At 34.7% G+C, this 72089-nt stretch overlaps 3 protein-coding genes and 1 long non-coding RNA gene across 8 annotated transcripts; 2 read left to right on the plus strand and 2 right to left on the minus strand.

Annotated features, from left to right (window-relative positions):
- Positions 1-2573: 2573 nt before the first annotated feature.
- Positions 2574-4192, plus strand: LOC109162748. Its single transcript, XM_019311431.1, has 2 exons — positions 2574-2899; positions 3508-4192. The coding sequence occupies exons 1-2, from the start codon at positions 2574-2576 to the stop codon at positions 4190-4192; spliced, it is 1011 nt and encodes a 336-aa protein (XP_019166976.1).
- An 18479-nt stretch (positions 4193-22671) lies between these two features.
- On the minus strand, positions 22672-25907 carry LOC109162756. Of its 5 annotated transcripts, none has more exons than XR_002051146.1 (7): positions 25556-25907; positions 25344-25412; positions 25040-25145; positions 24080-24175; positions 23866-23967; positions 23434-23623; positions 22672-22980 (listed from the first exon to the last, which is right to left on the minus strand). It is a non-coding gene; the product is annotated as an uncharacterized LOC109162756 (long non-coding RNA). The 5 variants fall into 5 exon arrangements; XR_002051145.1 differs by having other exon boundaries at positions 24080-24185; XR_002051143.1 differs by having other exon boundaries at positions 24080-24460.
- A 1692-nt stretch (positions 25908-27599) lies between these two features.
- Positions 27600-32125, plus strand: LOC109162749. Its single transcript, XM_019311432.1, has 2 exons — positions 27600-30975; positions 31278-32125. The coding sequence occupies exons 1-2, from the start codon at positions 27600-27602 to the stop codon at positions 32123-32125; spliced, it is 4224 nt and encodes a 1407-aa protein (XP_019166977.1).
- A 13270-nt stretch (positions 32126-45395) lies between these two features.
- LOC109162750 (uncharacterized mitochondrial protein AtMg00810-like) lies at positions 45396-46043 on the minus strand. The gene has a single exon (XM_019311434.1). The coding sequence runs from the start codon at positions 46041-46043 to the stop codon at positions 45396-45398; it is 648 nt and encodes a 215-aa protein (XP_019166979.1).
- Between the last annotated feature and the right edge of the window lie 26046 nt (positions 46044-72089).

Below are 72089 nucleotides of genomic sequence, written 5' to 3' on the forward strand. Positions count from 1 at the left end.
ATTTAAAATGGAAGCTTAGTAAATCAGACAAGTACTTTTATAGTGGTTTGAATGTTATGTAATTTTTTTACTCCACTCTTATCCTATAGTAAGAGTGAATTCTATATATATATTGACTTTATCCATGAATTTAACTACCTTTCAACACTTTATTACATTTTCTTAATATTATATTTTTGCACAAACTACAAATTGTGCTAAGTGTGCTACTATACGTATCATTATTGATGGATGTCCATTAATTAACTTTGAGCTAAATTAATTAAAGTTTTTCATAACCAATTTGTTAAGATTTCAATATAATCTTTCCGAGTATGTAGTGTTAAGAAATGAAGTCTTGTAGTCAAACTAACTATCGAATCTACCCAGGCCAGTCCATGGATTTTGATAATAGGAGAAAATAAAAATACGTACATGCAGTAATAATAAAGTTTAAATTCGATCTATCTTCTCCTTTATTTTATTTGATAAAAACTAAAGATAGAAATAAAAAAGACAGATACATATATAGCCTTTTAAGGCTTATATATCAAATTTTACTCCTTCCATCACATCACTCAGCTTGTGTGCATATATAGGCTAGCCACAGATGAGAACAAGTGATGAAGAAAGCAAATTTATTAAGAACTATATTACACTTAGCTTAATTATGAAAATACACTTATAATAAGATGGATGGAGAAGAATAGAATTGGGGTGCATGCATGCGTAGTGCAATACGTGGTAGTTTAGGTTGATATTGGCACTTGTCGCAGAGGGCCAATTTGGCCGGGAGTGACAGTAAACGTATTTCCAGACCTAGTCACAGTAACGGTAGCCCCTAGCACTGCATTGGCAGGAGTAGTACCGGGGCAGATTTGTGGCGGCGCTGTAAGTATGCACTCAGACGACGAGATTGCATCTCTTGTGCGCCGACCAATATTCACGGTAGCACTAATCGTTCCGGTCGCTGTAGTGGTGGCTTCCACCACAACACCGGTTCCGATATCATCATCTCCACACACCAATGAAACCCTTATGTTAGCCGCGGCGGCTGCTCCATTCTGTTGGCAAATAAGGGCTCCATTAAGCACCACCGTGTTCACTGTATTGCCGGCTGTTAGGCTTGCTGCCATCAAACCAACGCATACCAACACCAAAAAGGAACAAGAACAAGAAGCCATTATTAGTATTATTATTATTATTAGTTCAAATGATGGATTATATTGTTTGTGTTGTGTGTTCTCACTACTTGCAACCAAATCCTATTTATAGACTGTTTTTTTCCATGAAAACCTTTCATTTATTTATTACTTGTTTGAATTTTTTTCACTTCAACTTGCAAATTGTACTGTCCAATTAAGTAGTGCAAATTATATTAATTACAGTAGTATTTAATTTAATTTGGTCCCTACTCCCTAAGAAGAAGAAATGTCAATTGTATGCATGTGGCCGGCTGGTGCATGCATATATATGGTACACCCTTACTTAACTTTTTTCTCAGCTCCGATCTTTTTATATATATTTTTGGCTACAAATAATCATAAGACTATGTATTCATTATATATTCTGTGGCTTTGATATATTATGTTGGAATTTTTATCCTAAAACTGGCATTTTAAATATTAGCTATTTTATGGTACAAATATATATGAGGTCCATTTTTGTTTTGGATTGGGTTAAAGTAGATTCAGATTCTTCAATTCGTGTAGTGAGACGAATAAATCGATGCCTAAAGTGGATTATGGGTGAATGGGAAATTGCATTCACAAAGTTGACCTATTTGAGTTGGAAAATGGAGGTAGAAAGGCTTGAAGCAAGTACTTGTATATCCTACATTGTTTTGGAAAGTGAGTTTGCGCCACTATATATATAAAACCCTTTCAGAGGGAAGTTGATCTGAATTGTATAATATAGAGGTTCTCTATATGCCGGAACCTATGGGTATGAATGAATGTTGTTCAACTCTTTTCTTACAAAAAAACTCTGCCAACATTTCTGATAAAAAGTCGATGTGCTCACATTTCTCGCGGTTGGGATTATTATTGTAAATTTTTAAAATCCTATTTTCGTTATATATATGGTGAATCGACTTATTACATACCTTACAATCTTAAAAACAATCTATATCTTTATGAATAAGTCGGTGGCTTTCACTATTGTTGTTAGCTAGTGAAATTGTGAATGTTAATCGTGGTGCACATTCAAATGGTCCGAGCAGCAATGATGTTGCACAATCGGAAATCATAGTGAACATTTGTGCACAGACTGGTGGAGGCACCCAAGGGTATATCTCTACGATGTAGGTTTTTGTGACAGTACCAAATGGCGTGGTTGAAAGACCTTGGAAATTCTGTTGGAGATTAATGCAGTCACAAGGGAAGTCAAGGGCTTTCCTGTCTTTACTCTTCAAGGGGCATTCTTGTCTTTGCACCATAAAATCTATTATAACCATTTTTTGAAAGCTTTCATCCTTTTTATTCTTTTAGTTGCTGTAATGAGGGTTTGATACTTTGAATAACACAATGTTCTCCTTTCTTCCTTTGTTCGGTTTAGCTTCCATTCATCACTCTGTGTATTTTCCATAATCCGACATGGTATCAGAGCTTCACCGTAGCAATGCCGCCGTCGTCGTCATAGATCCCGGAGTGGGTGAAGGAACGTCAACAGAAGACGCCACAGTTCCTCCTTCGGTTAGCAAAACCGCTGCAAATCGCAGCCATCTATATCGAACAGAGGACTTCGATAATCCTCTGTACCTCCACATCACGGAGAATCCCAATCAGACGCTAGTATCTCCTCCTCTTTCCAAAAGCAACTATGCATCTTGGAGCCGATCTATGAAGATGGCCTTAGGTGTGAAGAACAAGTTCAGATTCGTGGATGGAACCATTGCGTGTCCAGGCGAAGCTGATCCGAGGTATGCAATCTGGAAAAGATGAAATGACATTGTCTGCTCTTGGATTTTGAAGTCTATCAATCCAATCATAGCGGAAAGTGTATTGTATTTTGAAGTAGCAGAAGAGATCTGGACAACTCTGAAGAAAAGATATTCATAAGCTGATTCACACAGAATAGCAGAAGTTCAGAATGAGATCTATAAGAATGTGCAAGGCAGTATGTCTATCAATGAGTATTTCACAAAGTGCAATGTCCTATGGGAACGATTAAACGCAATGAGACCATGTATGTATGTATGTGTGTGCCTAGGTGCTCTTGTACACTCATGAGTAAGATACGAAAAGATAGAGAAGATGATCAGGTGATATGGTTTCTCGAAGGTTTAAATGATGATTGGTTTTCATCAATCCACAGCAGACCCTTCTTTATTCACCAAGACCTCAGGAAATTCTTTCACTTCTCTACTCATTTATGTGGATGACATATTGGTGGCTGGGAATCATCACAGATCAATGAACTAAAAAGGTTTCTGGATAAGGCCTTCAAGATAAAGGATCTTGGCCATTTGAATTATTTCTTGGGAATTGAGGCTCTAAGGACTTCTGATGGCATTAATATCTGCTAAAGGAAGTATACCCTGGAAATTTTGAAAAACAATGGTTTCTTGGAGGCTAAACCTACTAAAACTCCTGCAGTTACAAGACAAAAGTTGAATAGCCAAGAAGGAGTCCCACTTACTGATCCAGAGGTGTACAGAAAGTTGGTTGGCAAGCTCCTATATCTAACCAACACAAGACCAGATATCTCACATTCAGTTCAGCATTTGAGTCAATTTGTTGACAAACCTACAAATATTCACTTGACAGCTGCTCATAGGGTCCTTAGGTACCTAAAAGGATCTCCAGGAAAGGGCCTATTCTATCCTTCCAACACTAATCTCAAGCTACAAGGCTTTTCTGATTCAGACTGGGCTACTCGTTCAGAAATCAAAAAATCTATAACTGGCTACTGTGTCTACATTGGGAAAGTTTTAATCTCTTGGAGAACTAAGAAGCAAGCAACTGTTTCAAGATCCTCATCTGAGGCTGAATACAGAGCATTGGCTTCTACTGTGTCTGAAATACAATGGTTGCACTATCTACTGACAGATTTGGATGTGTTGGAGGTTGATGCAGTCACAAGGGAAGTCAATGGCTTTCCTGTCTTTACTCTTCAAGTGGCATTCTTGTCTTTACACCATAAAATCTGTTATAACCGTTTTTCGAAAGCTTTCATCCTTTTTATTCTTTTAGCTGCTGTAATGAGGGTTTGATACTATGAATAACACAATGTTCTCCTTTCTTCCTTCGTTCGGTTTAGCTTCCATTCATCACTCTGTGTATTTTCCATAATCCAACAAATTCAAGGAGTTGAATTTCAAAGGGTGACAACCTAAAATGTTGTTCAACCTAGTGATTCTCGACATGTCATGGCTCTTGACCTAGATGATTCCCAGTGGAAAAGTACATGAGTCTAACACTCAAATTGTTAGCCAAATAAAGGTTTGAAAATATTTTGTTTTCCTATGCTTAAATTACATTTTGAAAGGTTTGTGTGTCTCGTTGTACAGTGCATACGGTAAGCTAAAATTAGCTAAAGAGTTATGGGAATCTTTGGACATGAAGTATTAAAGTGATGGCGCTAAGGCAAAGAAATTTGTCGTCAGCCAATTCCTTGATTACAAGATGTTGGATTCTAGGATTCTCCTAAGTCAAGTTGAAGATATTAAAATGATCATCAATGAGATGCTTGACGAAGGAATAGTCGTGAGTGAAACCTTTCAAGTGGAATTTGTTATTCACTTGTTGCCTCCGAGTTAGAATGACTTCAAGAATATAATAATGAGAAGTAATTCCATAGAAATGCTTCAATTGTGAGAATATGGGTCACAAGTCGGCTAATTGTAAAGCACCTAATATGAAGAAGAATAATATTAATTCTGAATCTAATATGATTAATGGTTTAATCATAACTAATTTGTTACATTAATTGCAAACTATTATATAAAAATTATTAGATATTTTCAGTACAATTTTTGTTGCAATTTACTTTTACACTAGAAAATTTTCATAGAGAATTCCATTGCAAATTTATATTGATATTAATATTAGCTAAAATCTCCTCAGAAACTATCTCATTGATTCTTATCTTTTGACTTCCTCATAATTTTTACACTTTCACTCATATATAACTAATAACTCTTGATGTCTTCAACCCCTAAATATTATATTTTTAATTTAATATTATTGCATATACTAGTTTTTACGCGCATTGCGCAAATATGATAATGGTCAATGATTATTTTTAAATAAGTACTTCAAAGTATATCAATGCAAGATTATATATGAGATGTTCATGCATAAGTAATTGAATGTTGAATTTGTTTATTTAAATTAGTAATTCAAATTCAAATTATATAAATACAAGATAATATATGAGAGATTGATTATAATTGTCACCAAAATAAATGTTTGCAACTTTGTAATAACGTTATTCTGAATACTTAATCTAAAAACGATATTCTAAATAAATACTTAGCTTCTTTTTGTTTAAATTTCTTTGAGTCTTTATAATTATCTTTTGGGTAGCATTGTCATTGTCTTCATATTCATACTTGTCATCTTCTTTTTATAGGTATTGTGTCATGTGCAATTGGATTACTGGTTGTAATATAGAGGGCAGCATCATGCAATGACATTATAGACATCTCATTCAAAATTAATTAAATGGATATGTATTATTTTTTGTTGTAGCTACTAATTTATTTAATTTAGTAAGAGTAATAAAGTGGAGTAGTACTTGTTTTTCATCCACAACAATGATGTTATTGATTTTTTTTTTATTTTGTTTTGAGAATTTATCAATGACAATTGCTATAATAGAGAATGATAATAAATCATTTAAAATATATGTTAACAGTATGTACGTAATTAAAATACCATGCATATCAGCATATGCCAATAACCTAGTGGTCTAGTGGCACCAAGTTACTTTCTCATATGAGAAGTTGTCGGTTTAAGCCTCAACAGAAGCAATCTTTGACTCTTTGTGCTTTAGTAGTTATGAAAAGTCAAAACTGGGCGGAATGGGGTTCCTACAGTCCTTCAATTGTAGCATATAAGTATTTACATCACCATCATCATTATTCTACTTCCAATTGTCAATGATTCAGTTATATGGATGTACATGACAAGTAAAAATAACCTACAGAAATTATATATAATTTCAAATTAAATGTTGTTTGGACCAAATATATAATACCTCATTAAATTATATAATGCCTCAATAAATCCTAATGTACGATGTTTAGAAAATTACCCAATTTGATTGATAGGTAGAAGAACAAGTGGTATAAATTTGTCAAATTTTGTTTGTCAACTACGATAAAATGTACATTTTTAATATACTAAAAGTATATTATTTGTGTATTGAACATAAAGGTATATTATTTGTTGTTGTTGTTGCTTCCGTTGAGCACCGCTCACCTGTATCCGAACACAATGTCTCTGACGATCACCTATATATCTTTGACATTTATCTTTACTACTAGTTTTTTACGTGCATTGTGCGATTGGGATAATGCCCAATGTTTTTTTTTTTTGTTAAATAAATACTTTAAAGTATATTAAGGTATGCAAGATTATATTGGAATTGTTCATGCATAGATAATAGAATGTAACGAATATAATCAATTGATGAATTTGAATGTAAAGAATTTTCATATTGGAGAAAAATAAATATAATATAATATAACTAACGAAATTATTTCTCTTATATTTTTTTGAATAAAGACATAGCAGACACGTAATTCTAAATTAAAGAAATGCATATGTATTATTTTTTGTTGTTGCTACTAAATTATTATTTAATTTAATAAGAGTAAAATAGAGTACTAATTATACTAAATTTGATTGGGATGATGTTCGAACCTACGACCTTTCTTATTGAAATAATGAGTAAGTTAACGGTGAACTAACAGAAATTAACGAATAATATTTAACGGAAAAGTTAACAAATAATCATATTCATTAAGGATAAATTAGGAAATCTTAAGGAAAAACTAAAATCTTATCAATCTGAGCAATTCATTTGATTAAAAAATTTGACCGTCATTTTTTCTACCCATTATAGGCCTAACTCTCTTGGGCTCTTATTAGTATAGTAGATAGTAGATAAAAAAAAAAAAAAAAAAAAAAAAAAAAAAAAAAAAAAGCAACAATATTGGCGGGAAAAACAATTATTATTGTGTGGACCATATTTTGTATACTGTAAAATAATGTACATTCAGTACAAAAATAATGCACTTTCAGTATATTAAAAATGTACATTGTATTCAGGGAATGTACATTATTTGTATATTGAGTGTACATTATATTGTATATTGTACATTCAGTACACAAATAATATACATTAAAAATATATTAAAAATGTACTTTTTGTTATGGTCCACACAACACTGTGTGGGTCATGGTCAACACAATAATTTGCCCGGGACAAATTAACCAATATTTATGGCCGGGCTTAATGGATTTTAGATATTGGGCTGCAACAGTGGGTTAGCTTTGGACCAAAAAAAAAAAAATGTAACCATGTATTGGCCCAGCATTTATTATATTAAAAATTCTATTTTTTTTTATATTATAAAAAATGTTAATTGATTTATTTTTTTAATTATTTTTGTAATGCCCAAAAATAAGTTTATATATATATATATATATATATATATATATATATATATATATATATATGGAAGGGATCAGGTGGATTTGTTTATTCCCTTGCGGATGTGCGGTGGATTAATGTGCGTGAGGTTTATACTTAATGTGCGTGAGATTTGTACTCAATGTGCGTGAGATTTGTACTTAATGTGCGTCATGTTAATATGCGTGAGTCTTGTATTTAATGTGTCTGAGTATTGTGTTTAATGTGCGTGAGATTTGTACTTAATGTGCGTGAGTATTTCAGAATTACGAGCTCAGAAAGAAGCAGAACAGAAACTCACGCACATTAACGCCCAAGCTTCTTGTTACTTCTTCCTTCAATTTGGCCATGGATTCTGGATTATCAGCTACCTTCAGTGCAGTTAAATGTTTATATAAATGACGCACGCACAGTAAAATTTGCACAGTAGCTAAGTGTGGATGAAACCTTTAGCACAGTAAAATTTGCACGTATACAATACATACGATACAAGCTAAAAAATAAGTACAAAGTTCTAAATTCATTAAATACTAAAATTAGATGAAACCTTTAAAATATATTTCTATTGTATTATTCTCATAATTCTTAATCACCATAGCCCGCCTCCACATCATCATCATCAGGGAGGGGCAAATGGCTACTGGGATGGGGAAGAAGCTGACATCAATATTTTCTGCTGCATTTTACACATTCACGCACATTAAGTACAAATCTCAGGCACATTAAACACAACACTCACGCACATTGTGTACAAATCTCACGCACATTAATCCACCGCACATCCGCACGGGAAGCAACAAATGCACGGGAACCTTTCACTATATATATATATATATATATATATATATATATATATATATATATATATATATATATTTATTTATTTATTTATTTATATTTATGTATGAAAAGATTGTTGAGTTTATACAATACATACAATACAAGCTAAAAAATACGTACAAAGTTCTAAATTCATTAAATACTAAAATTAGATGAAACCTTTAAAATATAATATTATGCGTATAAAGAGATCTTGATTTGTATTTAATGTTAATTATAATTGAATCACACCTCAATTATAATTGGACTCCACAAATGTAAAAAATAAAAAAATCTCTATATAAAACGAACCAATCAACGAAACCCTACAACTTGCTATCACTGATTGATAGAGAGCTCCTGTGAGCAGATGAGATAAAAAGAATGGATGGAGCGGTTGCTAATTTTTCCCTAAATGGTGATATGAATAGTTGGAGAAAGAAGAAGACAACGGGAAAGGCGAAGAATTTAAGAAAACAATCATAATGTCAAAGTTGTAAATTTTATAAAAAGTGAGGTCAATTAAAACAAAAAATAAATCAAAACTTAAATAAAAAAATTTGAACCACAAGATTTGAGATCAATGTCTGGGGGTGCCATTTTTCAAAGGGCAAATGACAGCTCTCAATTATAAGTATAGGGGAGATATTTTTATTGTATCACCTTTTTTCATACTCTTTTGGTTTTGCTTTATATGTGATTTTCCATGAAAACCTCTAATTTTTTTGTTACTTGCTTGAAGTGTATATATGTTCAAGATGCAAATTGTACTGTGCAAGTGTAAATTATATTAATTACTATTTAATTTGTTAATACTTTGTATTATGGTCCCTGAGAATAAATGTCAATTGTATGTGGCCGGTGGTAGACCCTTTTTTCTAAGCTCCTATCCTTTTATATTTTTGGCTTCAAATAATCATAAACATTTCAAAATGGATTATTATTTATTAGTCATGAAATCATAAAATAAAACTACATAAAATTTGTACAATCATTATTCCATGGACTTGTGTAGATCGGGAAAAAAATTATATTTTTAATATACTAATGATATATTATTTTGATTAAAAAAATACATTATTTATATACTGAAGGTATATTATTTAGAAGTATATATTATTTGAGTACTGAATGTATATTATTTTATATACTATTAAATAATATATATTTGATACTCAAATAATGTATCTTCAGTATATTAAAAATATACATTTTTTCATAGTTCACTGAAAAAGAGTTCTACTACATAGACTCCCAAAATTCTACTCCCTCATTTATACTCCCTGAGGTGGCAAACCAGGATTGGTTATTTTTATCATGTGGGTCTATAGAAAAATGTCTACATCAAGAGCATGTGAGAGAGAGTACAAGATGAGAGTTTAAAATGGGAGTACACCAAGTATTTTTCCAGAAAAAATTGTCAAATTTGTACCACTTACAGGGCGTTTGGTTGGAGGGGGGAATTATGTGGGAAAGGAATCGTAATTCCATGGGAGTTGAATTACTGGGAATAAAGTGGAAATTTAAATTTCACTGTTTGGTTGACAGGAATAGAATTACTGGGAATTGCAATTCCAATGTTTGGTATACATGGGAATTGAAAAGGAATAAGTAGTATAAAGTCAAAAATGTCCCTTATTGTTGTTAGACATTAATTTTAGGTTAAAAAAGAAAGGGATAATTTTGACTCATCACTATCTTTTTTTCCCAGGAATTAAAATTCCGGGGGGACATGAGATTTTAATTCCATGAAAATGGGGGAATTGCAATTCCCTCCAACCAAACTACGGAATTTAATGGCCTTTGAAATTAGGTGGGAAACTGGGAATTAAGTGGGAAGGAAATTTAAAATTCCTCCAACCAAACACCCAGTTATTGTTTTACATAGGAATCAAAGTGTTTTAAAAAAATTAATATTCTAAATATCGTACTTTAGGATTTAGGTAGGCATTGTAGTTGGTCCAGACATTCAATGTATCGTACATCAGAATTTAATGAGGCATTATATATTTGGTCCAAACAACATTTAATTTGAAATTATAATTTCGGTAATTTATTATTACTTCTACATCCGTATAAATGAATCATTGACAATTGGAAGTAGAATAACGCAAATTATACCGTGGACCAAGCAGGTCTACCTTCTATTATAGATCTTGGTCCAAAAATAAACTTCAGATTTTGTGTCTATAGTTAATACATTTTGCACTTGCAGTTGATAATTTATGTATTTATAGTTATCAAATTATGTGTCAGCAATGATCAAGTCAGATTCTGTATCTATAATTGACACATTCCATCTGTACCTGCTGTTGTTAGATTCTGTACGTGTAGTTATAATATTATGAGTCGAACAGCCGGACAGCCACGGCTGTCTTTGAAATGGCAGCCACCGGCTGTCCGGCGAGGACAGCTGGTGGATGTATTCTTTATTTTATTTTATTTTATTTATTTATTTTAATAATTAAATAGGTAACATGTTATTAACCTGTAAAAAAAGCCAATTAAACAAATTTAACTCGTAGATGGATCTATTTGACACTTAATTTAGTTCGTGGTGGAAATTGAGCACTTCGCAGTAGTAGATGGCCTATTTGACACTTGTGCCTTTAATTTTTTGTCATATTTAATCTTTCTTTTTTAGAACATTCCTATGATCCTAGTATTATTTTGAGCGCAAATTATGCTGTGCAATCGAATGCACCATGCGCATGGTGCATTCGATGCAAAACGACGTCGTTTTGGTTAAAAAACGCGTGTCCCATTTAAAGAAGAAATCAGGTTCGATTCCCGGCAATAGCATTTTTATATATCCATAAATTCATAACTATATATCCATAAATTCATAACTATATATCCACAGTGAAGAGTTTTTTGCACTTTTAGTCCCACGACTATAGTGGCACTGGCAGAATTGATCCACGACTTCTGAACCTTGCAATTTTAGTCCACGACTATTGATTTTTTTGCAAAAATAGTCCTTCCGGCCACTTTTCCGTCAAAATTTCACCGGAAAAAAAAAATTCTCCATTTTTAGTCGGGTTTAAATTGACTTTTTACTTATCTCAAAAAATGAAAAGAAAAAAATTGATATTTGACTACATACAATATTACTGGGCTACATACTACTGCCCTAGGCGGCGGAGTTCCTGGAGCAGGAAGGGCTGTCAGTAAGCGACGGAGCGGCCGTGGCGTTCCCCGGGCTAGTTGGGTTATCCGGCAGCAGCATTGGAGTGGGTTATCCGGCAGCAGCATTGGAGTGGTACATGTACTCCGCCGCCTGGGGCAGTAGTATGTAGCCCAGTAATATTGTATGTAGTCAAATATCAATTTTTTTCTTTTAATTTTTTGAGCTAAGTAAAATGTCAATTTTAACCGGGCTAAAAATAGAGAATTTTTTTTTTTCCGGTGAAATTTTGACGGAAAAGTGACCGGAAGGACCATTTTTGCAAAAAAATCAATAGTCGTGGACTAAAATTGCAAGGTTCAAAAGTCGTGGATCAATTCTGCCAGTGCCACTGTAGTCATGGGACTAAAAGTGCAAAAAAACTCCCACAGTGAATGAATGAAGTAAAAATTCACAATGAATGAACTAAATCCACAGTGATTCAGTGAATGAATGAACTAAACATCTACAATGAATGAACTAAATATCCACAATGAATGAACTAAATATCTATAAATTCATAACTATATATCCAGAAATTCATAACTATATATCCACAGTGAATGAATGAAATAAATATCTACAATGAATGAACTAAATATCCATAGTGAATGAACTAAATATCCATAAATTCATAACTATATATCCACAAATTCATAACTATATATCCAGAAATTCATAACTATATATCCACAATAATGCTATTGCCGAGAATCGAACCTGGATTTTTATTTTTTAAGTGGGACGCGCGTTTTTAGTCAAAACAACGTCGTTTTGCATCGTATGCACCATGCGCATGGTGCATTCAGTTGCACAGCATAACTATTGTATTTTGAGTCTTATTCTAAATAATTAAAAGAAGATTAATGAAACAAACCAAAAGAAAATAACTTGACCAAAATTTGTTTTTTTTTTTAAATATAAGAAAATTATTTTCAAGGTTTCTTATTTATAATCTTTGATGCTCAACTTTGAATACTTTGTACGTATTTAGTCGAGCTAATTATTTGACCAAAGTTCATTTTAATTTTTTAATTTTTTTTTGTATTTTTTAATATGATCTAATATATTTGTAGTATATGTTTAATAGTTATGCAAAATTTGATTGGGATGGTGTTCGAACCTAAGACTTTTCTTATAGAAATCAATGACTATATTAAGAATAATAAATAGTTAACGGAATATTCCGTTACTAAAGTTTATACCAACGGAATGCGAGGTTATTTAAGTGAAGAAAATAATATAATTGAAGGTAAAGTAAAAAAAAAAAATTAAAATCAAAATAATCTGAATCATTCATTTCATTAAATAAATAAATGGACGGACATTTTTTAGTTCTGGTTATAGGCCTAACTTTATTGGCTTCTATTAGTATATAGTAAAAATAAAAAGTGGGGAGATGTGTAAGTATATAGAGAATATATATGTAGGAGTATATTTGTGAATATTGTTGTTAGCTTGCTGCCTGTTGGAGTTGCTCCGGGTTAGAGTTAAAATTGTAGGATTTGTAGCTTGAATGAAAAGATGAAAATAGAAGAGAGTCCATCTATCCATATATAATCGGAAACATAGGTTTGGACGGAGTAGGACTTTAAGTTTTCACTCAAAGTTTTTCGTATATATACTAAGACGAGAAAAATTAACAAGATTTCTCATAATTTAAGCTGGAAATTTTGTTAATACAATTTAAATATCTATGATAAACATCTACTATATATATATATATATATATATATATATATATATATATATATATATACTAATAAGAGTCCAAGAGAGTTAGGCCTATAATGGGTAGAAAAAATGGCGGTCAAATTTTTAATCAAATGAATGGCTCAGATTGATCAGATTTTATTTTTTTCTTAAGATTTCCTAATTTATCCTTAATGAATATGATTATCCGTTAACTTTTCCGTTAATTTCTGTTAGTTCACCGTTAACTAACTCATTGATTTCAATATAAGAAAGGTCTTAGGTTCGAACCTCATTCCAATCAAAGTTGGCATAATTAGTACTCTATTTTACTCTTATTAAATTAAATAATAATTTAGTAGCTACAACAGAAAATAATACATATGCATTTATTTAATTTAGAATTATGTGTCTACAATATCTTTATTCAAAAAATTTATTCATTATCAATAAATTAAATAAGAGAAATAATGTCATTAGTTATATTGTATTTATTTTTCTCCAATATAAAAATTCTTTACATTCAAATTCATCAATTGATTATATTTGCTACATTGTCCCTACAATGTCTTTATTAAAAAAAAAAAAAAAAACTATTCATTATCAATAAATTAATTAAGAGAAATAATTTTATTAGTTATATTGTCTTTATATTTCTTCAATGTAAAAATTATTTACATTCAAATTCATCAATTGATTATATTCACTACATTGTCTATTATATTTTTTTTAATTAAATATCAAATTTATAATACAAAATAATGTTATATATTTATTTACCAAGTATTTTATTAATACCATGAAAAAATTAAAAAATTATAATTAATAAAGTCAATCATATTAACTATTTGAGGGATTTGTTGACAAAGTGAGTATTGAAATCACACAAAAATTGAAGTGAGAACTACCTCGCGTTAGTTTAACTAGTTTAATGTCCTTGTTTGACAATTAGCAGTTAGCAGTTAGCGTTAACGGATTATATTAACGAATTTGACCAGCGAATTATATCAACGGTTGGTAAAAAGATATTTGAAAAAATTAGCTGTTTAGATTAACATGTAAAATGACCTAAGGGTATACATATAATAATAATAATAATAATAATAATAATAATAATAATAATAATAATAGTTTTAAAAAAATAAGAAAAAATATAATTAAGCCAATCATATTAACTACTTGAGGGATTTATTGAGAAAAAGAGTATTCAAATCACACAACAAATTGAAGTGGGAAACTAACTCGCAATGTCCTTGTTTGGCAATCAGCAGTTAGCTTTTCAATATTAATATATATTTAATATTTTATGCCCTAATTTTTATTTGATCTCCCTTATGTCCCTATTTAGTTTCAGCCATATCTATACAATTATTTTATTGACAATTATAATCAATCTTGACTATTTTATTTTGCATTTGTAAACTTAGAATTGCCTATTTAAATACGCAAATTTAACAATCAATTATCTATGCATGAACAATTTCAATATTCTTCCAAAAGGTTGAACCCTAACCCCGGCCCGACAGAGCATTTGGGAAGATGTAAATCATGGTGACTCAACTGAACATGAACCATAGAGGCTAGACCGCTGCTCACTGCGCACAAGGAGCCCCCCTCACTTTGAGAGATTGCTCCCACACTGCCGCTGGTGAGACTCGATCCCTGGTCATTCTTCCAAAGTTTCACCTCTATGACAATTTCAATATAATCTTGTTTTGATATACTTTAAAGTACTTATTTAAAAAAAAAATATTGGGCATTATCCTAATCGCGCAATGCGCGTAAAAAACTAGTGTCCTATATAAATAGTTCTTATATAAATACAAGTTTCTAAATTCAACACATGAGTGAAACTTGAGAGTACAAGACCAAAACCACTATACTATAGTGCTTGTCGCGTTCAGACATGTCCCTGATTAGGAAGCCAGAGCCCCTTTTATAGTGAACCAGCCTCACCCTACACCGTCCACGTGTACGTTCCACGATCACAATTCATCCCAAAACACCACGTGCCCCACGTCTCAAAGCACGTCACTACCCCACACCACCCCCGACCACCACGCCACACTGCACCAACCGGAACGGGGGCGCAAGGAGGGCGCGGAGAGGCGCATCAGGCGCGCTGGTCGCGTCGAGGCCAGCCGGGGGCACTGCTCCATCCGCGGTAGGCCGCGAGGCTGCCTGCGCCGCCGGCCAACCACATACAGGTCTCGTTCCACCGTCACACCCCGCAAAGGGGTGCGCAACCACCATGCACAGCCGCGCCCCAGGCGCGTTGGGCTCATCGTCACTGGCCAGGGCCATCGCCCTAGTCGGCGGCCCCTTCCCTGCCCACCGGCGGCGACACCTTCCCCTCTCCCGATCCGATCCACCTAGTCCCCTTGTCTTCTCGGCCCACTTCAGCCATCATTTCCCCGCCCAATAATGCAAGTCCAAATAAATCTTGAGCCCATAACCAATATCCCCAATAATTATGCTGTGGAAACGTGTTCACCATGTGCATGGTGAACACAGTGCTAGATCCATAATTTCTATATTGTAGATTAATAAATTTTTTTTTTGAAAACGTAGATTCATAATTTTGTTTTTCATATGTTGTTAACGGGATAGATCCATAATTTCTAAGCTGTAGATTCATAATTTTTATATCGTAGATTCATAACATTTATATTGTAGATTCATAATTTCTATACTGTAGATTCATAATTTCTATACTGTAGATTCATAATTTCTATACTGTAGATTCATAATTTCTATACTGTAGATTCATAATATCTGTAACAACTAACAATGAAAAAAATATTATGAATCTACATTTTCAAAAATAAAAATAAAAATAAAAATATGAATCTACAGTATAGAAATTATAGATCTACCCCTATGTTCACTATGTGCATGGTGAACACGTTTCCACAACATAATTTGCGCCAATATCCCCATCAACTATGATTGTAGGGTGCATATAATTTATATTGTAGTGAATTTTCTCCTAGACAATAGGAGAAGAGTGATTTAGAATGGTTACATCACTTTTAAACCACTATATATTTCTTGTGTCTTTACTTTATGCAATCTACTTTACTGCCATAATTTCTCTTCATTAAAACATTACATTTTTCTTAAAAGCTCTTTAATTTTATTCCATTGTGCAATATTGTTTAACATGTAAAAAAAAAGTTTGACTATAAATTAAGTGATCAACATTATCTTACGGGAAGTATTGAAAATTGAAGTTAGACTGAAAAGTTTTGAGCAAATTCTCTTTTACGTTAAAAATCCTTAAAATTCTATTCATTCCCATTTGGACTTTAACCATCTTAAATCAGGACCATCAGTTGAACTCCCTTTGTACTCCAATACTTGGACAATTTTGCAACGAACAAAATCTTTAATACTATACTTAGGCTAAAAATTTGGGGTACAAAATCCTTGCCTAAGATTGGTTTTGTCTTATCTAAATCTAATTAATATATTTATTTCTAACATTAACATTTACCCTAATTTACGATTTGCCACATCAAAATCTAATTTTACTTATTCCTAACAACTATTTCCGCTATGCATCTTTAATTTCATTATTAAAGTAGCTTTGACTTTGACTAGATAGTTAGAGTGTCAACATAACTATTTAATTTTGTTATGCATAGAAGTTAACTTATTAAGGCCATGTTTAGTAAATTGCTATTTGTTGATTGAGTTGATTGTAGAATTGTAGAAATGTATTTGGTAAATTAACTATTGGAGTGTTAGTTGATAGCTCTTTTGTATAATTTCTTTTATAAAAAAAGCTAATTAAAAATTGCTTTGAGCAATTTTCTAAATTTTAGCATTTTGAAATTACAAAAAGTTGATTAATCAAACACTTATATTGATTTTATTAACTAAGTCAAACAATTACTAGTAGTCAAATAAAACAAAATTAACTGATAAACTAACTATTTTACCAAATAGGGCCTAAATCTGTATTCCGGAGATCATTTCGCTAAATGTTTTTAAGTTATAAAGTTTATTCATCCCTTCCCTCCCCTAGTCTTTTTTGGCAGCAGGACCATCATCAAATCCTATCGAAAATTGTCAGGTCCAAGTAATTAAAAAGAGAGCTCATTTTAGGATTTCTTATGATTACAGTTTTAGTAGTGTTACAACATAAAACAACAAATTAATAATAAATCATTGTTTCACTCAGCTCATTCGTTTCTCAAATCCTATATTTACGGTTATACTTTACAGTGACAAATGCTAAATAACTTTAAAATTATAAGGGAAAAGGGTCAAATAACCCCTCCAACTATTACTAAGAAGTCAATTAGGCCCTCCAACTATTTTAAGAAGCAATTATACCCCTAAACAATGTATTTTGATGCAAAGAAGTCCAAATACAGGTAAATGACTTGCTATCCCAGGTCATCGCAAATCCGGCGACACTCCGACGTATTTTCCGGCGAAAAAGTGACCGGCGACCGGCGAACGGTCGCCGGTCACGGAGACCCCCGGTCCTCGACACTGGGTTGCCTTCTCCGGCCGAGAAGGCCACCATGGAGAAGGCAACCCAGATCTGGGTTGCCTTCTCTGGTCGAGGACCGGAGAAGGCAACCCAGATTTCTGGGTTGCCTTCTCCGGGAGGGGTCTCCGTGACCGGCGACCGTTCGCCGGTCGCCGGTCACTTTTTCGCTGGAAAATACGTCGGAGTGTCGCCGGATTTGCGATGACCTGGGATAACAGGTCATTTACCTGTATTTGGACTTCTTTGCATCAAAATACATTATTTAGGGGTGTAATTGCTTCTTAAAATAGTTGGAGGGCCTAATTGACTTCTTAGCAATAGTTGGAGGGCTTATTTGACCCTTTTCCCAAATTATAATTTAAAACTTTTAGAATGTCATCCAGATAATTAGATATCTGCATTGTGATGTTAATTGCGTTTGTCATCATGAATATGTGATGTTTTGATAGGAGAAAACAATAAGGAATAACTCATTAAAGTAAAGTAAGCAGTAATAATAAATAAAGCTTAAATTATTCTCCCCCTTTTATTTGATAAATTAAAACTAAAGATAAAAAGGAAACATACACATATAGGATATAGCCTCTAAGGCTTCTTACATTCTGCTCCTTCCATCACTCAAAGCTTGTGTACATAGCCACAGAGTGATGAAGAAAGCAAATTTATTTAGAAATTGAAAAACACATATAGCTAGATAGTTATATATATAAAGCGGATCGGATCGGATCGGAGAAGAACATAATAGTATATAGGGATGCATGCATTGCATGCATACAAGTTTAGGTTGATATTGGAAGATTGGGCAGAGGGCCTACTTGGGACGCTGGGGTGACGGTACGCGTATTTCCAGATCTACCAACAGTAACGGTAGCCCCTAGCGTTACAATGGGACTACCGGGACAGGCTTGTGGCGGGAGAAGAAGCAGGCACAGAGGCGACTCGATAGCAGTTCTTGTGCGGGGACCAACATTCACGGAAGCACTGACCGTTCCGGTGGCTGAAGTGGTTGCAGTCAACACAACACCTCTTGGGACTATGGTAGATCGGCCGCATAGCAATGAAGCTATGACGCCCTGCACGACGGGCGTTCCCGTGTTGGCGCAAACAAGGGCGCCATTCAAGGTCACTGTGGTCACTGTATTAGCTGCCGATGGCGCTGTTAATGCCACCATCGCTACGCACAAAAACATCAAAAAGGTTGCATAGGAATAAGAAGCCATTGTATATATTTCGAGGGTTTGATTGATTGATTGATATATTTGTGCTGTGTGTTCGTACTCTGCTGTTGGAACGAAATCCTATTTATAGGCAGTTTTCTTTTTTCTTTTCCATTTTCTTTTTGTCGAAAACCATTTATTTATTTATTACTTTTTTTTTTTTGAATGCTACAGGTTCTATTACATTGTAGTATCTGTTCATTATTTATTTATTACTTGTTTGACAATTTTTGTAATCCTAAAGTATACATTAATTAGTTTTTAATTTGATGTACTATATGTATTTTATATATATGGTCCCAATAATTAATAAAGGAGAAAATAATGCATGTCAACTATGGCTGGTGGTAATATATACACCCCCCCCCCCCCCCCCTTTTTTTTTTTTTTTTTTTTTTTATCAGCTCCTTTTACATTTTAGGTTTAAAATAATAATTCTAAAATATACCCTCTCTGTCCAATTTTATATGTATGTGATGATCCTGATTTATAAAAATAGTCTAGAGGGAGTTGAATAAATTGGTTGAAGAGTATATTTTGAAAGGGGGATTACTGTTGTTCTCAAAGGATTGATGATAGATGTAGAGTTTAATAAGATTCTCAAGCACAAGGTACTAAATCCTTTTATGGAAATATAGTCCTAGAAAAAGATATTTGATGCAAATAACAATCAAACACAAGTAATGAAACAATATAATGATAAGAAAAGAGGACGTGATTAGGAGTATATGATTAGGTCTAGGTAATCCAATGACGATAAGTCGTAGCTAGCGTAGGGTAAGGTGGAAAGTGTGAGTAAGAGTGAAGTACGTTATGCTCTCTAGGACGGCGGATGGGAGTCGAATAATGTGTTGTTAAGTACAAGTGCGCAAGAGCGATAGTAGAAAGCTAGGTCACCTTACACACATTAACAAAATGGTTCTGTTAAGAGACGCCATGGACATATTATTGAAACTAGACTCACTTTATTTGCTCATGCCTCTGTACCTTCTAGATTTTGGGTTTATATGCCCATGATGAAAGTGCAATTTTTCTAATTAAATGTATGCCTTTTGCAACCTTAAACAATATGAGCCCATATGCCATATTTAACAAAGCAAACCCAAACTAATCTTTCCTTCTTGCCTTTGGTTGTCTTTACTTCCCCTATCTCCGACTCTACAATAAGCACATGCACAATAGAGTTTCGCTCCAGTCCCTTCGTCTTACATGTGTACTTAGAGTCATTTAGAGGATATCGTTGTTTGAATCTTGATATTGGAAATATTCTTACTATTCGCCATATTTGGTTTAATGAGAATGTTTTCCCTTTTGCAGCAAAAACACCTCGTTCCTACTTGTGTTGAAGATGCAATGTCATGGGGGGCATATAGAAGGTAACACGGTCGTGTCAGCGAATTTGAATTTGCTTTTAGAGCGTCTTCGATCAGCTCCTGCTTTTATCACCTGCCTCAACTTTTCTTCTTGATCAAGCGCTGCCTTAAGGAATACATCTCTATCAGCTCCCTGACCCTTGTACACTTTTCTAGCATTATTTAATATTCCAACCTCACTAGACAAAAAACAATTAGCTTTAAGTAAAACCTCCCATTTTGAGTACAATTTTGTATATTCTACTTCATAAAAAAGAGGTAGTAATTCGAAATATTCGGCTAAGGTATATTCACCTCCTTCTGAATCAGTGGCACCTTCAGGTATATTCACATCCTTCTGGTAGTGAATGCTACGAAATTTTCAGATATTTATTCTGCATCAGATCCAGCGTCTTCTGACTCAGGTTCGTCGTCACTCCAGGTAACGGCTAACATAGACTTTTTCCGTCTTAGGTAGGTGGGACACTCAACTTGGACATGACCATACCCTTCACATTCATAACAGCGAATACCTTTGCCATTTGATTTGTCTTTTGATTGAGCTCGACGTGAGGCAGAAGACTTGTAGTTTGACGAACTAGGTTTTGGACCACTCCTCGATGTGTTAGAGCTTGATCCATTCTTGTTTTGAAACTTGCTATTGCGTGAATTGTTCTTTTGAGATACCTGTTTTTCAAAATCTTAGAAAATTATTTAGTCAAAAATATAACTGGATCATCACCTGACTCCTCTGGACCAAATGCATGCAGCTGTACAACTGGATCATCACCTGTTCAAGTTGCAAATTGTACTCTCTAAGTGTAAATTGTATTAATTAGTATTTAATTTATTAATACTTTGTATTATGGTCCCTTAGAATAAATATCAATTGTATGTGGCTGATGGTAGACCCTATTTTCTAAGCTCCAATCCTTTTATATTTTTGGCTTCAAATAATCATAAGATATATATGTCAATTATATAATTTGGTCCACTTTAGATTATGACTGTACAGGAGTATATATACATTATGAATATTATTCGTAAATGTATGTTTAATGATTAATTAGATCCGTCATTTGATGTATATATATATATATATATATATATATATATATATATATATATATATATATATGGAGAAACAACGTTTTAAAACATATAGAAAATAAAAAGTGGGAAAATGTGCAAGTATATAGAGCATATATAGTTTGCCTATTGGAGTTGTTCCTTGTTAGAGTTAAAATTGTAGGATTTGCAGCTTGAATGAAGATAGAAAAGAGTGGCCACCATCCTGGTAACTCAACTGAACAGAGAGTTACGGCTAGAATTTAAGAAATTTTCGACCACTTGAAAGTAATCTTAAATCAAGTTGGAAGTCCTTGTTCCGATCACTTTTGGTATCCGGAAACACCTTTGTCACTATTTCCGACCACCGGAAAGGTGGTAGGAAATAGCATCCAACTTTGAAAAGTGATCAGAATAATCGACTACTAGAAAGATTGACGGAAATTCTCAACTCAATTAAAAAAATTTAAACTGTCATGGTATTTCCAACCACTAAGTAAAGGTGGTCGGAAATTCCGACTTATTTCCCTACCTTAATCTTTTGACAAAAAATTGAAAAAATATCACCTTTCGACCATTTTTTTAGGTGGCTTAAAAATGATCAGAAAATCAAAGATTTCCAGCAGTGAGTGACTAGACCTTTGCGCAGACTTTAAAAGGTTGTTCCCACATTATTGCTGGTGAGACTCAATCCTTGGTCATTTTTTCCAAACTTCACCTGTCACTACAAGAAAATTGTTCATTAGTGAGAGGTAAAACCGTCACTAAAAAATCAAAAACCATCATAAAAGACTTTTAATGATGGGAAATTTACCGTCGCCACCCGTCGTTATTTCTTCCGAGGTTAAAACAAATAGTGACGGGATATGATACCATCATTAGTAAGCATATAGTGATAGTATATTTACTGTCACTAAAACATTCTTTTTGTGACAGAAAATCCCGTCACTAATACAACTACTCACTACCATAATTTCCTCTCATTATATTCTTGTAATGATGAAAAATACCGTCACTAAAGATTATAATTTAGTGTCAAATATTATTTTTATAATTATATATATATATATATATATATATATATATATATATATTGTTACTTCTTATTAAATATTAATTTTTATAATACATTTTTTCCTCACTAATCGATATTATGTTATGTTGTAACTATAGATATTGTGTTGATAAAAATTAAAATTTTTACCATAATGCAATCAAAGTAAACTCAATCAGTATATTAAAAAACTTCATCATCACTACCAAAATGAAATGTTTCATACAATTTGTAAAGACTAAAGACTCACAATTCAACCAACCCAACAAGATGGAATTGGAGAAATAGTTCACTAAATGCACCAAATTCTTGGCTATGCATTATAGATGCTAAATAATCGCATCTTCACAAAGCTTCAGAGGAAGGATAGCAAATACACTGTCTGTCAAAGTATGGTGAGTACTTCAAGTCTTTTTTTTTGGGGAAGAACTCCTTCCACTTCGTCATATATATGGACAAGAAGAGAGACAATGATAGAGACTATTTCACTGCACACAAGATCAAAGTAGCTAGTTTTAGCATTTGCCAATCAAAAAGGTCCTACCGTACTGATGAAATTGTTTAAATATATTAAATCTCACATAAGAAAACTTGATTTGTTAAATTAACCTCTGCATCTATGAACATGCAAGATTTTTTTTATCTGAAATCCAGAACTAGCATGTTCTTTCTAATCTTTCCATACCAGGAAATGAATATGGCCAAAGCAGTTATCATTTTAACTATTATTTACTTATATTGATTTATGTGGTCTTCATGCATTCCATAAAATTCATGCACTGTATTAATTAATATAAATAGACAAGTTACCGTTATAATTCTGTTCACTTTCATATCATTTGAAAAAAACCAATGGATTGGTAGCATTAAAAGTTACAAACAACATCATTATACAGATCAATACAAGAAATAGTAAACAAGAAAATAAGTTAAGAAAATACTTGAATGTTTTTTAGCTGTCCTCACTGAATGCCGAATTGAAGTTATATCAACGAATTCTTTGACATTACTTTGATCTTCTGTAGAATCATCTTCTTGTTCATGTTTAGGAGATTCTTGTTTAGCTGATAAATACTTAACAAAACCCACCTTCGTTTTCCTAAACTTCATCCTACCGTCTATTTGAGCCATCTAAGATTGATGCAACAGTTCAGTTTTGAGGAAGCATAATATGAAGATATAACAGAGTAACAAATAAAACACTTTGAATTCTGAACAAATATTAGAAAAGATATCCCAAATTTTACAGGAATGTGTTGCTTCCATGCAATGTTAAGGGCAGTTTTTAGAAAATGCATAAGATAGTTTTGTCTAAAAATGATCAAGATAAGGTGAAAGCTAAATGAAGCAAAAGCAAAAGACAAGAAGCATACCAGTTCTTTGTTTCACATAAATGCAGGCAGCTTTTGGGAAAAGAACTTTTTGGACTAAGTATCAAAGATCTGACAAATCTGGAGAATCAACTTGAAGTGAGCCTGAAAGGTATTCGAACGAGAAAGGTAAAGTACTTGTCTACTTGGAAGATATCTAATTTCACCAATTTATGAGATCAAGGAACTAAATCAAAAGGTGTTGTTGGATAGATACCGGAATGATCTATTCTACATTGTACTTATGCTTATGCTGAATATAAGACTCTTGTCCAATGCAGGGAAGTCTTGTTCATCAATAAAACATGGAACTCTGTAAGAACCTAAATCTCATTTGTTAAGAGAATACAGAATTGCAGAACAAGGTAATTGCTGGAAAGTATTGTCATAATTGAGCATTGATACTGTAGGCTAGAATTGCACTAGCCAGCACTGTGGCAGCTATCAGTTTGCATCAACAAGATACACAACAAGGTGATGCTTTTGGGAATTATGCTTCTAACTTGGATAAAATACTGAAGTTAGCCCAGTATGATAGCCATCAGATTCAGCTTTGCTAGTACACGAAGTCAGTATTATCACAGATATTTCTGTAGACCTGTATACTATCAGGAGGAGCAGAATCAGTACATTTAGGACTAATGAATTATAGACAAGGACACTCTGCAAGATCTATTGCAGGCTTGTAACAATCACATCAACTTAGCAAGGAGCCAAAGAGAGAGATTGTCCACAACTAAAGCACAATAGTGCCATCAAAGGACTAAGACAGTTAGTTCATAAGAATCTAGTAAGATATATTACTGCAAGCTCACCAACTTAGGGAGAGAAACAGTCCAAAACTAAAAATACGTAGATGCAGTCGTATGACTAATGAGAATCTATGGAATATTTCACAGTGGAACAAAACACAAAGAGGAAATACTCTGAAACAAAGTCTCTAATTCAAACAATTAAAATACAAATTCTATAGACAAGTTATGAGCTTTCATTTAAAAAAAAAATATTTGCATTTGGCATTTCAAACACCACAAGGCATCGAGTGCATTTAATAATTGATTACAGCATTCAGAAATCCTAACAATGTTGCAAATTTCACATAGAATAAAGGACACATGTACAAGGGTTTGAAGATGGAAATATTATACACTAGAAAACCAGGTTCAACATCATTTACCTGCCTTCAAGAGAATGAATGAAGTTAGAAAATTCCCCAAAGTTGAACAGTTCAATGCAATGCAGGTGTTCTCAGGAAACTATAGAAATAGTTACACCGGCAAAACCTGTCATACCCACACAGCAAGCACGCCAATGAACACCAGTGACAAAGCAAACTAATACAACCTAACAGATTAGTTATCTAAGAGCACAACCCTAACATTATAAACAACACAAATAAAGCATAATGACATTTAAATACTCAAAATTTGGTAAAGATACATTAAAAATAAGAGGTCAGTGCACAAGCTTAGGAAATGTACCTGAACCAAAATCTACATTTAAACAGCCTCAACCTCAAAATCTAGTGCTTGAACCAATGGAAGTCCACTCTGTGGATAAGAAACAAAAAACAAAAACAAAAACAAAACAAAACAAACAAAATGAGAGAATGTCAGAAACTCTAAAAACTAGATCAACAACCAATAAACTTATATGTACACAAACTTGCAGTGGCCTCGCAGGAATGGCGTACCTATGGAGGTTGCTACTGATTTCCTGACCCAGAGAAACCCTTCCGGGCGGTCGCTGACCTTCGGTAGAAATTAACCTACCGAAGTTGCGATTTCCTCCATCCCCAGCGTACCTATGGAGGTTGCTGCTGACTTCCTGACCCAAAGAAACCCTTCCCGGTGGTCGCTGACCTTCAGTAGCCCTTCAGTAGAAATTAACCTGTTGGAGTTGCGATTTCCTCCCTTCCCAACGTACCTATGGAGGTTGCTGCTGATTTCCTGACCTATGGAGGTTGCGGCGGACGGCAGTGGTGAAGGGCGGAAACCCTTTGCCGTGAAACACTAAAACCCTTGGAGTGAACAGAGAGATGCCCTTTGCCGTGAAAAAAATGAAGTGTTTAATCTTTATCTTTAATAATATTTAATTGATTTAATTGATATACGAGGGAAAAAAACGCGGTTGTCTTCGGCGCCAAAATTTCGGCCAACAATTTTGTTTTAAAACAATTTATAAATCACACAAGTGAATTAAAAATCACTTCAATATTTTTTAGGCAAATGAAAGCACATTTCAAGCAATAACTAAAATAAGCAATAAAATAGTTTAAATTTCAAATATAAACAAAAATAAACATTTTTTAAGGGAAACAAAAATAAACATTAAAATAATTGAAATGTAAGATATAACTTAAACTTCACCTCGTCATCTTCGGATTGCTCAATATCATCATGCTCTGACGGTGTCAGAAAAGTGGTCAGAAATCACTGATTCCCAGCAGTGGTCTAAGCGGCGACATGCGAGAGGGCTGTGTGGAGAGAGGGCGGGTGGGCTACGACTCCTATCTCCTGTAGTCTTTTGAGAGATTAAGAGACAGAGCGAGGCAGAGAAGCAAGAGATGGTTGCGTAGTTGGCCGGCGGCGACTGCGATTATGATTTTAGGGTTCACGAACGAAGAGTTTATTTATTTATTTATTTATTTTTTGAAATTACGAAGAGTTTGAGAGAAGGCGCCCAAAAAACAAAGTTTTGGTGGGAATTAGATTTTAGTGTAATGAGACATCAATAGTGAGAGTAACACCATCTTTCATATCAATAGTGAGAGTATACCATTAAAATAAATATAAAATTAAAATTTCGTCACTAAATCATAAACCTTTAGCTAGAGTAATTTTTAACCCTCACAAAAACTATGCAAATAATACATTTAGTGAGGGGTTTTTCTACCCGTCACTAATTTTTTGTCGTTAAAAGTTGTTTTTCTTGTAGTGTGTGTAACCAACTGATGAGCTGCTCATGCAGATTTGTTTACAATAAAAGATAGTTCTACATGATGTGAGTTTAGAGAGACAGAGAGAGAGAGTTAGTTTACATCCAAAGTTAGTCTTACATGCAGTAATTCAAGCTTTTATCTCTGCCCAAAAAAAAAAAAATTCAAGCTTTTATATTCAAGTTTTCTATTGTAAATACAAATTTCTAAATTCAACATACATGAAATCATGAACGAAACTTTCTCTATCTTCCTTCATCGACACCATAAACACTTAACAATTCTCATAGATTTATGATCTTCATAATCTTGAAATGGTATCAAAGCCTCCGATCCAGAGCCTAGCAGTCGTTGTTCTAGCAGACTGTAGATAACTACGGCAGTTCGTTGTTTCCATAAGCTAATGAAAGTCTGAGTGCAGTGCTCATCAAATCAAGTCAATCACGTTTGCAGTGATTCGTATCTCATGAAGCAGATCTATGAGTATAGTGCAGATTTTCTGATCAAAGCACTAATGAAGATAATGCAGCCTAGATGATGAAGCCATCAGTAGATCATAGCAGAAAACAGCAGCTCTCTCTTCCACCTTTTATAGCCAAGGGCTCTTTTGTCTTTTCCTAGAGTTAGTTTGTTAGTTTAGTTAGTTATAACTTCCATAACTACTCTAGGGCTTAAGTAGCAAAAGGCTGCTTCTTTCTTTTGTTATCTTTCAATTCATTCTGTATGGTTTTCAGCTCTTATGAGCTTTCTCTGATTGTAATGAATACACACCATTGTTCCTGAATCCAAGTTCTCCAACATGGTATCAGAGCCTCACCGGAGTTACGCCGCAGCAGTTGTGATGGAGCCGGCCGGTGACAGAAACCACAACCAGACAGAGCAGACAGGAGCCTCTTCAAGCCAAATCCCATCGAATCTGCACAATGATGAGTTTGAAGATCCTCTTTACTTACACGCTACTGAGAACCCTAATCTCAGTCTTGTGTCACCTCCCCTAACCGAGATCAATTACAACTCCTGGAGTAGATCGATGCGCATCGCACTGGAGGTGAAGAACAAATTCGGGTTTGTCAATGGAATCGTTCCAGTTCCAGAAGCTAATGATCCGAGGTTGACGACTTGGAGAAGATGCAACCGCATTGTATGCTCTTGGATTCTGAGGTCTATCAATCCAAGCATAGCAGAGAGCGTTATGTACTATGACAAGGCCATAGACATCTGGAATGCGTTGCAGAAGAGGTATTCCCAATCTGATCCTCATAGAATTTCTGAAATTCAGACTGAAATTTTTAGGAATGTGCAAGGACAAATGTCTGTGAATGAATACTTCACAAAAAGTAATGCCCTATGGCAACAAATGAGTGCATTGAGGCCTCTACTCCTGTGCGAGTGTGTGCCAAGATGTTCATGCACTCTAATGAATAGAATGCAGAAACAGATGGAAGGGGACCAAGTGATCCGATTCTTTGAAGGGTTAAATGATGAATATGAAGCAATTAAATTTGGGGTTCTTGTTATGGACCCCATTCCAGAGATGGAGAAAGTGTTGAATATGACCTTGAAGGTTGAAAGAAAGCTTAAAGGTTCAAACACCCAAAGGTGCAGTGATTTTGCTCAATCCAATGCTATTCATGAGAGTCAAATCCAAATTGGGGAAGAACAATCTGTAGTAGCAGCTGCTGCCTACAACAATAACAGAAAGAAATTTTCAAATAGTGGGGATAAGAATGTGCCAAAGTGCACTTATTGTAACATGCTTGGTCATACTGTTGATAAATGTTACAAGAAACATGGATTCCCACCTGGGTGGGTAGCAGGATACAAATCCAAGAATAAACAATCACAAGACATGCAACAACCCTCAAGTTCAGCAGTTAGTCAGTTGAATGACACAGGCCTTTCAGCTGACCAATTCCAGAAGCTGGTATCTCTCCTTCATAATCAAAACCATGGTGGTCAAGTGTTGAGTAATGCAGCTGTGTCAGTGAACACTTCTGGAATCAAATCTGATTTCAAGAATTCTCTGGAAGGACAAAATGAAGGTAATTCTGTACCTAGAATTCATGTTAATATTGTCCTTAATACACATTTAATATGGATATTGGATTCAGGGGCCACAGACCACATTGTGTCGTCATTACAATTTCTTGATAAATATCACAAGATTGAGGGATTATCTGTGAAGTTGCCTAATGGTGATATTGTCAGTGTTACTCACTTAGGGGAAATCAAGCTTGATGAAAACATTTTGCTGACAAATGTGCTGTATATCCCATCTTTTACCTTTAACATCATATCTGCTAGTAAATTAACTAAGCAGTCTGGGTGCAAGATTGTGATAGATGCTGATTCTTGTACTGTCCAGGGTCAACTTGGAACCAAGGTTGGTTTTGCTAGAGAAAAGGATGGCCTATATCTGATCAACAGTCCTCCTATTAAGAAGAATGTTCAACAAGTTGTTGTAGATAACCCTCAATGTAATAGTGTGACAATGGGATTGTGGCATAATAGGTTGGGACACTATCCCATTAATAAGATTTCCCTCTTGAATGGAATAAAATTTACTTCCTTACAGCAACAATGTGATTTTGTCTGTGATGCTTGCAATTTTGCTAAACATAAGAAGCCTATTTTTCCAGTCAGCAATTCTAAAGCTGAACACTGCTTTGATCTCATACACATGGATGTGTGGGGACCTTTCTCTGTGGCTTCCCTCAAAGGTGAACATTATTTCTTAACCATAGTTGATGATTGTAGCAGATTTACTTGGTTACATATGATGAAGAGTAAATCTGAAGTCAAAAACATATTTCAAAATTTCTGCAACTATGTGTCCACTCAATTCTCTGCTAAGATTAAGGTGATAAGAACAGATAATGGGACAGAATTCTTGATGAATGACTTCTATGCTGAGAGAGGCATAGTCCATCAGAAAACATGTGTGCATACCCCTCAGCAAAATGGAGTTGTAGAAAGGAAACATCAGCACATTTTAAATGTTGCTAGATCCTTGAGGTTTCAATCTGGATTGCCATTAGAATTTTGGGGACACTGTGTGATACATGCCTCTTACATCATCAATAGTTTACCTACTCATGTTCTTGGTGGAAACACTCCTCTTAAACTGTTGACAGGAAAAAATACTGGCTATGAACATTTTAAAAGCTTTGGATGCCTTTGCTTTGGGGCCACTATTTCCCAGGGGAGAAACAAAATGCAACCAAGAGCAAGAAAGTGTATTTTTCTGGGGTATCCAGCAAATGTGAAAGGGTATATACTCTATGATCTTATTGACAAAGTAACTTTCATTTCCAGAGATGTCAGGTTTTATGAGCTCACATATCCCTTCAGAGAAACAGAAGATCAAAGCTCAGATGGATGTGATGTTGATAGTCCCCCACTTCCTCTAATTCCTATTTCAACTGAAATTCCACTCCCAGAGGCTTCACCTGATTCAGAAGTCCTAGAACCTGATGAAAGGACTCCCAGTCATAGAGTCACCTCAGAAATTGGTAATGGAAACAGTCCCAGAGATATAAGCCATCACAGCAGCAGTTTTAATGACAGTAATGCCAATGTTGATATGAGCTCTGAGAGGTCTAGTGCAACAAATAATCACAGTGCACAGCCTAGAAGATCAACTAGATTAAGGATGGCTCCTCATAAGCTAAATGATTACTACTGCCACTCTATGTCCAACACTGGAACAAGTAAGATATCTGCTATAGGATCTTCTCCTCATCCTATACAGAAATTCTGTATATCTTCTGTAGTCACACCTATGGAACCACATCCATACCATGAGGCTGTAAAACATGATGAATGGAGAAGGGCCATGGAATCTGAGATTGATGCATTAGTTCAGACCAACACATGGATTTTGACAGACTTACCCACAGGAAAACTTCCCATTGGATGTAGGTGGGTATACAAAATCAAACATAAGTCTGATGGTACCATAGAAAGGTTTAAAGCAAGGTTGGTGGCTAAGGGATACACTCAACAAATGGGAGTGGACTACACAGAGACATTCTCTCCTGTTGCAAGGATGACCACTATCAAGACCTTCTTGGCAGTGGCAATTGCAAACAATTGGGATATTCAGCAACTTGACATAAATAATGTCTTTCTACATGGTGACCTAGATGAAGAAGTTTACATGGTCTTACCCCCAGGTTTTAAAAGTGATAACCCAACCAAGTCTGCAAATTGCTTAGATCTCTATATGGGTTGAAACAAGCTAGCAGACAATGGAATGCCAAGCTAACAAAGTCATTATTAGCCTATGGCTTCCAGCAATCATCATCAGATCCTTCTCTATTCACTATGTCATCTAATAATTCCTTCCTTGCCTTACTTGTGTATGTAGATGACATACTTGTTGCAGGAACAAACTCTGATCAAATAAAACAGCTAAAGCAGATGCTAGATTCAGCTTTTAGAATCAAGGATCTTGGGTAGCTTAACTACTTTCTAGGCTTGGAAGCAGTCAGAACAAGTACAGGGTTAAATCTCTGTCAAAAGAAGTATGCATTGGAGATTCTAGATGAAAATGGATTCCTAGATGCCAAACCTGCCAAGATACCTTGTACCCCAGGAACAAGGCTTAACAGTACTGAAGGCATACTTCTTGACAATCCTGAAATGTTCAGAAGATTGGTTGGCAAACTACTCTACTTAACCAACACTAGGCCTGACATTTCATACTCTGTGCAGCAGTTGAGTCAATTTGTTGATAAGCCAAGAAGCACACATTTGGTTGCAGCCCATAGGGTGCTAAGATACATCAAGGCCTCACCTGGAAAAGGACTTTTCTATGCTTCCAACTCTGAACTTAAGCTACAAGCCTTTTCAGATTCAGACTGGGCTACATGCACAGAAACCATAAAGTCTATAACAGGTTTTTGCATCTATCTTGGGAAATCTCTCATCTCTTGGAAGACCAAGAAACAAGCTACCATCAGTAGATCATCATCTGAAGCTGAATACAGAGCTTTAGCTTCTACAGTATGTGAAATCCAGTGGCTTTTATATCTTCTGGCAGATCTAAAAGCAAACAGCTACACAGCCAGTCCCATTTCCTTGTTTTGTGATAACAAGTCTGCTATAGCCATAAGTGAGAACCATGTCTTTCATGAACGCACCAAACACATAGAGATTGGCTGCCATGTGGTCAGACAAAAGGTGCAAGAAGGAATAATCAGGTTGATGAGCATTCCATCCCACAAACAGATAGCAGATGGATTCACCAAGGCCTTGCCTATTCCTTTGTTTGATTCTTTTCATACTAAGCTGGGACTTCAAGACCTCTACTCTCCAGCTTAAGGGGGGGGGGGGGAGGGGTGATGAAGATAATGCAGCCTAGATGATGAAGCCATCAATAGATCATAGCAGAAAACATCAGCTCTCTCTTCCACCTTTTATAGCCAAGGGCTCTTTTGTCTTTTCCTAGAGTTAGTTTGTTAGTTTAGTTAGTTATAACTTCCATAACTACTCTAGGGCTTAAGTAGCAAAAGGCTGTTTCTTTCTTTTGTTATCTTTCAATTCATTCTGTATGGTTTTCAGCTCTTATGAGCTTTCTCTGATTGTAATGAATACACACCATTGTTCCTGAATCCAAGTTCTCCAACAAGCACTTGATTGTTTGATTTGTTTGATTCACTATAATGGAAGGGTGTAAATAATTTATAGTGAATTTTCTCTAGACAATAGGAGAAGAGCGACTTAAAATGATTACATTATCTTTAAACCATTATATATTTCTTGTGTCTTTACTTTCTATACACTCTACTTTACTGCCATAATTTATCTGATCTCCTCATTGAAACATTATATTTTTCTTAAAAAATCTTTAATTTTATTCAATTTGCAATATCATTATTTAACTTGTAACATATTTTTTTGACTACTATAAATAAAGTGATCAACATTATCTTACGGAATGTATTGAAAATTGAAGTTAGTTTGAAAATTTAAGTTTTGAGCAAATTCTCTTTTACTTTAAAAATCCTTAAAATTCTATGCATTCCCATTTAGACTTTAATCATCATTAATCAGGACCATCAATTGAACTCTCTTTGTACTCCAATACTTGGACAATTTTGCTACGAACAAAATCTTTAATACTATACTTATAAGGCTCGCTTTTATAAAATTCTTGCCTAAGTTAGATTTTGCCTCAATCTAATTAAAGTGTCAACATAACTAGATAGCTTTGACTTTGAGTACTAGATAGTTAAAGTGTAAACATAACTATTTTGTTATTGTAGAAAAGTTAATTAACTTATTAAGTCTAAAATTTTTCGAAAATTGATGGGCATATTTTACGCTCATATTTTAGGTACATCTTTATAATATTTTTATATTAATTATTTAATATTATTTAATAATTAGTTCTTTTTATATACATAGTATAATCTATTCTTATATTATATATAATATATATAATATATAATTTATAAGAGTACATACTACGTACTTAATACTATATATATATAATATACAATATAATATATAATATAATATATATAATATAGAATGCATTATAGTATACATATAATGCGTACTACATTATAATTACTTATATATATATATATATATATATATATATATATATTATAAATCTAAACTTTACAATTGATTTTTTCTTTTTTGTACAGGCATGCATCATAATAACATGGCTGGAATTGTGGAAGACTCAGGCATAAGGCAAAATAATAGGAAAAATGAGTGGTAGAAAATGATTGGGAAAATATATAAATAGTTAAGGTTTTCTATTGTAAAATGTTCATTCTTCCCTCCTCTATAGTATTCGTTGAAGTTGTTATCAATGTCCATTTGTGGCTAATTTCTAGTTGGTTTAGTGAATTGAAGCCCCGGAGTTCATAACGCTGTAAGGTTATTTATTTAACTTTATTATATATATGTTTTTATGCATTTTGAGTATTAAATATTCTTCTAAATTATTTGCTATATTAGATAATGTTGTGCTACAAATTATTCTAATATTCAGTAGCAACTGAGGTTAATTATTGACGGCTTAGTGATAATTGGTCTCGGGTAGAATATTTTCCTAAATTAAATGCAACCGCTTGTGCTTGTGTTATTTAGTTTGTCGGTTTTCCTAGTTCCTATTGCTGCTATTAAATTAAATCTATAGCGCTTGTCTTAGATTATTTAGTAGTTAGGGGAAATTAAACCGCTTGTGCTTTATTTACCTACAACTAAGGGAAAACAGAAATGAAATAATTTCACGACAAATATTCAATTGCATATTAATTACTTTATTAATCAATGATCAGTGTTGAATTCCGGTGGTGGATCTTTACTAACCAAAGTCTCCTATTATAAGTGTTTTCGATATATTATTTTCATTGCTTTATTCGTTCAATTAAATTTCTTGTTTATTTAAATTCTCTTTTATTTTATCTTTATTCTCGATATATTCCAAACCCCCCCCCCCTCTACCTTTAATTTGAGCACAAAAGTTAAACTAGTTACTCCTCGTGGGATCGATCCTTACTCCCGCTACTACGTTTGTAAGGTTTTAATTTGGGAGCCTACGACAGCTCACCAAATTTTGGCGCCTTTGCCGGGGAGATTTTCTAGCTTATTTTGTGTTTATTTATTTATTTATTTCGTTATTTCGTTATTTGTTTAATTTTTTTTCATTTGTCCCAAAAAAAAAAATTTAAAAATCTTTTCTTTCGTTACTTTTACATAATTGCTACACTATCTTTAACGGTTTATGCCTATAACTCGATCTGCTAACAAAGAAGTCTTGCCATACAATCCAAAAATTGAAAGAACTGTACGCAGGTGGAGGAAACAAGCTTTGAGGAAATTAGAGTTTAGTGATCTGGCTACCGATTCTGCCAACTCTGATTTAGAAGAGGAACCCATGGCTCAAAATCAGACTTTAAAAGAGCTTGGAGCTCCAAATTTGGATCAGCAACCTTTATGCATCACTTTCCCTGCTCTGGATGCTAATGTACAATTCGAACTGAAATCTGGATTAATTCATCTTTTGCCTTCTTTTCATGGACTTACAGGTGAAGATCCCCACAAACACTTGAAGGAATTCCATGTGGTGTGTTCAAGTATGAAACCCACAGGGGTTACTGAAGAACAAATCAAGTTGAGAGCCTTCCCCTTTTCGTTGAAAGATTCAGCGAAGGATTGGCTATATTATCTACCTTCTGGGAGCATCACCACATGGAATAACTTGAAAACAATGTTCCTTGAAAAATATTTCCCAGCTTCAAGGGCGGCCAACATTAGAAAGGAAATCTGTGGTATAAGGCAAAACAATGGAGAGTCATTGTATGAATATTTGGAGCGTTTCAAGAAACTATGTGCAAGCTGCCCACACCATCAAATTAGTGAGCAATTACTCATTCAGTATTTTTATGAAGGACTTTTTCCAGTGGATAGAAGCATGATTGATGCTGCAAGCGGTGGTGCTTTAGTTGACAAAACACCAGACGCTGCAAGAACTCTAATTGCGAACATGGCTGCAAATTCTCAACAGTTTGGCAATAGAATAGTCCAACCGTCTAAGCATGTGAATGAGGTAAATATTTCTGCTCTTGAACAACAAATTTCTGGTTTAACTACTCTTGTCCGTCAATTAGCAGTAGGAAATATGCAAACTGTTAAAGCATGTGGAATTTGCTCGGTAGTTGGGCATCAAACTGATGCCTGCCCAACTCTTCAAGAAGAACCTATTGAACAAGTTAACATGGCTGGAGGTTTTCCTGGACAACCTCAAGGTAAGTATGATCCGTTCTCCAATACATATAATCCTGGATGGAGGGATCACCCAAATCTTAGCTATGGGAACTCACAAGGGAACCACTTTGTTCAGAATCGTTCTAATTTTCAACAGTACAGACAACCATTTCCTTCAAGACAACAACCAACCCAAAGCTCTAGCTCAGGTATGAATTTAGAAGATATTGTTAAATCTCTTGCTACTAACACTTTGCAGTTTCAACAAGAAACACAACTATTCCAACAAGAGACAAGAGCTAGTATTCAAGAAACAAAGGCTAGTATTCAAAACTTGGAAAGACAAATGGGCCAACTAGAAACTACGGTAAGTCGGTTAGAAGCACAGAGTTCTGGCAAACTACCCTCTCAAACGGTGGTTAATCCAAAAGAAAATGTAAGTGCAATTACTGTGAGAAGTATGTTGCTGAAAAAGAATGTTGATTTAGACAAGGAAACATGTGCAGGTAACATTGTCAATAATAAAGAGACGTCCCATGGTAAGCTTTCTTCTTTTTCTGATTATGAACCAGTACCCCCATTTCCTCAAGCTCTTTTAGAACCAATAAGAGGAAACTCAAATAACGATTTATATGAGACCTTTCGTGAATGTGACAGCACTAACCATTTTTAGATTCTATGAAAAAGGTACCTCGCTATGCAATTTTTCTAAAAGAGGTATGCACATTGAAAAATAAACAAAATAAAGGAGTTGAGGAAAGGAAAGTGCATGAGAATGTCTCTATGGCTAGTCAAGACAATCTTCCTGAAAAGTGTAAAGATCCAGGTATGTTTACTACCCCATGCATGATAAGTGGTGTTAAACTTGAAAATGCTATGTTAGATTTAGGAGCTTCTATTAATGTGATGCCATATCCTGTGTATGCTTCTTTAAATCTTGGACCTCTAAATAAATCTAGTATAATAATTCAATTGGCTGATGGATCTACTACATATCCTAGGGGTGTGATTGAGGATTTGATTGTTGAAGTTAATAACTTGGTTTGTCCTGCTGATTTTTATGTGCTTGGTATGAAAAATAATAATCATATTTTGTTAGGAAGGCCATTCTTAAAAACTGCAAAAACAAAAATTGATATTCATAGTGGTATGCTTACTATGGAGTCTAATGGTAAACTTGTGACTGTTAATATTTATGATACCATGAAATCTCCTAGTGATGATAATTTTGCAATTTTTGTTGATTCTTTGAAGTTTGTTACATTTGATGAAATTGCTTCTAATGAAAATAAAGAAGAAAAACATAATAAATCATCTTTGAGTACTAATTTGCAAGACGGGACTATTTCTTTGAATAATCATAATCATCGAAGGTACTCAAAAAGGCGATGGAAATTTAAAGAAATATCATAAGTCGAGCCAACGGCGATAAACAAAGGCGCTGCTTGGGAGGCAACCTAAGGTGTGTTTGTTCCATTCTTTTTCTTTTATTCCCTTTTCTCATTCAATAACCCTTTTTCTGTGCTTTTTTGTTCAACATTGGGGACAATGTTGATAATAAGTGTGGGGGAGGGAATTTAGTTTTATTATTTGTTTGCTTATGTCAAAATTTTCAAAAATTTTCACAAATATTTTACTAGTATTTTATGCTAAATAACTATTATTTTGAAACATTATCATATTTTCCTTTCTTGGAATTCATAACATGATTGAATAAATAGTTTGACAAGTTGTGATTAGTTTGTTAGCATTTCTTGTTTGATATGTAGTGGCTATATTAAGTAAGCAATAAACCTGTGAGTGTTTTGAGCCACTGACTAACACTTCGGTCTTATTTTCTTTCTTTTGTGTGATTTCTTCCATAATTTTGTTTCTCTAGAACTTGCCTTGATTCTCTTTTAAAGCTAATTAGACCATGCATGATTCAAATGTGATTAAGGCCATTATTTGACTTTGAGCCTCACTAGCCAAATAACCGGTTTGTCCTATGATTTATTTCCCTTTGTTAACCACTTTGAGCTTTATAGCCATTCCTTTCTTTATTTTGGACCACATTACAAGCCTTTTATATCTAAAATAATGCCTTCACCCAGCTGAATAACTAGTGGAGCAAATTTTGGATTATTTTTGTAATCTACGTGAGGTTGGGAAGGATAAGTGTGGGGGAGATCACTTACTCTTATTAATATGGTTGAGAGTGAGGTGAGTTGTATCTTCGTTGCCAATATGTCGTTGGTCTTCTATGAAAAAAGAAAAGAGGAAGCAGTTCACGATTCAAAAAAAAAAAAAAAAAAAAAAAGCATGAAAAATTGAAAAAAATGAAATGGAAAAATGAAGAATATACGTTTGAAAAAGAAGAATATTGCTGAAAATTTATGAGAAAATGAAAAAGAATCAGCAATTGATTTTGAGTTGAAGTTACTTCTAAATAAATGAAGTAAGGGGAAATTCTGGTAATACTGAGGAAGCATTCTGTACCTCAATGGGATGTGTTTTTTGATTGGAAATTGAGGGTGTTGGATTACTTGTATTTATTTGTTCCTCTAGTTTGAAGCTTTTGTTTAAGCTAATTTCCTAAAAATTCCCTACCTTAACCCTAGCCCCATTACAACCTGTGAAAAGTCCTTATGATTTGTGTCATGCATGACTCTTGTAGTGGTGATTGAGAAGATATGCAAGCCTATGGTAGATCAATTTATAGGAATGGACTTGAGTGAAATTTATACCCATCAAACACTTGAGTGATGAGTGATATTCCTGTGAGGGCTTACTTATTTAGTTTTCTCCATTTTCAAACAGGGTGCTAACTTATTAATTGCAGGGTGCTTCAGATTGTTGTTCATGATATGTTATGAGTTTTGGGAATTTCATTTCTATTTACTTCGCAAATAATATTTTTGCTTGGGGACAAGCAAACGTTTTAGTGCGGGGGAATTTGATGGGCATATTTTACGCTCATATTTTAGGTACATCTTTATAATATTTTTATATTAATTATTTAATATTATCTAATAATTAGTTCTTTTTATATACATAGTATAATCTATTATTATACTATATATAATATATATAATATATAATTTATAAGAGTACATACTACGTACTTAATACTATATATATATAATATACAATATAATATATAATATAATATATATAATATAGAATGCATTATAGTATACATATAATGCGTACTACATTATAATTACTTTTATATATATATATATATATATATATATATATATATATATATATATATATATATTATAAATCTAAACTTTACAATTGATTTTTTCTTTTTTGTACAGGCATGCATCATAATAACATGGCTGGAATTGTGGAAGACTCAGGCATAAGGCAAAATAATAGGAAAAATGAGTGGTAGAAAATGATTGGGAAAATATATAAATAGTTAAGGTTTTCTATTGTAAAATGTTCATTCTTCCCTCCTCTATAGTATTCGTTGAAGTTGTTATCAATGTCCATTTGTGGCTAATTTCTAGTTGGTTTAGTGAATTGAAGCCCCGGAGTTCATAACGCTGTAAGGTTATTTATTTAACTTTATTATATATATGTTTTTATGCATTTTGAGTATTAAATATTCTTCTAAATTATTTGCTATATTAGATAATGTTGTGCTACAAATTATTCTAATATTCAGTAGCAACTGAGGTTAATTATTGACGGCTTAGTGATAATTGGTCTCGGGTAGAATATTTTCCTAAATTAAATGCAACCGCTTGTGCTTGTGTTATTTAGTTTGTCGGTTTTCCTAGTTCCTATTGCTGCTATTAAATTAAATCTATAGCGCTTGTCTTAGATTATTTAGTAGTTAGGGGAAATTAAACCGCTTGTGCTTTATTTACCTACAACTAAGGGAAAACAGAAATGAAATAATTTCACGACAAATATTCAATTGCATATTAATTACTTTATTAATCAATGATCAGTGTTGAATTCCGGTGGTGGATCTTTACTAACCAAAGTCTCCTATTATAAGTGTTTTCGATATATTATTTTCATTGCTTTATTCGTTCAATTAAATTTCTTGTTTATTTAAATTCTCTTTTATTTTATCTTTATTCTCGATATATTCCAAACCCCCCCCCCCCTCTACCTTTAATTTGAGCACAAAAGTTAAACTAGTTACTCCTCGTGGGATCGATCCTTACTCCCGCTACTACGTTTGTAAGGTTTTAATTTGAGAGCCTACGACAGCTCACCAAAAATCATTTCACTAAATGTTTTCAAGTTATAAAGTCTAATCATCTCTCCCTCCCCTCTAGACTTTTTAGCCAGCAAGACCATCATCAAATCCTATCAAAAATTGTCAGGTCCAAGTAAAACAACAATAAACTCCGAAGTAGGAAAAAAGTGCTCATTTTAGGGTTCCTTATAATTAATGTTTTAGTAGTGTTGCAACACAAAACAAAAAAAAAATATAATCGATCATTTTTCACTCATTCGTTTCTCAGATCAAATCCTATATTTACGGTTATATTTTACGTACAATCATAAATGCTAAATAAATTTAAAATTATAATCTAAAACTTTTAGAATGTCATCCGATCCAGACAATTAGATTTCTGCATTTTTATTTTAAATGCCTTTGTCATGACGGTTTTATAGATTGTCAAACACAATAAACACTCCAAAGAGTAGAATTTTCCAATCAATTGAATATGTTATGTTTTGATAAAAGAAAATAATACGGAATAAATCATTAAAGTAAGTAAAAATAAATTAAGCGTAGCTTAAATTATTCTCCCCCTTTTATTTGATAAATTAAAACTAAAGATAAAAAGGAAACATCCACATATAGGATATAGCCTCTAAGGCTTCTTACATTCTGCTCCTTCCATCACTCAAAGCTTGTGTACATAGCCACAGTAGCTAGGTAGCAAATTTATTTAGAAATTAAAACACACATATAGCTAGGTATAGTAGTTATATTATATATATAAAGCGGATCGGATCGGAGAAGAATATAATAGTATATTGGAATGCATGCATTGCATGCATACAAGTTTAGGTTGATATTGGAAGATTGGGCAGAGTGCCTACTTGGGACGCTGGGGTGACGGTAAGCGTATTTCCAGATCTACTCACAGTAACGGTAGTCCCTATCACTCCATTGACGATGGGGGGACAGGCTTGTGGAGGGAGAAGAAGCAGGCACAGAGTCGACTCGATAGCACTTCTTGTGCGGGGACCAACATTCACGGAAGCACTGATCGTTCCGGTGGCTGAAGTGGTTGCAGTCAACACAACACCTCTTGGGACTATGGTAGATCGGCCGCATAGCAATGAAGCTACGAAGCCTTGGGCGGCGGGCGTTCCTGTGTTGGCGCAAACAAGGGCGCCATTCAAGGTCACTGTGTTCACTGTATTAGCTGCCGATGGCGCTGTTAATGCCACCATCGCTACGCACAAAAACATCAAAAAGGCTGCATAGGAATAAGAAGCCATTGTATATATACTACTATATTTCGAGGGTTTGATTGATTGATATATTTGTGCTGTGTGTTCGTACTCTGCTGTTGGAACGAAATCCTATTTATAGGCAGTTTTCTTTTTTCTTTTCCATTTTCTTTTTGTCGAAAACCTTTTATTTATTTACTACTTGTTTGACAATTTTTGTAATCTTAAAATATACATTAATTAGTTTTTAATTTGATATACTATATGTATTTTATATATATGGTCCCAATAATTAATAAAGGAGAAAATAATGCATGTCAACTATCAGCTCCGTTTACATTTTAGGTTTAAAATGATAATCCTAAAATATACCCTCTTTGTCCAATTTTATATGTATGTGATGATCCTGATTTATAAAAATAGTATAGAGGGAGTTGAAGAAATTGGTTGAAGAGTATATTTTGAAAGGGGGAGTACGGTTACGTTGTTTTCAAAGGATTGATGATAGATGTAGAGTTTAATAAGATCCTCAACCACAAGGTATTAAATCCTTTTATGGAAATATAGTCCTTGTAAAAGATATTTGATGCAAATAACAATCAAACACAAGTAATGAAACAATATAATGATAAGAAAAGAGGACGTGAATAGGAGTTATATGATTAGGTCTAGGTGATGCAATGACGATAAGTCGTAGCTAGCGTAGGGTGAGGTGGAAAGTGTGAGTAAGAGTGAAGTACGTTATGCTCGAATGACATTCTCTAGGACGACCGATGGGAGTCGAATAATGTGCGGTTAAATACAAGTGCGCAAGAGCGGTAGTCGAAAGCTAGGTCACACCTTACTCTCATTAACAAAATGGTTTTGTTGAGAGACGTCATGAACACATTATTGAAGCTAGACTCACTTTACTTGCTCATGCCTCTGTACCTTCTAGATTTTGAGTTTATATGCCCATGATGAAAGTGCAATTTTTCTAATTAAATGTATACCTTCTGCAACCTTAAACAATATGAGCCCATATGCCATTATTAACAAAGCAAACCCAAACTACTCTTTCCTTCTTGCCTTTGGTTGTCTTTACTAGCTTCCCCTATCTTCGACGCTACAATAAGCACAAAATAGAGTTTCGCTCTAGTCCGTTCATCTTAATTGGGTACCTAGAGTCATTTAAAGGATATCATATCGTTGTTTGAATCTTGACATTAGAAATATTCTTACTATTCTCCATATCTGGTTTAGTGAGAATGTTTTCCCTTTTGCAGCTAAAACACCTCAAGAGGTTCCAACTTGTGCCCAAGATGCAATGTCATGGGTTGTCGTCAATGCACCAAGCAGAACAAGTTTCCAAGTGATCGAAAAAGACTTGTTACCCCCGTGTCAGGGCTATCTTGCCCATCCAGTAAGGTATACGATTGTGACACAGCTTGAACATAGTCATGTTCCCCATCCAGAAAGTAATATGATCGTGTCAGCGATAATTCCATTGCAACGACTAGGAACACGATTTTGTCACCCCCTGTTCACGGCTATGTCACCAAAACAGAGAGGGACTCAACTGTTTCGACAGAAACCCCCTCCCCCCAAGCGGATTTGTATCTGATCACCCTTCAGCATTTCCTTTTAGGCCCGAGTAACGTCGACTAATCACACCTCTGACTCAACGTACACATCCTATGGTCCTTCACCACATGACTCCATGCATAATAAAGCTTTGATTGCATGTATAGATATTTCTAAGCCCACATGCCACTCTCAAGCCATTAAAAACTATGAATGGCAAACAACAATGGATGAATAATTCAATGCACTACTACACAACAACACTTGGAAGCTGGTTCCACTTGAACGGGATATGAACATCATTGGATGCAAGTGTGTGTTTTGAATTAAGAGAAAAGTTGATGGGTCAATAGAACGATACAAAGCAATACTAGTTGCAAAAGGGTTCAACCAGGTTGAAGGAAAAAAAAATTTCGACACTTTTGATCCAGTGGGCAAGCCAACTACATTAAGACTCCGCTTTTCTCTTGCCATAAAAAATGGTATTTTTGACAACTTGATGTTCACAATGCATTCCTAAATAGTTGTCTAAATGATAATGTTTTTATAAAGCAATCAACAGGGTACATTGACAAAAAAATTCTTAATCATGTTTGCAAATTGCAAAAGTTTCTCTATAATTTGAATCAAGCACCTCGTGCGTGGTTGATAAGAGTCTAAATGTTGATAATTTCATCTTGAATTTAAGCTTATTTTTCTTGTTATTTGTTATAATTTTGCTCAAAGTTTCCCCCATTTGATTCATTTGTGTGTTTATGTGTAATTCTTGATGATTTAGATAAATTGAATGCTTTTTGGGCATTTCGGATGCATGTAGAGTCAATGGGAGCCAATGAGAAGGTATGAAGATGGAGGAAACACCTCTTAGAGAAAAAAATTATGGTGTGTTTAGTGATCTTGGTAATTTGGACAAACAAAGGCAAAAGTAGAGCAAAAGAGCAAGAAGTTGAAATTCTCGCACAAATCGTCCACTGCTCACTATTTTGACCATATCTTAGTGTACGCGTGTCCAAATCAAGTTATTCTTGTGTTATTGGAAAGACAACTTGAAGGCTACAACTTTTCTGAAGACCACAAAGACTAATCCAAATGTTTCAAGGGCAAAATATTGCCTTGAAAACGAACATAGTACACAGGATCGGCCATGGCAAGTGGCCACGACTGTGGCCACACCCGTGGCCCTGGGCAGTGTGCCCAGCATTTCTAGCCACGGGTGTAGCCACACCCGTGGCCAACCTCTGCAATATGTGATCACTCGAATTTGGCCATTTAAAAGCGGATTTTTTCCACTCCAAAATCACGTCTTTCATTTCCCTTTCATTTTCTAGTTAGATAGGTTTAGCTCTAGAATAGCTTAGATTAGTGTAGATTACTTGTTCATTTCCATTTCCAAGCTCAAGAACATTGCAAATCTTGGATTTCAAGGCTTTAATAGAGAAGTTTTCTTATTATCTCTTCTCTTTACTTTTCATCTATGCTTTCAATTACTCTTTTAATATTGTGTATCTATTGTTATATTATGAGTAGCTAAGTGCTTTCGGACTAGGATTTGGTTTGATTTCTTGTTGTTGATGCCTATTTGAGTTGTATTGCATAATGGGGATTATTTGGGTGTTCTATGGTTAGTTGTGTGAATTGGGTTTGTTGTGAAATTGTGTATAATTGTTGGATCCTATATATGCTTTATTTGGAGTGCGTTTGTTGCTACGAGAGTAGAGCTTGTACACTAGCCACACATTCACACACTTAATGCTCAATACGAGAGTATTTAATGCCCAATATGAGAGTATTCCAGGTATTAAGGAGAATTTATGCCTTGTGTTCTTGCTTGGGCAACCTTGGGTTGAATTGCCATGAGAGTGGAGTTTAAGGTGAGGTTGCAAGTCCAAATAGCCACGAGAGTGGTATTTGGACACTTTTGCATCTCACTTGTCCTACACATTGTTTTAATTATATTCACTAATCTTTAGTACAATATTGGCATCTTAGCTTGAATCAACCAAATCCCGGTCCTTTGTTTTACTTGTCTTATTTGTTATTAGCCTAATCATATCAAACCAACTCATTAAGGATAGGTCTAGCTTCTATAAGGATAGTTTTAAAGCTTGTGCTTAACTCTGCTTTGCATCAATTCCTAACATTACAAGAGCCATCTCAAATGGAACGATATCTAAACTCTATAATATTTATTTACTTATATATTATACTGCTAACACCCAGAGTTATTTATTAGTCTATATTGATGATATACAATAATAATGGGCAACATCAAAAGCGTCTTTACTTTTATAACAACCAGACTAGTTGATCCCAAGCTTCTTTTTGGGAATAAAAATGTTAAGTGTTGAACTATGAAACTGTGTATATATCTCACTGTGAAAACTGTACAAGATAGAACCTATTTATACATAGGCTAAAGACTACTGGGCCACATAATTCAAAACAGAAATGTAAGACTAAGAGCAACTCTCTCTAACAACCCTTATTCCTCTAACACTCCCCCTCAAGCTGGAGCATAGATGTCAATCATGCCCAGCTTGTTACAGATATACTCAATCCTGGCTCTACTAAGGCCTTTCGTAAGAACATCCGCCAGCTGCTCACCAGTTCGAACATGAACAGTAGAAAGTAGCCTTTGTTGAACCTTGTCCCGTACAAAGTGACAATCTACCTCAATATGTTTAGTGCGCTCATGAAACACAGGATTACTCGAAATGTGTATAGCGGCTTTGTTGTCACACCATAAAGGAACTGGCTTACTCACCTCTACACCAATCTCCCCAAGAATATTACATAACCATGTCACCTCACATGCCACATGAGCCATTGCTCTATACTCAGACTCTGCACTAGAGCGAGCCACAACACCCTGCTTCTTACTTTTTCATGACACTAGGTTGCTACCAAGGAACACGCAATACTCTGTTGTCGACCTCCTGTCACTCGGTGACCCAGCCCAATCAGCGTCAGAGAAGGCCTCAACACACATATGCCCATGATTGGCATACAAAATTCCTTTCCCAGGAGCATTCTTTAAATACTTCACAACTCGAACTGCAGCTTCCCAATGAATTTTTTCTGGATTCGCCATGAACTGACTCACCACACTCACTGGAAAGGCAATATCCGGACGAGTTATAGTAAGGTAATTTAATTTCCCCACTAGTCTCCTATACCGCTCTGGATCTTCAAGAGGCTCCCCCTCACCAACTACAAGCTTAACACTCTGGTCCATAGGAGTCTCGCAAGGCTTCGACCCTAAGAGCACAGATTCTTCAAGTAGATCCAACACATATTTCCGTTGTGAAAGAAATATACCTTTCTTAGAACGAACAACCTCTATCCCAAGGAAGTACTTCAATACTCCCAGATCTTTTGTATGGAATTTCTTTTTAAGAAAAGACTTGAGCGCATCAATCCCCGTTGCATCACCACCTGTGATCACTATATCATCCACATAGACAATTAACAAAACGCTGCCACGGTTAGAATGCTTATAAAAAACAGTGTGATCATAAGCACTACGTTGCATGCCAAATTCAATAACGACAGTACTGAACCTCCCAAACCACGCTCTGGGAGACTGTTTTAACCCGTACAAGGACTTCTTCAACTTACAAACCTTCCCGTTCTCCCCTCTGAGCAACAAACCCAAGCGGTTGCTCCATATACACTTCCTCTGCCAAATCACCATGTAGAAATGCATTCTTGACATCTAACTGATACAGCGGCCAACCATTAACAGCAGCTAGAGAAATAAAGACCCGCACAGACGTTAACTTCGCAACCGGAGAAAAAGTCTCCATGTAATCAACTCCATAAGTCTGTGCATACCCTTTAGCCACCAACCGCGCTTTAAGCCGAGCAACCGACCCATCCGGGTTCGTCTTGACAACGTAAACCCACTTGCACCCAATTGGAGACTTCCCAGTGGGGAGATGGACGAGATCCCAAGTCTGATTCTCTTCCAGGGCTGCCATTTCCTCTTCCATAGCAAATTTCCACCCATCATGAGACATAGCCTGACACAACGTTTTAGGGACAGACACAGAATCCAGTTTGGATATAAAGGTACGGGAAGACTCTGATAAATGGCCATAGAAAACATAGGAAGAAAGTGGATGACAACAACTACGTTTACCTTTTCGCACGGCAATTGGAAGATCAGTTGACGGAGGTTCTGGTAGGAGAGGAGCATTCACCTGTGCAACCGTTGGCGCAACTACATCCCGGGGCCGTCTTGAATACACTCGTATGGAAGCAAACTCCACTGTGGGTACAGGAATAGTGATAGTATAAGTAAGAAAATCCTCCTCTATCACCGGCGACCTACCCCCGAGAATGCTATCGGAGAACACAGTCTCCTCAAAAAAAGTGACATCAGCCGAAACCAGATACCTCCCCAAATCCGGGGAGTAACACCTATACCCTTTTTGAGTTCGAGAATACCCCAGGAAGATGCACTTAAGGGATTTAGGATCAAGCTTCCCTTTTAGTGGACGGACATCATGTACAAAACACGTACAGCCAAAAATCTTGGGAGTCAAGGAAAACAAAGGTTTGGAGGGATATATAACTGAGTACGGGTTTTGACCACGGAGTACCGACGAAGGCATCCTATTGATAAAGAAACAAGCAGTGTGAACAGCATCCGCCCAAAACACTTTAGGCACTTTCATTTGGAATAAAAGGGCACGGGCGATTTCTAACAAATGACGGTTCTTTCTTTTTGCAACATCATTCTGTTGGGGGGTGTAAACACAAGAAGTTTGATGTATGATGCCATTTTGACTCATAAAGCTCGAAAAGGATGTAAGAAGATATTCTTGAGCATTATCACTTCTCAAACATTGTATAGTCTTATTAAACTGAGTTTTTACTTCAGAACAAAAACTTTGGAAAATATCAAACAACTCACCCCTAGACTTCATGAGATACAACCAAGTACACCTAGAGAAGTCATCAACAAAGGTTACAAAATATCGAAAGCCACTTTTGGACGTAACCCGACACGGTCCCCAAACATCAGAATGAACTAACTCAAACAAAGAATCTACTCTATTATTCACTCGAGAAACATAAGGAATACGATGGTGTTTTGCAAACTCACATGACTCACATTGCAAAACCTTCAAAGGCTCTAAACCAGGACACATTTTCTTTAACGCTGGTAAAGATGGGTGACCAAACCGACAATGCAATTGAAAGGGGGAAACACTGCTCACCAAACCAATAGACACGTCCCCGAGCGACGTAAAGCGCTCTAAGACATACAGACCGCCAACCTCCTTCCCCTTACCAATAATCCTCCTCGTCAAAAGATCCTGGACTAGACAATAGCCAGGAAAAAACATAACAGAACAATTTAGGTCACGAACTATTTGACTGACAGAGAGTAAATTGAATGGAAACTTTGGCAGGTATAAGACAGAATTAAGGGGTAACGAGGGAGTTGCAGTAGCACTACCTTTACCCAAAACAGTGGCTATAGATCCATCTGCTAGGGTAACGGTATGACCAGAATTAACGGGCACATACGTAGAAAAGATATTATAATTACCTGTCATATGCTCAGAAGCCCCTGAGTCAATGACCCACTGTCGAGACGCAGAAGAAACACAAGCAACTGAATTACCTGTTTGGACAAACATTGCGGAGGAAGGCACTTGACTAGGTGGAAACTGCGTGGAAGAAGAAAGTTTCATCTGGTTGAATCTAGCAAACTCCTCATCTGTCATCACTACTGTGTGACCTTCTGACGTGGAAGCCGTATTAGCAGCCACTTGTTGTCTCGGCAGCTTAGGACACTGATTTTGAAAGTGTCTAGGATCCCCACAATTAAAACAAACTCGTGGACCTCCACGACCTCTCCAAGGACCCCCGCGTCCTCTGGAGCGGTTATTATCCCCTCCTCGAGAACCATAACATTCACCGGTATTCCCCCCTTGGGTTACCATGGCACTCGGATCCATATTATCGTGTGACACAAAGGCATTTCTTTCCTGGAGTTCGTTTGAATCATTATTTCCCGATGCATTTTGTAGCATGGAGAATACTTGATCCAAAGATTCCAAGTCCTTATTTCCTAGCAGTTGAGATCTAAGGACATCATATTCTTTATCCAGGCCAGCAATCCAACTAAAAACAAGTAATTTGTCACGTTGTTTGTTCATTTCATCCACATCATTTGTTATTGGCATCGCAGCACACAAAGCAACACATACACTCTTAAAGTCATAGTAGTAATCTCTAAGCTCACGCCCCTTCTGACTAGATCGATATGCTTCCTGAGACAACTGGTATAACTTTCTCAAATTACTAGTTCCACTAAACCATTTGTTCACTAAATCCCATACTTCTTTAACAGTCTGACAATGTTGCATAGATAAAATAATTCTCCTATCAATGCAATTAATTACACGTGACATTAATGCTTTATCAGTAGTTTTCCAGTCCCCAGCTGTAGCATCTGTAGGACACTCTTTTTCCAGATGATCACCCTTTCCCATACCATCTAAATTTACTTTAACCAAAAACCTCCACTCAGGAAAGTTAGACCCATTTGGGGCCAAAACTATGTCGATTAATTTAGATGGCGTGGAAATCACTGTGATATTCCTTTCTTGTGCCATTTTTTAATCTTCCCCAGCAAATTCAGAACAAAAACCAGCACAACTCTCTTCACACAGTACAGAAAAATACACTGCGTACCTCTTTTAATAGACGAGCCAACCAGATAGGAACTTTCTTCAACACATCCCACCTCCCTGGAACCAGCACGGCGAGGCGAGACTGACGCACCAAGAATCGACCGGAGACGTCGCTGGAAACCGCCTCACGCGCCGGCGCGTGGAGTCGGAGCAGTCCTGCGGCGGCGGCGCGTGAGAGCGCGTGACACCTCCGACGGCGACCGAACTTCTTGCAGTGGCGTCGCCCGTCGTTCCCTGACCTAGCCCAGACACTCACTCTCACTTCCCACGCTCTGATACCATGTTAAGTGTTGAACTATGAAACTGTGTATATATCTCACTGTGAAAACTGTACAAGATAGAACCTATTTATACATAGGCTAAAGACTACTAGGCCACATAATTCAAAACAGAAATGTAAGACTAAGAGCAACTCTCTCTAACAACCCTTATTCCTCTAACAAAAAACAGTTCACAACGAGGAGGCGATGATGATCCTATCACATCGAAAGTGCATGATTGAAATACTCAAAATGTTGGGAATTAAACAATGCAAACCAATCTCAACTATAATTCCAGTTAACAACAAGCTAAGTGCCGCAACCCCATCTAAACCATATGAAAATCCAACACAATACCAATCTAGTTGGCAATTCAATATTTAACCATCACTCTCCAAATCTCTACTTTGTAGTCAACAAACTCTGCTAGTTCATGCAATCTCAAAACACTGAGCACTGGCAGGGACGGAGCCAGAAATTTGGTTGAGGGGGGGGCGAAACAGTATAGACGGATTCAAAAAAAAAATCAGTAAAGGCGAAACATTAAAACAAAAGAGATAATTTAAAAATAAATAAATAAATTACCTAAGAAATATAGTTGTAAATATTGTTAGATATGGACGAAAAATAAAACACATCGAAACTTTATAAAAATATTCATAACAAATTAAAATATGAAACATAATTAATTTGATAAAATAATTTGAATAGAAAACACATTATAAATTACACATCTTATTATTAATATAAAAGAATGTTATATATATATATATATATATATATATATATATATATATATATATATGTATGTATGTATGTACTAGTTTTTTACGCGCATTGCGCGATTGGAATAATGCCCAATGTTTTTTTTTTTTAAATAAGTACTTTAAAGTATATTAAGGCAAGATTATATTGAAATTGTTCATGCATAGATAATTGAAGGTTGAATTTGCGTATTTAAATAGGTAATTCTTCTCCCAAAGGTTGAGTCCCCAACCCCAAGGGCCCCCCACACTCCAACCCGACAGAGCATTGTGGGAAGTTGTAAATCACGGTGACTTAATGGTTCAGCAGACAGGACCAAATGCTAGTGCGAACAAGGAATCTGCCCACTTTGGACATAATTCCCGCACTGCCGCCGCCGAGGTTCAAACCTTGGTCTCTTCTCCCAAATACTGCCCACTAAACCATTGAGCTAAGCCTCGTGCGGGTTAAATAGGTAATTCTAAGTTTACAAATGCAAGATAATATAGTCAAGATTGATTATAATTGTCAATAAAATAATTGTATAGGTATGGTTGAAACAAAATATGGGACATAAGGGAGAACAAATAAAAATTAGGGCATAAAATATTAAATATATACTAATATTGTTTCGAGGAGATTTCGACATTAGGATTTGTGGTTAAGTTCTATTAAGACTTTAATATTAGAATTAGATTAATGGTGTAATTATAATTCTATATTAGACGTTAATATTAGAATTAGACTAACGGTGAATTAACGGTATTTAACGGAAAAGTTAAATTGATAATCATATAATTAAGGATAAATTAGAAAAACTTTAAAAAAAATTAAAACCTGAACAATTTGAACCATTCATTTGATTTAATAATTTGGCGGTCATTTTTTCTACCCAATGTTAATAATTAAATAAATTCGTTTGTCAAATCCGCTAATATAATCCGCTAACTGCTGATTGTCAAACAAGGACATTGCAAGGTAGTTCTCACTTCAATTTGTTGTCTGATTTGAATACTCTCTTTGTCACAAAATCTCTCAAGTAGTTAATATGGTTGGCTTTATTAATTATATATTTTTTTAATTTTTTTCATGGTATTAATAAAATACTTGGTAAATAAATATATAGCATTATTTTGTATTATAACTTTGATATTTAATTAGAAAAATAGTGCACAAAAAAGATAATAGACAATGTAGTGAATATAATCAATTGATGAATTTGAATGTAAAAATTTTTACATTTGAGAAAAATAAAGACAATATAACTAATGAAAATATTTTTCTTGATTAATTTATTGATAATGAATAATTTTTTTTCACTGAATTAAGACATTGTAAGGACAATGTAGCGAATATAATCAATTAATAAATTTGAATATAAAGAATTTTTATATTGTAGAAAAATAAAGACAATATAACTAATACAATTATTTCTCTTATTTAATTTATTGATAATGAATAATTTTTTTTTTAATAAAGGCATTGTGGACACATAATTCTAAATTAAAGAAATGCATATCTATAATTTTTTGTTGTAGCTACTAAATTATTATTTATATAATTTAATAAGAGTAAAATAGAGTACTAATTATGCCAACTTTGATTGGGATGGGGTTCGAACCCAAGACCTTTTTTTTTTTTAATTGAAATCAATGAGTAAGTTAACGGTGAACTAACGGCAATTCTTAAAATTTTAACGGAATTAGTAACGGTGTGTGGGTATTTTAGGAAATTTTAGTGTAAAATTTAAATCTTATCAATCTTTTAATCAATCTGAGCCATTCATTTGATTAAAATCTGTGACCGCCATTTTTTCTACCCATTATAGGCCTAACTCTCTTGGGCTCTTATTAGTATAGTAGATGTGTGTGTGTTTAAAAAAGCTATTAAAAACGTGACTGTGTTGAAGTCATAGGGGAATGAGTAAAAAGAATTGTAAAAGACTATGTTGATGCCAAGATTTAAACCCTTAACCTCACTATTGCTAAATATATGCTCTACCACCTAATCTAACTCACTTCTTATTTATATTTTATAGTTTTTTTATACTAATACTAAAACATGTACTATATATACATATATACATACAAAGACTATATATGGGGTGGGGGTGGGGGTGTGGTGAGGGGGGCAGCTGCCCCCCCTTTGGCTCCGTCCCTGAGCACTGGGTTGCTTTAAAGCGTGTTCTAAGATATGCCAAAGGTACTCTAGATTACGGTCTTCATTTTACAAACTCAAACTCCGATAATGTTGATGTTTTTTCAGATTTTGATTGGGCGGGGTATCCTCATGAATGCAAGTCCACTAGTAGTTTTGCTGTATCCGATCCATTGGTAAATGCTTAATATCTTGGGCATGACGCAAGCAAAAGATAGTGGCTAGATCCTAAACAGAAGCAGAATACAAAGCAATAGTTAATGTCTCAGCTAAGGTAACCACCCAACTCTAATATGAAAATCATTGCATGTGCTAGTGTGCTATCCTTTTGTGTGAAAATCATGTTATTCATGTCCGAACAAAACATGTGTAATTAAATAGACTATCATCATTTTATTCGTGATAAAGTAACATCAAAAGAATTACAAGTGAATTACATTTCTACAAAAGATCAACTGATGACAGACATCTTTACCAAACCACTCACCATAGCCAAATTCAGCATTCCAAAGGACAAGCTCAATGTTCTATGCATAGAAGTATAGAACCTTAAGCTTCACGAAGGTGTATTAGGACTCTGTAGTCTATTCACATTGGTATTCCTTATCCCTCACTATATATTATTGCAAATATATATATATATATATATATATATATATATATATATATATATATATATATATATAGGGAAGGGATCAGGTGCATTTGTTGCTTCCCGTGCGGTGGATTAATGTGCGTGAGCTTTATACTTAATGTGCGTGAGTGTTGTTCTTAATGTGCGTGAGCTTTGTGCTTAATGTGCGTGATGTTAATATGTGTGAGTTTTGTACTTAATGTGCCTGAGTGTTGTGCTTAATATGCGTGAGATTTGTGCTTAATGTGCGTGAATAGTTCAGAATTACGAACTCAGAAAGAAGCAGAACAGAAAATCACCATATAACTATGCTACTGAAAAGAGAAGCACCCATATAGTCATGATAAAATGTTTGCACCAGCACCCTTTTCGCACCTTCATTCTTAAGAATCTGAGCTATGCTACTGAAAAGAGAAGCACCCATATAGTCATGATAAAATGTTTGCACCAGCACCCTTTTCGCACCTTCAGTCTTAAGAATCTGAGCAAAAGCATCAAGAGAGCTCTTGTACTTGATGGCTTCACCAGATGTCATCATCATTGGGTAAGAAGCAATACCAGCACCATTTGTGATAACCCATCCGAGAACAAAGCTAGCGAAGAAACTATCCTGTAGGTCTCCACTTTTCTTCTGCATTTTACACATTCACGCACATTAAGTACAAATCTCAAGCACATTAGATACAACACTCACGCACATTGAGTACAAATCTCACGCACATTAATAACCGCACAACCGCACGGGAAGCATTCACCCGCACGGGAACCTGAGTCTATATATATATATATATATATATATATATATATTCCAGCCCTAATTAAGACTAATGATTATACTCTTATAAATATATCTCTTCTTGTATTTTGTAAATTGCATTGATGAATATAAAATTCGATCTTCCTAAAACTATTGTTTTCATCCTAATTACTTATTACCAGCAATAGCGACAGATAAAATATTTCAAATAACCTATTAGAGATAATATATATAACAAGTCAAATTTAAGAATTACAAAAACAAAAATTGAACAAATAAAAAAAAAAAAAAACAAAAGCAAAAAGAACTAGTTCTACTACTGAGTAATTTACAGAACAGTGACTATGTTATAGAAGAAATATATTTATTAGAATTACTTAGTAGTGAATTGAATTAATTTATCATAAATTAATAATATTCTAAAGAGTTAATTACACTAGAGGTCCTTTGTCTTTGGTGACAATTTCAAATTTAGTTTCAGACTATTATTTTTGTCATTATACATCCCAGACTATCATTTTTTGGACACTTTTGGTCCTTCTTAAGAATTTTTCTATTTTTAGTAAAGACATTTTTGTCTCTTCATATTTTTCTTTTGTTATTTTTTCGATTTCAATCGGTTTAATTGATTTAGGACTTTACTAAAAATCGATTGAAAAATATGGTTACTAAAAATCAGAGGTTACCTAAAGTTCTAAACAAATTAAACCCGTTGAAACTAGAAAAATAACAAAAGAAAAATATGAAGTGACAAAAATGCCATTATTAAAAATAGAAAAAATCATAAGAAGGACCAAAAGTGTCCAGAAAACGATGGTCTGGGATGTAAAATGACAAAAATGATAGTCTGGAACTAAATTTGAAATTGCCACCAAAAACAAGGGACCTCTGGTGGAATTAACTCATATTCAAAATATTGTAAGTGGGAATAATATTTGATTTAGACATTCTAAATACTGTACAACAAGATTTATAGAGGCATCATATATTTGGTCCAGACATTCTACAATCGTTATGCCAGGGAACCGTGTTCACCATGGTCCCAAACAGTATCGGTGCCCACCGTTATTTTTTTTTTCTTAATTAATAGCGCGACTTTTCTTCTTCATTTTCACATTTCGCAGTTTCACTTTCTCTTCGCGCAAGCTTCTTCAACACTCATAAATTATGAATATGCAGGCATGGATTTATGAATGTGCAGTTATGAAATTATGAATTTTCTTTTATGAAATTATGAATTTTCTATTATGAGATTATAAATTTTCTGTTATGAGATTATGAATTTATAGAAAATTCATAATTAATAACTTTAAATTCATAATATCATAACAGAAAATTCATAATTTAATAAATATTTTTCTTTTATGAGATTATGAATTTTCTGTTATGAAATTATGAATTTTCTGTTATGAGATTATGAATTTTTTGTTATGAAATTATGAGTTAGAAAATTCATAATTACATAACTGTAAATTCATAATCTCATAATAGAAAATTCATAATTTAATAAATGTAAATTCATAATCCGAACATAGAATGCAAAACGCCGTTAACAGCACATTAACTATTTTTTTCTGTAAAAACGACGCCATTTTAGTACGTATTCACAAAACATGGTGAACACGTTTCCACGGCATAATTTGCGGACATTCTATATATAGTACAACAGGATTTATTGATGCATTATATATTTGGTCCAGACAATCTATATATAGTACAACAGGATTTATTGATGCATTATATATTTGGTCCAGACAATATATAATTATTTGAAATTATAAATTTATAATCATCAAAGTTATTATTAGTTTTACATTTTGTGCTAAAGAATTTGTGTAGCATTACTCTTACTTCTTATTCTTTTTTTTTTTTGTACAGTTAGTAGCATAATATTTTTTAATTGATTTTTAAAAATAAATACACTACAAGTTTTATTTATTTATTTATTTTTCCAATGTGAGAATTTTATCTGCTGATGGCTATATTTTCTTTCTTTTTTTTTTTTTTTGTTAAAAAATAATGAATATAAATGAATCATTGACAATTAGAGGGAGAATGGTGGTGGTGATGGTGATGGTGATATAGATATGCATATGATAGATTCTACAAATTGTAGGAGCCCCACTCCGCTCATTTTTGTATTCATGGGACTTTATTCAATAGATATGGGCCACACAGCTCAAAAATGATATCGTTTTGCGTAAAAAAAAATACGCGATCCGCTGCAATATACATTTTTATAAAATATAATGTACATTATTTTAAAACATAATGTACATTATTCTAAAATATAATGCACATTATATTACTCTAGAAGTTTCATTTTTCGAACACGCCCGTAATGTACATTATTCTAACACATAATATACATTATTTTAACACATAATGTACATTATTTTAACTCATAATACTCACGGTGTTGTTCTGGACTGTGGTCCACACAGCTGTGTGGACCACGGTGCACACAATAATTTGTAATATTTGTCGCCGTTGAAAGATTGCAACGATTTAAACATAATTAATCTTGCCCCAAAACATACTTAATCAGTTAATATAGTTGCAATAAAACTACATCTCGTTACAATTAATTATATAAAAATTAATCAACTTTTTCATTACAAATTCCAGTAATGACCGACTTGACTATAATATCGTTAATGCAATATGAAAAAAGAATATTGTAATCTTTGTTGTAAATATAACCACTTTAGTGCCATTATCTCACTAACCTTATCTTAGTATCCCACTACACCTTTATTTAGTGGGTCAGGTATAGTTATTGGCCCTATTTGGTAAAAAATTAGTCTATAGATTAATTTTGATTTATTTAACCACTATTAATTGTTTAATTTAGTTAAAATATTAATATAAATATTTGGTTAATTAGCTTTTTGCAATTTTAAAATGTTTAAATTCAAAAAGCTACTCCAAACAACTTTTTCAATTATCTTTTTCAGAAAAGAAATTATACCAAACAGCTATCAGCTAACAGCTAATTTACCAAACACTTTTCTACAACAATTAATGTTATCAACTAATTATACCCTCTAATTAGCACAATCAGCTAACAGCCATTTACCAAATATGGCAAATCTTTTTTTTTTGTTTGTTTCTTTTTTGAAGGGAGGTATAGTTATTAATGAAAAGTTAGTTCTGCGTGATTGTGCTCATATGATTCCTCTCGCCTTTTCTCTCTTTACAGTTTACACAGAATTCACTCTGACACCAACTCCATCATGGCTTCGTCATAGCCCATCTTCTCTTTGAATTGTTTTATTCAACCTTCACGTATATCAGCCTCCCAATTGCCCCTTCCGTTTTCGATTCTTGCTCATCCGTTCAAAGTTGCGGAGAAGCTGCCGGAGGAGGTGTTGAGGCCGTACGATGAGAAGAGAGACAACACAACAAAGAAGAATGGGATTGGGTTTACTCGCTTCGAATGAAAGCTTATCAAATCATGGGATAAATATGGGTAATTGTGTCTATTTTGGTAAATATTATCTTTAAATATCATATGAAGAAAATTGGATGTGAGTCGTGATATTTTATTTTATGTGATGCCTGATATAATTATTTTTTGAAAGCTATATGTTTGAAAGAAATTAAACAAATGAATACATCATCACTTTTAATTGGATCCATGACGAATGAGGAAAATGTATGTTTTGTAAATAGTGCAACTACTACACATACAATAAAAGTGCAAAGTATTTCTCCACATTGAAAAGTAATGAAGAATTTGTTACTTCAACATTTGTCTATAGTTGCTATCTTTTGTCTAAATGCATCAAAATGATAAGTTGATAGATTTAATTGCACATTTTAAAAGTTCAACGGCCTATTATTATTAGTATGAATTATTATTATCATTATTATTATTATTATTATTATTATTATTATTATTATTATTATTATTATTATTTTCACCCGTGCGATGCACGGAATGCATTTGTTGTAATATATTAAGAATATGTGAATTGATATATAATTATTTAAATTAGAACATCAAATATTATATAGTGCAATTAAAGATATGGTTTGAATCGTTTATGTATTTTGATGTTATCATTGCTTGAATTTGTGCAAATAATTGCTCAAATTAATAGTTAATGTCTAGATGTACGCATGTGGTGCTACAACTTTGAAGATTTTATTTATCATTTAGTATTTTCATAAATTAGGCAAATGTGCTTGTTCTCTAACAACTCAGTTATAGGAACGAATTGCTATCCGAATTCATTTGTATTGAAAGATATATTTACACCGATTATATTTACACATAATATTTATCCGAATTCATTTGTATTGGAAGATATATTTATCCGATCCATTTAAAAAAAAAAACATAATATCACCGATTATATTTACACATTATTGAAACCTCTTTGTAGACGACATGGTAGTAGCAACAGAATCCTGTCCATCCACGTCTAGAGCTAACACCTTACACCTTCAATCCAGGACGGGTTACTCAGGTGAAAATATATAATGGTAGAGTATCACTCAATTAATGATCCTTTTATATTTTCAGTCAATTAGTAATATCATATTCATTTTTAGCCAATTATTCTTTTTTATTTTTTCAGTCAATTAGTAATATCATATTCATTTTTAGCCAATTATTCTTTTTTATTTTCAGTCAATTAGAATATCAAATGCAGTTAGGGGTGACCACGGTTCGATTTGAACCGTAACCGGAGCCAAACTGAAACCGTCCATACGGTTCCGATTCCTAACCGGAACTGATTCCTAACTGGAACCAATAAGGTTCCGGTTAAAGTTTGTGAAATAAAGGGCAAGCAATTATGTTTTGAAAAATAGCATTGTTCCTCATATATAGAGCTCAAGAGCTCATTTTTCTCAACATTTTCAATGTGGGATCAAAATGATCCCACATCATTTACATAGGGGAGCCTGTGGCTTTCCTTTGTCTTTTTTTTTTTTTTAAAAAAAAAAATTAATTTTATTTTGTATATAGAATATTCTTGTATTCTATATTCTTTTAGGATTTCTATTACCATCATTAATTATTCAATAGTTTACCATTATTAAATAATTTGACCAATACAATGAGTTTGGACGGAAAAATGCTAGAAGGGGGATTTTACTTTTAATTATATATATTATTCTTTTTTATTTTCAGTCAATTAGAATATCAAATGCAGTTAGGGGTGACCACGGTTCGATTTGAACCGTAACCGGAGCCGAACTGAAACCGTCCGTACGGTTCCGATTCCTAACCGGAACCAATAAGGTTTCGGTTAAAGTTTGTGAAATAAAGGGCAAGCAATTATGTTTTGAAAAATAGCATTGTTCCTCATATATAGTGGAGCTCAAGAGCTCCTTTTTCTCAACATTTTCAGTGTGGGATCAAAATGATCCCACATCATTTACATAGGAGAGCCTGTGGCTTTCCTTTGTTTCTTTTTTTTTTTTTTTTTTTTTTTTTTTTTTTTAAATTAATTTTATTTTGTATATAGAATATTCTTGTATTCTATATTCTTTTAGGATTTCTATTACCATCATTAATTATTCAATAGTTTACCATTATTAAATAATTTAACCAATACAATGAGTTTGGACGGAAAAATGCTAGAAGGGGGATTTTACTTTTAATTATATATATAATATAGATAGATTTTCTTATTGTATTAAGAATATGAATTTTAATGTAGAATTATAGTATGAATAGGAAAGTAGGAAACAATATATTCTATTAATAATTGTATTACACTATTTTATAATACTAGAATAGAAATTTTAATCTAGAATTATAGTACGAATAGGAAAGTAGATAACAATATATTTTATTAGAAAGCAAGATTTTTTAGGATTTGGGCAGGGAAGTTAAAGTTCAGGATTTTGTTTTTTATATATAGTATAGATAGATGATCATCATCACCACCACCACCACCGTTATCATACAAATAATAAAATAAATAAATACATAATAAAAATATTTAAAAATACGTTATTATTATCATGCAATCCATCCTACAATTTAAAATTTTAAAATCTTTGTTTAGGTGACTATTTTTTTTTTTTGAAAACTTTATGTTATTAATTAATATTTAATAAAATAAAAATTTTAAAAAACAAAAGTAAAAATTATAAAAAATGCCCCTCTATAATATGCCAATTATCAATGTCACCCCTGAATTATGAGTGGTGTAAATGTTACCCCTCAATTATCAAAATGGTGCACATATAGCCCCTCCCGTAACGGACATGTGGTTCAGGGCTGGGATAACATTAATAATTGGCATATTATAGAGGGACATTTTTTTATAATTTTCCCAAAACAAAATCGAAATAATAAAAATTGCATGGGTTGTGTTCTAATTAAATATAGAATCAGAAAGGATGCTTATCAAATTGTATCAATTCTTTAACTGTTTTGAAGATCTTATAATTACATATATTAATCAAATTAATGGTGTTTGTAGCTCTAATTAATTAATATATAAATGTGTATAGTAGTAAAGAAGGCAATTGCATTGCCTTCTTTGTGGCATAATAAGGTTTTCAAAAGAAGGTAATGACATTAATACATTACACATTTTTATATCTAAGATTTTGAATCTACACATTTTTATTCAAATCATGTCAAATCTACACATATATATTGGCAAAGGACGAAAGGAAATCCAGTCAACTCCAATCCTAATAAAAAGGGAATAACCCTAATTAAAAGGAATAACGCATTAGGCGTTATTATCTATCATTATAATAAAGCAACAACTTCTTGTAAAAATGGTTTTCCCGCCTATACAGTACTACGTCGTTTTGGACATAGTATATCTGGCTAAATTAAATGGTTTCATTAATTGATTTTGGTCCTTTGCGTTATCCAATGTGTATTGGGTTTGGAACTTTTTTTCCCAATATTCATTAATTCTACTAAGATTTAAACGTTTGAAATTTAAAGGATTGCATATCAGAATCAAGCTATTAATACAAGTGTGAAAGCAACTAAAACAACTTTTGCAATCCTCAAGACTAACATTAAATACACAAGAGTTTCTAACACTATAAATAAGTCCTCACAATTCAGACAACATTTTCATGAAGATGGAGAGTAGACGAAAATGGTGGAGATGCATACAGCATGCTGGGAAAGCATTCATGAAGAGGAAGAAGACATTTTCTTGAAGATTAAGCATCCAATAGAGCACCTGCACATTTGGTAAAGCTCTATATCATCCTTCAACTTTCTTTTGGAAAAGAATAAAATTTTACATATATGAAAATCACACGGTATGTGTAAGTAAGGTATTAAAATCTATTTAAGGATGGAATGGCTTAACTGTTTAATTGCTAAGTTAACAGGATTCAAAATGACTAAATGTAGCCAATCCTCATGACTTGTGAGCTTGATGAATGTTTGTGCCAAGATTATTCTTCACATCTCAGTTGCTGCAAAAAGATGAGAGTTTATCATTGTTATTTGTTGTACATTCAATCTTTCTACTTTTAGCTATGTAGAACTGCAATATGTCTAGGATATTCTTCAGTCTTCACATCTTGATTGATGCAGAAAGGTGAGTGTTTATCATTATTATTTGATTGAACAATCAATCTTTTAGTTGGGCAGGTACTAAGCTTGAAGAATTTTAGGCTATTTTGTTATATAATGTTTAGACTTTGGATTGGATTAATATGTGAATATATATATGTATTGTTTGGTAGTGTGTTTGTAAAATTAGGAAATATTAAAATTTGGGGTTCTTAAATCGAACCGAACCAATCCGAACCAAAATCGAACTTTTTAAAATTGAACCGAAACCAAACCGAATTATAATGGTAAATTGGCGATAGAGCTGGTACTTCATCATCACCTCCATCTCAAACCAATTGATCTTACTCTGAATTGTTGTTTGGGAATACTATTATATTGTTGTATAGACTTGAATTAACTATTATTATTTACTATATGTAAATTGATAATGTATTATTATTTGAACTTAATGTGGATTGATAATGTTTTAAAATTATGTTATATATTAGAATTAATAGTGTTTTAGTATATCATTACTATTTAAAAATAATAATTTATTTATTTTTTAATAAATAATTCAAAAAATGCGATGAAATCGCAACAGAATATAAGTTTCGCGACAAAATATTTGTTGCACTAATGGCCCGTTTGGTTCACGGAATAGGCCGAGAATGAAATAGCATTCCCAGTAATAGGCCTATTCCGTTGTTTGGTAACCATTTTTATTACCAGGAATAATATTCCTGGTAATAGCCTATTACCTCAAATAAAGTAATAGCTATTACTAGGGCCCCCCTGGTATTAGCCTATTACTGAACGCTCAGGAATAGATTTTAGAATCTATTTCCTTTTTTACCCCTTTCTTTAACCTAATTTTATTATCCTATATATAAATTTATCTTATTTCACCACCGTCGTCGTCAGAACCACCACCCAACACCACCGCCACCACCACCACCACCGCCACAACCGTCGCCGCCCCCACCACCACTGCCAAAACCATCATCGTCAATCGTCACCGTCACCACCACCACCGTCGCCCCCACCACTGCCACCGCCACCACCACCACTACCACCCCAGCACCACTACTACCACCACCGCCACCGCCACCACCACCATCACCGCCACCGCCACCACCATTGCCGCCGCCGCCACCACCAGAACCACCACCGCCACCACCACCGCCATAACCGTCGCCGCCCCCACCACCACTGCCACAACCGTCATCGTCAACCGTCACCGTCACCACCACCACTGCCACTGCCACCACCACCACTACCACCCCAGCAGCACCACCACCACCGCCACCACCGCCACCACCACCATCACCACCACCACCACCACCGCCACCACCACCACCATCGCCACCATCACATATTTTTATAGGGGTATTTATGTCTTTTAAAACATATTTCATTTCTATTCCTTAAATCAACCAAACACTGTAATATAATTCATAAAGTCTATTCCTTCCGCAAACCAAACAATAGAATAAAATTCCTATTCTATTCCTTGTCTATTCTATTCCTTATGGAATAGCATTCCTATTACCTCAAAATTCATTCCGTGAACCAAACGTGCAGTAAATGTGACAAAAAAATTGTCGTTTTTTTTTTTTTGCGACGGAAAAAATAATATGGCGATGGAGTATTCGTTTCAAATATAGCAACGAAATTAGCGTCAGAATCATTTTCGTTGCGCAAATTGTGACGGAAATATTTTCGTCACAAAATTTGCGACGCCCTATTCCGTCGTCTTATTTTGCGACTGAATTATTTTGTTGTGTACAAAAATATGACAAGCCGATAGACGACGGAATAGATTCCATCGCAATTCTGTCACGAAACGGGAAAGGCAACCGAATTTTGCAAATTCCGTCGTGGTTTTTTATTTTTCTTGTAATGAGTCCAACACAATACCGCAATCTTTTTGCAGCAATTCATTGTTTAACCATCACTACTCTCCAATTCTCTTCTTTGTAGTCAATAAACTCTGCTAGTTCATGCACTCTCTAGACACAAAGCACTGGGTTGTTCTAAAGCGTGTTCAATTCAAAGATATGCCAAAGGTACTATGATCTAGACTACGGTTTCATTTTACAAACTCAAACTCTAATGATATTGATACCTTTTCGTATTCTGATTAGGCTGGGTGTCCTAATGACCGCAAGTCCACTAGTGGTTTTGATATGTTCATTTGTAAAAGTTTAATATCTTGGGCGTGTCGCAAGCAAAAGATAGTGGCTAGATCCTATATAAAAGCAGAATACAAAGCAATAACTGATGTCTAAGCCGAGCTGAGGTAACATTGTTAGTTGCTCTCCTTCGAGAACTTGGTCTCACTGTACAAAAACCACCCCAACTCTAATATGAAAATCATTGTGCTACCCTTTTGTGTTCAAATCCTGTTATTCATGTCCGAACAAAACATGTGTAATAATTAAATAAACAATCATTTTGTTTGTGACAAAGTAACATCAAAGGAACTACAAGTGAATTACATCTCTACAAAAGATCAACAGACAGACATTTTCACCAAATCACTCACCATAGCCACATTCACGTTCTAAGGTACAAGCTCAATGTTCTCTACAGAGAACCTTAAGCTTCGGGGGAGGGGGGGAGGGAGCGTATTAGCATTCTATATTTTATTTACATTAGTATTCATTATCCCTCTCACTATATTATTACAAATCTATCTTTTATCATTTCAGACCTAATTAAGACTAATGATTGTACTCTTACAAATAAATATGTTATAGAAGAAATATATTTATTAGATTTACTTAGTAATGAATTGAATTACTTTATCATAAATTAATAATATTCTAAATGTCGTAAGCTTGAATTATATTTGGTCTAGACATTCTAAATAATGTACAACAAGATTTATTGAGGCATCATATATTTGGTCCAGACAATTAGATTATTTCTTCATTTTTATGTTAAATGCGCTTGTCATGACGGTTTAATTTTATAGATTGTCAAACATAAACACTCCAAAGAGTTTGCCAATCAATTGAATATGTGTTATGTTTTGATAGGAGAAAATAATAACGAATAACTCGTTAAAGTAAAGTAATTAATAATAAATTAAAGAGCAAAATACCAATTTTGGTCCCATGAGTATATTAACAAAACGACAGTTTTGGTCCACATGTCTAATTTCTACCAATTTTAATTCATTAGTATTATTTTAGTACCAATTTTCATCCACGACTATTATTAATGTTCAATAATAGTCGTGTATGAAAATTTGTAGGAATTAAACATGTGGACCAAAACTTGTTAGGAACCTTGTACTAGGATTTTGATGATACCAATGTAATGTAGAAAGTAGACCCCTAACTCTTACGTTTCTCTTGTATCGCTACTTTCGTTCTAGACGAAAGTTGCCATAACTCATATGTATTCGTGTTAAGCTAGAACAAACACACGAAAAGAGTTATGAATAGAAGATAGGCTGATCAAGACGAAAGAAGACTCCACAGCAACGAAAGAAGGAGTTGTCATTAAGAAGACAGTTCTTTTCAAGACTATCCCAACAAGTATTCTTCTTCTCATCAACAAGAAGAATGTTCTACCTGTCTGATTTGACAACATCCTAGGACAATAAGGACCTCAACTCATGGGACACGCTCTCCAAAGAGCATTTAATGAAGCTGTACTATCTCTGGAGCTAAAAGACAAAAGCCATCAAGTCCTCCATACCTTCAACGGCTACATAGTACAAACCCATCAATGGAGCATTAAATGCATGAGGCTCCATGGTCCTTGTCCAACAGATAAAAGGTTCGAAAAATTCATCTCCCTCCAACGGATGAATTTTCATCACCTATATAAACCAACCTTCATCAACTAAGAAGGTGCTGGTTCATTATCACTCTACTCACTCTCTTGCAAAAAGTCCTTTAAAAAGTTAACAATCTCAAAGCTTTTTGCGAACCAGTTACCTAAGGTGTTAAGGCATTTGAAGTAAATCATCCATCACTGCCCTACATCTTGAAAGAAGTCTTGCACTCTTGAAGCAATCATCCCACACCATCAAGACTTCACAGTTGGAGGAATCAAGAAATACTTTCTCACCAACCTCAACTTAGAAGAAGAAGTTGATAGAGGCGGAGTAAACTCTCGGAGTTGAAAAACCTTCAAAGGCTGTCCGGCTTAGTGATCAAGGAAGTCTTTGTGTAATTGTACTAAAGAGTGATAGTGCAATCCTTCCAACAGTTGTGGAAGAAGAGTGGAAGTAGGCAACGTTTGGCCGAACCACTATAAAATCTCGTCTCACTCTTCTCTTTACTTACTGCCTTATTTTACTGCTTGCATATCATCTTTTTCATCACTCCTCTTAACATTTTATCAAACTCGTGCAACCCTCACTTTATAATCTTTCCGCTGTGCTTATATTACTCAAAAGTGTTGTCAGGGATTTTCTTTTAAAGACTAAAGAAAAACGAGAGTCTATTCACCCCCCCCCCCCTCTAGACTCACCACACAATCTATCGGGACCAACAAGTGGTATCAGAGCCAAATACCTTGAACGGTAAAGGCTTTTTGCATTTACTGCCTGGTAGATCTATCCTTGAATTTTATTTTTTTGGATCTTCTTCGTTGCACGATTTCTTTTAAAATGGAAAAGGAATATGCACAACATCGCTCTAAACAGCTTGCTTTTAGTCTTGCCAAGTTTGATGACTGGAAATTGAGAATGCAGGCTCTTCTGTGCTCTATTCATGATGAAATGTGGGACGTCATAACTACTGGACCTATCACAGTGATGATGGCAAATGCACAGGCTGCTGCTCAAGGACCAGATGCTCCACAAATGATACCTAAGCCGAAAGAGCAGTATACCTCGGAAGAAAGAACAAGAGCAAATCTGGATAATGTGGCAAGGAACATTCTTTACAACTCTCTAGATGATTCACTCTTCCCCAGAGTCAGAAAATGTAAAAATGCCATGGAAGTATGGAAAGTTCTAATGGACTTGGGAGAAGGAGATGAACAAGAAAAGGATAACAAACTGACAATGGCCATGAAGAAGTTCGAAGACTTTAAGATGCAGCCAAACGAGACGATCATGGAGATGGAGCTAAGATTCACGAGGCTGATGGGAGACTTGTCAGATCTTGGAAAAGAACTCACCGAAAAGGAAATGAATCTAAAAATCCTTCGTGGATTGCCGAAGTCATGGGAGATGAAGGTCATCGCGATGAGAGACAATCGTGACATGAAAACAACACCCATAGCCAAAATCTTCAGTGATCTCAAAGCATATGAGTTTGAACATGAACCGAAAGATGCTGAGGAACCAGAAACAAGAAATATTGCCCTCGTAGCAAATCAAGCAGCGTCAACCCCTAATAGGTTGAAATCTAACTCTTGTGATTTTTTAACTGACGAACAATATGCCCTATTTGTCAGGAAAATGAAAAGATTCATGAGAAAGAACAACTTTCAAGATCCACAACGGTCAGGTCACCGAAAGAAGCATGAAAGCTTCCCTCAGACTTCAAAGACCGAAACCACTGATTCACAGCTGTTGTGCTACAACTGCCGAAAGCCAGGGCACTTCAAAGCGAACTGTCCTTATCCAATGGTTAGCAAATATCAAGATGGCAACGATATCACAAGCCCCTCAAGGGAATCTGGAGAAAAGCACAAAAGAAATGATAAACCAGAATCATCAAACTCCAGGAGTGAGGGAAGAAGAAAAGCAATGGTGGTTGCCGAAAACACTGAAAAAGCTATACCCGAAAGTAGTACCTCAAGCTCAAGCTCAGAAGACGAAAGCAGTGATGAGGAGAAAGGACTATTATGCCTCTACAGCCAAGAATCAGAGGAACTATGCCTCATGGCAGATGAAGAAGAGGTAAACTCTCACTCTTCTTCTTGTTATTCGGCCGAATCAAGTTCTTTAGCGAGTCAAACCTCCAGTGAATCTGTCACTGAAATGATGAGGAGGTTCAAGTTGATAAATAGCACTTACTCCAAGCTAAAAGAGGAGAACTCTCGGCTCATGACTAGCTATAATGAATTAGAGCAAGTTCGCATTGAGAACAATATGCTGATCATTGCTAAGGAGCAGCTCGAGAAAGATGTTCTCGCTCTTAAGGAGCAGTGCACAGCAAAAGAAAAGAGAGAGCAAGAATTGCTTGAAGTATTGGACAAGTTTAACAATTCATCCAACTTAATGGACAGAATGTTAAACGAATCCAGACTGCTCAGAGAGAAAACCGGAATTGGTTTTAACTCCAGCTCCTCTTCACAAGTCGAAACGAACAAATCCACGAATGCATACTCACTCGAGAATCTTGCAACCATATTTGTTCAAGGACCAACCCAGCTGCTCGAGCCTATGATGGTACATAACAATGTCACAGTACCACAATCAACAAGCCAACCGAAAGGAAAGGCTGTACAACAAATTGTGGAAACAGGAAAGAGAAAACCTAGTAAAGGCAATCCTAGACAAATATATGTCAAAAGGAATGGACCAAATGGCAGTGGAAAAAGTCCACACCAAAAATTGAGTCAGCCTAACTGGAATTCTCGATCCTATAAAAAGACAAATGTTAACCAGAGGCAATATCGTCCAAAGAGTTCTGCTCAGGGAATCTCAAAGAACGAACAACCCGAAAGGATCCTCAGAAGATCTCGGTATGGCAATGGAAGGACTGGGCCTTCAGAAGAAGATTGGTTTGATTACCCGGAACTCCTCTCGAGGAAAGCTCTTGAGGTAACACATCGACGTAAACAAACCGATCATCGTTGGTATTATGAAAATCTTCCACCAAAAGAGCAACAAAGGAAGTATAAGGACAAAGTCTTTGCCAGTATTTATTACGATTATCGCACCTCCAACGGATACAGAGGACCAAGGATGAGTCATGTGCACTCTAGGTTAATATGGGTTCCAAAATTGACTGCTAACCCCCAAGGACCCGAAACTAAGTGGGTACCTAAAAATGCATAATCTTTGATGCAGGAGAAACAGGTCATATGGTATGTCGACAGTGGATGCTCAAGACATATGACTGGTGACAAAACAATTTTAAGCAATTTCATAGAAATAAATGGACCCAAAGTTATCTTTGGAGGAGAAACAAGTGGCCAAACTCGAGGAAAAGGAGATATCATCAAGAAAGGAATAATCATACAAGATGTCTCTTATGTAGAAGGACTTAAATTCAACCTTCTAAGCACAAGTCAGTTCTGCGACAAAGGATAGAAAGTAGAATTCTTTAAAGAAGAGTGCAAAATCATAAACACGAAGGATGGCAGGACAGCACTTACAGGCCAACGAAAGAAGAACATGTATGTAATTTCATTAAATTCTTATAATACTAATATTTGTCTTGTAGCAAAGAATAATGCAGATCTCAACCAAGAATGGCACAACAAGCTAAGCCACTTGAACATGAAGACAATAAACAAGCTTGCAAAGAGGAATCTTGTAAGAGGCTTACCCGAAACATCATACACGAAAGATAGGATATGCGATGCCTGCCAAAAGGGAAAACAGCTAAAGTCGTCCTTTAAGTCAAAAGATGTAGACACAAATTCCCGATCTCTAAGCCTTCTGCACATGGATCTTTTTGGACCAATAGATCCAGCAAGTATAAGCGGAAGAAAGTACACCCTCGTGGTAGTAGATGACTTTTCAAGATATACATGGGTTCTTTTCTTGAAAAAGAAGAATGAAACAGAAACGGTTCTGCCAAATCTTTTGAAGCAACTTCAAACAGAGAAGGAAGTCAAAATAATAAGAATCAGATCGGATCAAGGAACCGAATTTGTCAACAAAGTGATAAAGGATTTCTGTGCTCAAAATGGTATATTTCATCAACTCTCGGCAGCACGAACTCCTCAGCAAAACGGAGTAGCCGAAAGGAGAAATAGAACTCTAAAAGAAGCAGCACGAACAATGATTTCACACTCAGGTCTACCAAAGAGATTTTGGGCTGAAGCCATAAACACCGCATGCTATACACAGAACAGATCCTTAATCAACAAGTCTCACAACAAAACACCATATGAGCTATGGAAAGGTAAGACTCCAAATATTGGATATTTTCATGTTTTTGGCTGCAGGTGTTTTATTCACAACAATGGAAAAAGCTATCTTAAAGCATTTGACGAAAGAGCTGACGAAGGATTATTCATGGGATATTCATCCATAAGCAAAGCATTCAGAGTTCTGAACAAGCGAACAATGGTTATCGAAGAATCCATCCACGTCAAATTTGATGAACAATCTGAGAAAAATCCTTCTGGATACAAGATACCTGCTATCCCAGCTCAAAATGTTCAGAAATCCGTAGATGAAGACATCTCAGACGAAGAAGACTTACTTTCGTCTTACATGAAGTATCAGCCAAAAATACCAGAACCCGAGATGTCATCTCAACAAGCAAATGGAAATCAGCTGATCAATCCTTCTAACAATGCTCCATCTGAACCAATGATCTACATAGACCTGCCTTATATCCCAGAGATGGATACTCAGCATGTTCAAGATGTCTTTGAGCCAGATCTTAGATGGTTAAAAGATCATCCACCAGATCAAGTTATTGGAGATATTCAAGAAGGTGTAAGAACGAGAGCGTCATTACACGAAAGTATGATGGCATGCTTCCTATCCCAAATAGAGCCAAAATCTGTAGATGAAGCTTTATGTGATCCTGACTGGGTAATAGCCATGCAAGAAGAACTTCATCAGTTTGAACGAAATGAAGTATGGGAACTAGTACCCAGACCATCACATCAAAACGTCATTGGAACTAAATGGGTTTTTAGAAACAAAATGAGTGAAGATGGACTCATTGTTAGGAACAAAGCTCGTCTTGTGGCTAAAGGATATTGTCAGGAGGAAGGTATTGATTTTGATGAGACCTTCGCCCCCGTGGCCAGATTGGAAGCTATACGAATATTTCTAGCTTTTGCAGCTTACAAAAATTTCAAAGTCTATCAAATGGATGTCAAAAGCGCCTTCCTGAATGGACTTCTTGAAGAAGAAGTATATGTTGAACAACCTCCTGGTTTTGCTATCAACAATGACCTCGAAAAGGTGTATCACCTTAAGAAAGCCTTATATGGTTTGAAACAAGCTCCACGAGCTTGGTATGATACACTGTCATGTTTCCTAATCAATCGTGGGTTCACGAAAGGAGTGGTTGACAAAACACTCTTTCGTATAAAGGATAATGATCATATCCTACTGGTACAAATATATGTCGACGACATTATCTTCGGAAGCACGAATCCAGATCTATGTGAAAAATTCTCTAATCTCATGAAAGGAAAATTTGAAATGAGTATGATGGGAGAACTGAATTATTTTCTGGGCTTACAAGTTAAACAGTGTCCTGATGGGATATTTATAAACCAAGCCAAATACACAAAAGATCTGATCCGAAAATTTGGTATTGATGGAAAAAGTTCCGTCAAAATACCTATAAGTACATCCCTTAGGATGGACATTGACAATGAAGGAAAGGAAGTTGATCAGAAAAATTTTCGTGGTATTATTGGCTCTCTTCTATACCTAACAGCAAGCAGACCTGACATCTCTTTTGCTGTTGGTGTATGCGCTCGCTTTCAGGCTAAACCGAAAGAAAGTCACCTAAGTGCAACTAAAAAGATATTACGATATCTTAAGGGCACACAAAATGTCGGTCTCTGGTATCCGAAAGAAGGATCATTTGATCTAATCGGATACTCAGATGCAGATTTCGCAGGTTGTCGAATTGATCGAAAAAGTACCTCAGGAACATGTCAGTTCCTAGGAGGAAGAATTGTGTCTTGGTTTAGCAAGAAACAACATTCCATTGCTACTAGTACGGCTGAGGCCGAATACATAGCAGCTGGAAGTTGTTGTGCTCAAATCTTATGGATGAGACATCAATTAAGAGACTATGGGATAAATGCCCAAGAAGTGAGCATTAAGTGCGATAGTACAAGTGCTATAGCAATCACACACAATCCGGTTCTACACTCTCGGACCAAGCACATTGATATCAAGTATCATTTTATTCGTGATCATGTTGAGAAGAAAGATATTTCTCTCGAATATGTCAATACCGATGATCAACTAGCAGATATACTCACTAAACCTTTAAGTGAGACAAGATTCTCTCTATTAAGGCATGAGATCGGAATGATTGAAATGACCTAAAAATCAGAGAATCAAATCTGTAAAGATTCGTATTCTTGATTCTCGCAAGATTTGATTCATCCTTACACGCAAGTATCCTTATAAATAAGGTATACTAATTGTTTGTGCATACATCACTAACAAAAGTTCTAGTGTTTGTTCTTGCAGGTATGAGTACAGGTAGTGAAAGAACCAACACTGAGAATCAGGGTGGAAAAAGTGGAAAAAGTGAGATCTTTAATGACAAACTCATCACCCAAGAGGAAGTGAACAAGTTCATGGAACGCTCTCAACACATACAGAGTCTTCTTCGGGCTCCAACAGACAAAGAGTCAAAAGAGCTGTTTCCTTCTGCAGGCAATTCTATTGGATATGCCAAAGAAAACAGTGTGCTGGACAAAAGCGACAGTTTCGACTATTCACCGTCCAGCACCCCTCCTAAGATGCCCTCACCACTCAAATCCACCGCCAGCAGCAAGAAAAGGAAGATCTAAATAACTCTGTCCTTTTCTTAATATGTGATGTTATTCCACCATGCTTTATAATGAATCACCTTATCCTTTAGTGTCTCTTTGTTTTCGTGTCTCTCACGCAAGAAAGTGTCAGTATCCAAAAGATTTTGTATAGATCTCCACGACACTTATTTGCCTATAAAATAGTTT

This window comes from Ipomoea nil, unplaced genomic scaffold (genome assembly GCF_001879475.1).
Source record: "Ipomoea nil cultivar Tokyo-kokei standard unplaced genomic scaffold, Asagao_1.1 scaffold2957, whole genome shotgun sequence".
NCBI classification, from domain to species: Eukaryota; Viridiplantae; Streptophyta; class Magnoliopsida; order Solanales; family Convolvulaceae; genus Ipomoea; species Ipomoea nil.

What these genes read in the sequence shown, in the direction of transcription:
- LOC109162748 (XM_019311431.1), top strand. Translation starts at nt 2,574, where the DNA reads ATGGTATCAGAGCTTCACCGTAGCAATGCCGCCGTCGTCGTCATAGAT. An exon ending in CCAGGCGAAGCTGATCCGAG is followed by an intron (nt 2,900 to 3,507) that starts GTATGCAATCTG and finishes TATCTGCTAAAG; the next exon opens with GAAGTATACCCTGGAAATTT.
- LOC109162749 (XM_019311432.1), top strand. Translation starts at nt 27,600, where the DNA reads ATGGTATCAGAGCCTCACCGGAGTTACGCCGCAGCAGTTGTGATGGAG. An exon ending in TTACATGGTCTTACCCCCAG is followed by an intron (nt 30,976 to 31,277) that starts GTTTTAAAAGTG and finishes ACTACTTTCTAG; the next exon opens with GCTTGGAAGCAGTCAGAACA.
- LOC109162750 (XM_019311434.1), bottom strand. Translation starts at nt 46,043, where the DNA reads ATGCAACGTAGTGCTTATGATCACACTGTTTTTTATAAGCATTCTAAC.